The sequence below is a fragment of the Cucumis melo genome, chromosome 11 (assembly GCF_025177605.1).
Source record: "Cucumis melo cultivar AY chromosome 11, USDA_Cmelo_AY_1.0, whole genome shotgun sequence".
NCBI lineage: Eukaryota > Viridiplantae > Streptophyta > Magnoliopsida > Cucurbitales > Cucurbitaceae > Cucumis > Cucumis melo.
The window spans coordinates 14740602-14812075 of NC_066867.1; the positions used below are offsets into that span (position 1 = coordinate 14740602).

Here is a 71474-nt window from a genome sequence, read left to right on the forward strand (position 1 = left end):
TTCCATGAATATTCTTCTATGTTCTAGTTTTATTGTTTTGTTTTAAGTTGTTTATGACTTTTCTTCTTACTCTTACGTAAAAAGTGGGAGGTTTTTCCAAACAAGTGGTATAAGAGTTTTCAGTTCGTAGTTTTTCGACTTTATAAATATACTTTATGGTTACAACATTGTTTGAATTTTCACAGAGGAAACTGATTTTTAAAACAGGTTGTTGTGTTGTCAATAATATAGGTTATTCACTATATGCATATTTTCTGAGAGGAAGATAGATATGTCAAACTTTTAATGAAATTAAAGTTGTTATATTCCATTTTTATGTTAAGAAGGCTTGACATTTAAGCCCTGATTGAGGTTATAAAAAATAAGTTGTTCCGCTTACTAGGCGTTTGGTGTTTACTACACGGTGTGGTAAGCGTTGAAGGTCTAGGCGACATGTCTCCAATTGGTTGTGATAAACGACTTTTGGGGTGGGGCGTGACAATGTTTATATCGTATGTTTTGACAAAACGATTGCAACACATTCAGACAACATTTTATTTGTAAAAGTGTTCATAAAGAACTTAACTCACAAGAAGTTCTTCGTCTAACCTTTCAAATGTTTTGATTTATTCCCCCCTTCTAGGTAGAGAAGGGCATCCAAACATCGAACTTGCCACCTTGATTGCTTGACGATCCCTTTAAAACTCATCACATGGTAATGGACAATGCCAAATAGCATAGCATATAGAGTTGGGTAAAAGGAGCCAAGATTGTTATTTTAAAAACCTTGCATTTTGAAACTGAAAAAGTTTCTACTCATGTTTAATGTACTTTTGATCTACCATCAATGAAATCCTTATGTTTTACAATTATATCCTTTTGTATTAAATTTTGACGTTCATTTAATCCACTCAATAGGCGTTTATATGTTATCTTGTGGAGAGGTATAAGTAGAAGGGGCGTTTGCAAAAATAGTAAAACAATTTATGATAATAGGGCCCATATTACTACATTTTCTAAATTGCAAAAGTAGCAAATTTAAAAGTGGTTAGCCCTCTGATAGTCGTCCGATATATCTAATTACTTGTCATATTTGTAATATGCAAAAAAGAGGTGCTTTGGGTTGCTTTTTTCTAAATTTTTTTCATTTAATGCAATTTTCTCAGGTAGAATATCTAGGCAATCATGTCCTTCCTTAGTAGGTATAAATTGGTATCGGATGGGGCGTGACAGCTCTCACTTCAATTTAAACTTTCCTTTTTGCTCTTAACTCCATTCTTTTCAAATACTTAATAAAATTTTCAAATCTTATTTCAAACTAAATTTGTTTCAATTTTTTATTAAAAGAATTCAACTTTAAGAAATTGACAAATAGATTTAAACTTGTTTTTTACAACTTAGGAAATATTGATATAAATAAAAGATGGATGGAATGAAAGCTTACAGTCTCCTTTGTTGATGGGCAAAACCATTTGGCCATCAAGAAAGGGGTTTGATGACATGGTTTGGCCTGGTTTTCTTGATGAGTTTTTCATATATTTTACTTGATGGGCACAAGACATCAAATTCCCCTTTCTTAATGGCCAATACGATCAAGGAATGATTTTTTATAACATGTTTCGACCATCAAGGGTTTTTTAAATGGAAGAGCTTTCTTGATGTCTTCCTACTTGATGGGCAAATGCCATCAGGGTAGATATATTTTGCATGTTTTGCACGTCAAAAAGGCCAAATTTGTAGTAGCGAAAGAATGATGCATTCAATTGTGAATTTTATTCCTTTAGGCAAAATAATATTTGTCTTTTCAAATCCTTCCATTACATTTTTAGAACTCGATATTGTATTGATTTTTGCTTCTAGTATTGCCAGTTTGGAAAAATACTTTTTACTTGTTAGTATTGTGTACGTAGTTGCACTTTTACAAGACATATATCTGAAGGGATAAAATTACAAGAAAAATGAGTTAGAGAGATTTTTGGGTTACGTGGGAGAACCACTCAAGTTCCCAATTAATTTAATTTGATTGAAAATAAAATAATATTAAAAAGATTAATTAAATTAAATAATATTTCATTTAAATCATATTTAAATGAATATCTCTCATATAACCTATAATTTTAATTTTATTTCATTCAAAGTCAATTAAATAAAATTAAACTAAACTATTAATTAATTCTCCAATTAATTAATTGTTAAAATAAATATTTTACATTAATTTAATCCAAATTTGAATCATATTCAAATATATAAATTTCACTCATAAACTAGTTTTAATGTGTATCATATACACATTAAATTTTAATCTATGGTTTTAATATGAATCTAATTAACATTAAATTAATATGTGAAACATAGAACTGAAATGAAAGAGAAGAGAAGCGAGGAGAGATCCATTCAGCAAGCGATCGAAGAGAAGAGAAGCATTCGTCTGTCGCCGTCGTTGCCCTCGATGCCGTGAGCTTGTCGTCGTCCCTCTCCCACCGTCTACCACCACATATTCCTAGTTGAGGTAAGTTTTGTTGGATTTTATGTCCTAAAACTCGTAGATAGTAAATATATAATCAATTGACCGTTATTAATAAAGTGTTTTATTATTATAATTTCAATAAGTGTTATTGATTATATTATTAGTTTTATCTTAATAACCTAAATCTAATACACTAACATCCTAAGCTGTTTGACGAGTCTTGAACAGTATGTAGAGACATACAGGGATTAATGTTCAAGATCAGTTTAAAGGATCTATAGTATAGGGTTAAGGTTGGGTACCTTATCCTGTTAACACTATGGATACGGCTCACTTTGTATTTGATACAAACACATTGATCCAATGTGTTCATGTATGTTACATGCGAGTGAGGGTATCCTATGCAATGAGTTTGCATAAGACTGGACCACGAAATAGTAATCACTAGATGTAACTCCGTTAACCAGTTGGATTTCTATTTCATTAGGATGACCTAGGTAACTTAGTCTTAATCCTTAGTGTATTATGAACTTCTGTTTACGAGGGATTGTCCTTTGATTTGTACGGGTGAGAGCGGCCAGATTGTCGACTCAATATGCTTATCATTTTGGGGATCGAACAAGATCGAGCGGGGAGCTGGGAATATAATCACACAAGATGGAATTCACTCATTCCCACCTTTAGGGTAAGTAGATAATTGTTTCCTTAAATAGTGTCTCCAGGACTTGAACAAAGGGCCCTACCTTCTCTATGGCACGAGAAAGATTTTATGTTCAGTGGTTGGACCATAAACAGGTTGTTCATTAGAGGAGCATTGGTATTTAAGGACTAGAAGTAACCTAGGGATAAAACGGTAATTTGACCCAGCTGGTGTCACGAACACTTGTGAATGACTAACATACTGGTATTGGTCTATATCTGTGGACACAGAAATATATCTACAGTTAGAAGAGTTCAGCTGTGAGTCTTTAGTGGAGTGTACACACAGTTAACGAATATTGATTAATGTGGTTAATGAGTTTAGCTAATTAATCTCATATCGTTGTAGCTTCTGATCTATAGGTCCATTAGGTCCCCTTCCTAGCTCATAAAGAGTAATGAGATTTATTTATATTGGTTGTAATTTGAAATGTTCAAATTTACTTTGGGAATTAATATAATGTATATTGATACATCATAATAAAAAGTTTATATTTTAATTAGACTTTATTATATAAATTTAATTTTGGATATGATTTTAAAGTAAATTAGGAGAGAGTAAAATATTTGAATGACTTCAAATATTAGTTTAATGTGAATTAGATTCATATTAAAACTATAGGTTAAAATTTAATGTATATGTGATACATATTAAAACTATAGGTTATGAGAGAAAATTATCTTTGAATATGATTCAAATTTTGGATTAAATTAAATATAAGATATTTAATTTAGAAATTGATTAATTGAAGAATTAATTAATAGTTTAGTTTAATTTGGTTTAATTAAATATGATTTAATTAAATTAAAACTATAGGTTATGCAAGAGATATTCATTTAAATATGATTTAAATAAATTATTAATTAAATATGATTTAATTATTTATTTATTTAATATAATTAATTAATTATTTTAATATATAAATTTATTAAATTAATAAGGAACGTGGGTGGTTTTCCCACATTCCCATTTATTCTCTCTAACTTCCCTCTTCTTCCGTTGCGTAACAAAAACACAGAAGACGTTTTGTGATTTTTTGCAGAAAAAAAGGATCATCGCATTCTCTCAACTTTTTCTCTCTAAAAAAAATTCCCTCAATCCAATTTTGGTTCCCACAAATCATCTCAATCAGAAAATAGGAAGGTTTCCAAGTGGTGGTGCCCCAAGTTGGTGTTTGGTAGATTTAGAGTCATCAACAAACAGTAAGTTCTTCTTGTCTGCATTTTCTTCACAGCATGTTAAACCATAAAAAATTAGTTTTGTAATTTTTGCCAATGTATTGGTATTTTTAAGGTTCCAATTAAAACTGGGTCTCTCTAATTCTTCCGCTCGAAAGGGATTTCATCCCTTCAAGTTTAAAATCCAAAATTTGAAAAAAGAAATGTTAGCTTAGTTTAGTTCATTTTTTTGTTTTTGAAAATTAGTTGTAAGATTTTAATAACTTCTTTGTATTATGAACATCAAATTGTTTGTTCAATTTGTGTTTGTATTTCGTAATTTATTAATTTATTGTGAATTTTCATTAATTGAATGTGAATATTTTAGGAAATAGAGACCCGATTGAAAAACATTACAGGAAAATATTTTAGAAAAAATAAAAATTATAGATTTAAAATATAAAAAATACATATTAAAAATATTTTCCGACGCACTATAAACATCGGAAATATGCTGCAACCATTGCATCGGGGATAGTTTTTTTCGACCCATGGCCGACTTCAGATACATACACATCGGGAGAGGTTATTTCTGATATACCAATAACGTTGAAAATGTCGACATTGGGGATTACTTACTTCCGATGCATTAGAAACGTCAGTGAAGAAAACGTCGGGAGAAGATTATTCCCGATGCCTTGTTGGTGACGCGTCAAGAAAAGGTCTCTTGACGCGTTTCTTTCGACGATCTTTCTGACCTTCCTTTTTGCGTCGAGAATTGATTTTTTGACATCTTTTCCACTTCCACCGACTTTTTTGTACGTCGGAAATCTCCCCACTTCTTATAGTGAAGGAAAAAAGACGATAGAAAAAAGTTTTAGCGAACTGAAAAAGAAAGACGAAAGGGCAAACCTGAAATATTTAAAAAATGACTAACTTTATGGGCTTTGTTACACGGACCGTAAATATTTTAGTAGTTTGTTATATTTATTATTTATAATATATTTTTATTCACATCTTGTTTATCATATGTTATGTTTTATAAATTTTTATGACATAATATAAGTATCATGAATATTAAGTCATGAAATTGCATCAGATGACAAAAAAATTTAGAAAAAACAGCTCATAGCATCTCTTTTTTGCATTTTGCAAATATGACAGATAATTAGATATATTAGACGGCTATCAACGGGCTATTAAAGAGTCATCTTCTTTTAAATTTACTACTTTTGCAATTTAGAAAATGCACTACATGAAACCTATTATCATAAAAGTTTTTCACTATTTTTGCAAACACTCCTATTAAATCTATGAAAATACAACAATATGATTGAAATTTATCAATACTATTAGTTACATGGTTTAAAATATTGATGTCAATGGAAATATTAAAGTCGTGATTTTATGAAAATTTCTATAAATTATCAATAAAATAAATGTCGATTTCGATAAATGTTTATATGAAAAAATTAGAAAAACAAGCAATGCAAGAAATAATTTTAAGGAAAATTTTTAAATTTTTGAAAATGGTTGAAAATGTTTGCAAAATATAACAATTCTATCTGTTATGATTTCTTCACTAAATTAGGGAAGAAAGCGAAACAAAACGCAATAATCCAACAAACCAGAATGCAAAATCCACATAGCAATAAAGAGTAAAACCAACACAATGATATATAGTGGATCGACTAATTTGTTCTACATTCACTTTGAGAACTAGTTCAGAAGGATTTTATTACGAGCAAAATTGAGATACAATTATAGAAATCAACACAATTAGCAATCTGCAATTAATCAAGACAAACTCGACTATATTGTCAACCCAAACCACGACAAGGATATGAGAGACACGCGTGCTTAAGAATACCTCTAAAGATGAGACCCAAACCCGTCGGATTAATACCTAATACCGAAACAGACCCAAACCCGTTGGAACCCAACGTCATTGCTCACCAACATTGTTGTCAAACCACACCGCGAGATGGTAGAAGAACACCGCTGAACCCAACCCGTCGAACGCTAGAACCCGTCCCAACCGTACACCACCAACGCTCAACATCTCTCTCCGTCAGGTCAATACCAATTTGTCGTCAAATCTCTTTCTCTCCTCTTTTTCCTTATGGTGACCGTCGGCTGCCTCCCTCAATCTATCTTCTTTCTTTTCTTTTTCACTCATAAACCTAAAAGAAGAAGATATACATGATTTCAAAAATGTTATTGAAACATAATTACAATTTTGCCAACCAATTTAAACCTCTTAAATATTTATCATTTTTAACACCACCGGTGATAGATATTCAAAGATATCGATGTCGATGGACACTAATAACACTAGTAGATGTGTCTTAATGTCTATCTTTTATAGAATATAAAATTTTACTATATTTTAAATATATTATTAGTAGTATTGTCATTTACAACCATTTTTCTAAATTTAAATAAGTAATTAAACATTTAACTATTTTCAAAATAAGTAGATATGTCTATTATTTAGATTAATGTTATTTAAATGTTTATTTTTTTGCGTGTTTCGAAGATCTTCTACCATATAATAGAAATATAAATCTATCCTAAAAATATCAACACCAAACCTATAAAAACGTAGAAATATGAATAAAAATATTAATATACAGATAAAAATTTAATATTATGATTAACTTAAGGGGTTTTTAAAAAAATATAACAAAGCGGCAAAATATTTACACTGTTATTTATGGTAAGCAATGGTAATTTAGATTTTACTATACGATCATTTATTTGTGATACAAGCCAAATCTAAACAATTTACAATATAATAGAAATATCAATCTATCCTAAAGATATCAACACCAAACCTATAAAAATGTAGAAATATGAATAAAAATATTGATATACAGATAAAAATTTAATATTACGATTAACTTAAGGGGTCTTTTAAAAAATATAACAAAGCGACAAAATATTTACACTGTTATTTATGGTAATCAATTGTTTAGATTTTACTATACAATCATTTATTTGTGATACAAGCAAAATCTAAACGATTTACAATATAATACAAATATCAATCTATCCTAAAGATATCAACACCAAACCTATAAAAATGTAGAAATATGAATAAAAGTATTGATATACAGATAAAAATTTAATATTACGATTAACTTAAGGGGTCTTTTAAAAAATATAACAAAGCGGCAAAATATTTACACTGTTATTTATGGTAATCAATTGTTTAGATTTTACTATACAATCATTTATTTGTGATACAAGCAAAATCTAAACGATTTACAATATAATACAAATATCAATCTATCCTAAAGATATCAACACCAAACCTATAAAAACGTAGAAATATGAATAAAAATATCGATATACAGAAAAAAAAATTAATATTATGATTAACTTAAGGGGTCTTTTAAAAAATATAACAAAGCGGCAAAATATTTACACTGTTATTTATGGTAAGCAATTGTTTAGATTTTACTATACGATCATTTATTTGTGATACACGATCGTTTAGATTTGGCTCCAAATCTAAACGATTTACAATATAATAGAAATATCAATCTATCCTAAAGATATCAACACCAAACCTATAAAAACGTAGAAATATGAATAAAAATATTGATATACAGATAAAAATTTAATATTATGATTAACTTAAGGGATCTTTTAAAAAATATAACAAAACAGAAATATATTTACACTGTTATTTATGGTACACAATTGTTTAGATTTTGTTATACAATCATTTATTTGTGATACACGATCGCTTAGATTTAACTATTTTTTGTACATGATTTTTTAGATTTGGCTACCCAAATCTGAACAACGTTTTTTTCAAGCTCCTTCATATTTATACACGATTTTGAACAACCAAATAACAATTTGGAAAAAAAAAATAGATATTTTATATTTGATACACGATCTTGAAACCAAATAACAGTTTGAAAAGAAATAAAAGAAAAATTGCAGAAGAAGAGAAAAAATACAACGAAAACAAATCCCAAAAGAAGAAAAGAAGAAAGACGATGAGAAAAAAAGCAAATCTGAAATATTTTAAAAGAATTACCAACTACATGGAGTTTTTTATTTTGTTACACATGCAGTAAATATTTTGTCGATTTGTTATATTTATAAAAAGTAATCTTAATGTATAACATAGGGTTATTTTATTTTATTTAGTAAAAATGTGTGTATATATAAATATGGAGTTTTGTGTTGAATTTTTCTTGGTCGTTTGAAGCATTAAAACGCGCTTTACAAGCTCAAGAAAGCTGTATTTCTTTCTTTATTACAAAATTAGCTTATAAATATTAAATACACCAAACCCATATTTTCTCATTAACTCACACCCAAATACCTTCTCTCTTTCTCTCTCTCTCTAAGCTTTGTGGGGACACTTCATTCTTTCTCATCAGTTTCAACAAAAATGAAGGTAGCTACGTTATGAAATACTATTTTGATCTATGAGTTTCTCTGTTTCATTATCGAGAATTTTTAAAATCTAAGCCAGAATCATAAGAAGAACGTTTTGCTCTTAAAATTTTGATCACACATGATTTTTGAAATAGCATGCACCAGCAAGAAACAAAAAATAAAATAGAGTATTTTAGCTTAGATCGTATCTTTGCAGCAAAAGATAGTAATTCGAGTATCGATGAAAAGGGGGCCCAAGTACCGCAGCAAAGCCTTGAAGATTGCAGCATCTGTCAAAGGTAATTAAAAACCATACATACATGTATTTATAACATAATTATAATCTATATTGATATAATTAATTAATTAAAAATGGAATTACAGGGAGCATTGAGACAATTAGCTTGGTAGGAGACGATAAAGATAAAGTGGAGGTAGTTGGAGATATAGATCCCATAGAACTCACTGAATTGCTACGGAAGGGTTTCGGTTCGGCGCAGTTGGAGACGGTGAACGCAGTTGAAGATAAAGACAAAGATAAAGATAAAGACAAAAACAAAGACGGCGGCATAACATGGACATGCTCATGGGGAGTGCCTCATCATTCATCTTATTGCTATTGCTACAACCTTGGCCCCTACCCTTCCTATTCCATACGGTGATTTATGGTTGGCACCAATAAAAATAAAAATAATGGTAAAACTATTAATAATATTTTTACAAATATACTAAAATTTTAGAATCTATAAAAAATAAATATTTATGGAAGGTTTATACGTGCAGCATTTGGATCTTTTCTAGGTGTATTTAATAAAGTTAAAAGTATCAGTAGAGTTTCACTTCTATTTAATTTGTATATATTACAAATTGTAATAAGATTTTAAAGTCTACCTCATATTGCTGTTTATTATTATGTAAAATTGAAAGACAAAAGACATGTATTAGTTGTTAGTCATGTAAACTATTCAAACTTTGTTATATATTATAAATACAAGTTTTGGATGCAATTTATTGCCATTTTATTAGAATTTAGGTCCTAAAACTCGTATTTTGTAGTTTAAAATCATAGTTCTATTCAATCAAGTTCTTATCGGAGAATTATTAGTGAAATTAAATATTATAATCTTGAATCTAATAAACTAAGATCATAAGGTTATTGTCACACCCTACTCCAACTTTGCCACTTCATGCAACCAAGTGGAGGCGTGCCGCCTAAACATTCAATGCGTACCACACCATGTAACAAATATTGAACAGAAATTAAGTGGAACTAACTTCTAAACCAGTCTCCTCATGAAGGTTCCATCGTGGGTCTTAGGAGACTTCCTCAATACAACGCCGCGAATAAATAACTTAAACAATCGACTTAGCCCGCTTGTACATAGCTCAACTTAACTCTTATTGCTATTTAATGGTAAAAACAAAACAATGCAGCGAAAAAATATATAAACGCAACATCTTTTATTTGTTGGGCCAAAGCTTTACGTACAATTATATTTTTTTCTCACCAATAGGTACAAAAGCAAATCCTAGACTCTGAATACTTCGCCTAACTCGTCTCTAGCTCTGGGCCGTAGCTCCTTCCACGTTCAAGGTGTTTAGGAGTTCCTTCACTCACCTAGCCTGATCACCATAGCAACCCATCTTAAGACGAAGGCTTAATTTTCACAAAAAACTGCAATGCATCCTTTTTTTAGATCTAATAACTTTAAAATACCTGGAAATGGATAACTTGATCAGCTTTCTCGCATAAATACACATATTACCCAACTTTACTTGGCTTCCATGCTTGGACACCTGGAGTAGGGAAAACTCAACATGCAAGTCAAACACTTAGTGAGTGGAGTTTTCAAAGAACCTTTTGCACTGCTAGAAAAATAGGTTTTAATGACACTAGTAATCAAGACATTGTGTCATTAAAAATAAAAAAAAAAAAAAAAAAAGGTGGGGATAGGTAAGTTGTGTCGTTGAAAATAAATAGATGGATTATTTCTCACCACAATTCTATTGACACAATTTTCGTATCGTTAATTAACAACATAATTTTTGTGTCATTAAAGAAATTTCTAATAAAAAAAATACTTATTCCAAAATTTAACGAATTTTTCTCTTTCTTCATTATTTTCCTAAACAATCTTTTACTCTCCATAACTCTTCGCCTTTTTTAGTACATGATGAAACAATATTTGACCCATAGTTATCTGTCTACTTTGTGTTTCACAGGATATTTATAATCGTTATTTTGATATTTTTATGCAGAATAATAAACTAGATTCCGTTACAAAGCTAACCCAACAAAAATCAACAAAAACGTTTGTTTGTAAAATTAATATTGATTTCTTGAATATTAAGTTTTCAACTATAGCATGCATATATTCACTTTTCTTATATTTTTATGTTAAACATTATAATAGACTCCATCATGAAGCTAACACAACAAAAATCAACAAAAATGGAGTCCGAATAAAAAAGAACGGTTAATTAAAAGATCAAAGGCATTTTGATAAATAAGTTGAAAATTCTTAACACGTGTTGACGTTAAAACCACACGAACCACTCCAAGGTCAAACGTTCACAACTTACCAGGCAGAAATTAATTTCGAAATATTTTGAATCTTCGAAATATTTTGAATCTCCTCACATGCGCGCCTTTCTTCACTGTTCGCGTCTGCGTTGCGACCACGTGTCATCGTCTCCTCATCCGCACGCCCTAGACGTTCCAAGTTCGAATCTCAGCAGCTGCAAATAAGTATTTCTCATATATTTCGAGTGGTAATTTCGTAAATAATTATCAATTTTCGAAAAATTCTCTGTTTTTTTTTTCAATTTCACCCACACGAGCTCCAGATCACGGTTTCGAATCTCTCTAATGGTTATTTTGATTTCTTTTCTATAAATAAGTATTTTTTTTCACTAATTTCTCATCGATTCATCAATCCAACCTCAATCTTCACCAAAATTCTTTCTAAATTTCACTTTGACAGAACTCTTCCCCTTTCGTTTAGTCATTTTTCTCCCAAAAACTCTAGAAATCTTCTTTTACTCTTCCCTCTCCATTTTATCATTTTTCTTCCAAAAACTCCATCAATCTTTTTTGATTCAATGAAGGGTTAATCTTCTCAAAGGTAAAAGGGTAATGGGTATTTAATTTTTTCAAAAGTTTCTTCCATTTATTTCTACTTTTGGTTTGTGAATTAAATTTGCATCTAAAAAAAACTTGTTTTGATTCTTGTTACAAATTCTTTTGATATTCACTCCATATTCTTTTATGTTTTACTTTTTCTACTAACCACTTTCCTTTCAAAATTCATCAATCCAACTCCAATTTTCACCAAAATCTTCTCTAAATTTCATTTTGCCACAACTCTTCCCTCTCCATTATGTCATTTTTCACCCAAAAACTCTAGCAATCTTCTTTACTCTTCCCTCTTCATTATGTTATTTTTCTCCCAAAAACAACAACAACAATCATTTTTTGATCCAATAGAGGGGTAATGAGGTTGTAGATACAGCATCTTGTCCTTTATTTATTATTTATTTATTTTTATTTACTCTCAATTGGAAAGGTTGAAAAAAAGTTAAGGAAACTATTATGTCAAATTGGTCTTTAAAGGTATTTTTTTTTTTATTTCATCTCTTTCCTTTCCCTTATGATTGGTCAACTATAATGGTGTATTTTTTTCAAAAAAAAAAATTGTTGGAATTTTGTTAGTTGATTTTAGGGTAACTTTAATTTTGTTAGGGTTAGGCCTATTAGGGTAGGCCAATTGAATTCAATGTGCTTCAAATTTGTTAGATTTAGGTCATTTGAGTTTACTACCTTACTTTACTTGCTTTAATTTGGTAAGGTTTAAGCCAATTGAATTTATTGTTGTTTCAAATTTAGAAGATTTAGACCAATTGATTTCAATGTGGTTCAAATTTATTAGATTTAGGTCATTTGAGTTTATTATGTTGTTCTTTAAAATTGTTAAGTTTAAGGCAATTGATATAAATTTGTTAAATTTAGGGGTTTAATTTGGCTGTTATTAATTTTTTTGTTTACTGTTTATTAAATATGTTGCATGTTTGAAATTAATTGATTAGGCTTTGAAACACACAATAGATTGTTAGGTTTGATAATTATTTCACAACCCACATATTACACTCTGTATTTATTTCCCAAACATGTACTATTTCACAACCTTTATATTATTTCTAATATATTATTTTATATTATTTCCAATATATTTATTCTCAAACGGTATATTATTTATCAACCTGTCTATTATTTCCAATATATTATTTCTATATTATTTTTCAACTTGTATATTATTTTCAACCTGTATTATTTGTCAATTGTATTATTTGCCAAAATTATTTGGCAACTGTTTTATATGCTAAAATTATTTGGCAACTGTTTTATATGCCAACCTGTATTGTTTTTCAACCTGTATTTGTCATATTTCACATTGTTTTGTTATTATTATTATTTATTTTTTAATTTCTATAATTGCAAAATGTATGAAAAAATTCATTTGTTTTTTTTATATGAATAATAAACATTTGAGACGGGAAAGAAGTAAGGTTCATTTATGGATTTTATGATTTAAATTCCATAAATACATGAAATTTCTCATTTTGAAAAATTAATTAATAAATTATTTAATAAAATATGTCAACAATTTTATATTTAGAAATGGGACTAAGTAGTGTTTTCTTTAAAATTTATTATATCTTTAGATAAACGAAATTTTCCATTAAATGCCTATGATGTAGATCAAAATATCAAAGTTCGATATTTTAATATTCTTGAGGTGAATAAAAAAATCATCTTTTGAAACAAAAAAAAAAAATCATTTTTCTGATGGCTCTCATTCCACTCATATAATTATCAATTCATGCTTAGCTTTTTTCTTAGATGTGAATTGATAACCATGAGATATTTAAAAAAAAAACGAAATAAAAACTTTGTTTTGTGAACCTCTGTAATTCAGTTTAAAAGATAAATTTTGGTGACCATTTTTTGGTGTTGTAGGGTGCTAATACATTTCCTAAACATAACTGACTCCCGAATCTTAAATCTGAATTTACGTAGACCATTGTTTTTTTTTTTTTGACCAATCACACCTTAATATGGTTGGTGCGCGACTCCGAATCTACTATTTATTAAGATTAAATAATCGAGGATGTCGATTGATCCGTGTCACGATCACGTTGCGACAAATGTAAGAGGACAATGGATATTCAATTTGTTTTAGAGTTTCTTTCATTTATTTATACTTTTTATTTGTGAATTAAATTTGCATCTAAAAAAACAACTTATTTTGATTCTTATAATAAATTCTCTTGATATTCCCTACATATTCTTTTATGTTTTTTCTTTTTCTATTGACCACTTTCCTTTCAAAATTCATCAATCCAACTTCAATTTTCACCAAAACTCTCTCTAAATTTCATTTTACCAAAACTCTTCTTTCTCCATTTTGCCATTTTTATCCCAAAAACTCCAGCAATCTTTTTTATTCAATGGAAAGGTAATCTTCTAGGAGGCAAGAGGGCAGTGAGTATTCAATTTGTTTGAGAGTTTTTTCCCTTTTTTTTCTACTTTTTGTTTGTGAATTAAATTTGCATCTAAAAGACTGCTTGTTTTGATTCTTGTTACAAATTCTCTTGATATTCCCTAGTTTTCCTTTTTCTACTAACCACTTTCATTTCAAGCTTTGGTTTCAATAGTTTTTATTACCAACCATTTTCTTGGGTTCGGCATCCTAACTTGCCACCAAGCTACGGTAAAAAGTAAGAGTAGATCTATTTTTTTGTTTTTCAAGTTAAATTGACAATTTTTTGTTGACATCTTATCTTCTTTAGCAAAATCTTTAAATATTTACAATCTAGCAGGAGATGACCTAACATACTTCACAACATTTCTGATTCGAATGATAGACACATGCAAATCTTTTAAGGCATCACTAACAATTAAATTAAAAATATGGACATAACATCTAATGTGAATAAATTCACCATCCAACACCAACCCATTTCTGCCTTTAAACTTTTTAACCAAGTAGGCAATGGCTACATCATTTGAACTCGCATTATCAACTGTTACAGTAAAGAGCCTATCAATACCCCAACCTTCTAAGCACTTTTCAATGGCTCTACCTATTATATCTCCTTTATGATTAGCCACTTGACAAAAGTTTAAAATTCCTTTGTGCAAGTTCCAATCATCGTCAATGAAATGAGCCGTTATAACCATATAATTAATCTTTTGTACAGAGGTCCATGTATCTATTGTTAAACAAACTCTTTGGCCACTTCGAGTTAATGCATTTTTTAACTTTTTTTTCTCCCTCATATACATTTGAAAACAATCCTTTGCAACGGTTACTCTTGATGGAATCACAAACTTTGGATTTAATGTCCTACAAAATTGGTGAAACCCTTCACTTTCTACAAACTTAAATGGCAATTCATCCAAGATAACCATACTAGCAAACATTGTTCTACAATTTTCTTGAGTGAAGGATATAGCCATCAAACTACTTTCAGAATCTCCCTCTCCTTCAACATTATCTTCCAATGGATTTACATACTTCTTACATTTCTCTAAATGTCTTTTCAAATTAGTGATACCATTTCTTTTAGAATCACAAGCATACAAAGTTCCGCAATGTTTACAAGCAGCCCTAAGATATTTAGGATCACATCCTTCTACTTTTATAAAATGTTCCCATACCGATGGTGGTGGTTTAACCGATTTTCTTTTTCCTAACACCGGACTAGAACAACTTTGTTTTGAAGTCTCTTCTATAGAGAATGAAGTCATCCTACCTAATAATCATCAAACAAAATACACAGAAAAAAACACACAAATTTTAACTAATAATCATCAAATAAAAGTTGCTCATTGCGAGTTTAATATATATGTATATAAAAAAGAAAGCAAAACAGTCTGGAGATTAAAATAACAAATATATATACAGCCAGAACATTAAAATATATACCCAGCCAGCCAATAACAAGTATATACCAGTTTAAACACCACACCGTGTAGAGCACAAATTGGGAGAAATTGCAAATTGCATTACTATGCAAAATAGGTAAGAAGACAACGAAAACTAAATGCATTAAGATGAAAACTGAGACATTGTGCTGAGAGGTTGGGTTGGTCTTGAGTACTATATCTACCTATTCTCATGATTCCTACTTAATAATCTGAAACCAAATCAGCTAATTGATAGCCACATAGCTTTTAAATTTGGTTTACATCAATTAAACTGTACACTAGCCATATCAAAACCAAAGGAATTTAGGGTAAATTCAAAAGAAGTAAAAACCCAGTTCATGGGTAACCTATCTAATGATTTCCGACCAACCCAAGCATCCAATTGAACATAACAACCACCACAAAAAGTGATATCAAACCAGAATCAAGCAATAATTTCCATTGAACTACGCGATTAGCACAGAAAACCCAATAAAAAATGTACCTCGGAATTATGCAAACTCAGCTTGAAAAAAAATCTTGAAGAAGAGGAGAACGAGGAAGAACAAATAGTAGATCCACGATGATAGAGAATGGACGAAGGAGACCCAGGGATGAGAGAACGAATGATGGAGAAAGTTTTGTTTGAAGAAGGAGAAATCGAAGAAGTTTAGTGAACGAAGAAGGCAGAACGGATTCTAAAAGGTACTTTAATTTTAACATAAATCGGGTGAATCGAACCTAAACCGAAACCCACTGGTTCGGTTCGGTTCAATACTATTATTCTTTTAACTGAACCGACTCAATCTGAACCAAATCGGTTCGACTCGGTTCGGTTGTTTACACCCCTATCATGAACATATATGGTAAATAATGTCAATGGACCAAGTGGGAGAATGTTAGATTTACTTTTAATATAATATTATTATTAATGTGGCTCATATACATTATATGCTATTTTATCGGGTCTGTTATTTTATTAGACTCATTAGGTAAAAAGAGAATGCCCTGATAAATACCATGGTGGGTAGTGTCTATAGAACCCTAGGAATTGGTCATTTTACTGTCTCATTCAAGTAGTTCACTCTTCCCCGTCAGGAAAACTAATTAAGTTAAGGGAGGTCAAGTGAGAGAAACACAATTCTTTAGAAGATCATTCATGGATCAAAAGTATGTGATTCTTTAACTATGTTTCTTAGAAGACCACTCATTGATCAAAGATATGTGATTCTCTACATATGTTTCATTTGTGAAAATCACGTAATTTAAAGATCTTGATATTTATTGTTTTATTGTGTAATCATAAAAATAAAACTTACGTCTGATTCCAATAATTCATTAAAATTATTATCAAAAATATATTTTGTTTTAATATAAAAATTAATAATAATAATAATCTTAACGGTAGAAGGTAGAAGTTGTGTAAGTATAAAGAAACATAATTAAATTTTACAGTTGAACTGTAAAGTCAATTTAAGAGTTGTAATGTAACGCCCAACATTTTCGGTTTCCTTTGTTATTTTGGACCACTAATAATATTAATCCTAAGTGTGTTTATTATTGGTATTAAACTAAAGTTTTTATGGTTTAATTATGAAGTTAGGGGGTGAAATAAATTATTGGCTTAACAAACAAATGGCCTTGGAAAGGGTCAAAAGTGGTTATTGGAGGAGAGAGGAAAGAGGGTTTTAAAGATTCTTTTATTATTTTTATTATTTTTAATTCTTTTTAAAAGAGGCCTTGGGACTCGTGCGTAAAGAGGAAGAGGAAAATTTTCAAAGAAAGAAAAAGGGGGAAAAAGAAAAAAATTTTCCTTTTGAAACCCTAGCCGCCGCACGCCGCCGCCGCCGCCGCGAACCCGAGCCGCCAAGCATCCTTCTCTGTTCAGCAGCGCAGCCGAGCCGCAATCGCGACCGAGCCGTCGCCGAGCTTCCAGCCGCGCCGGGAGATCGTCCAAGCCGATCTGCGCAGCCGAGCACCCGTCGGACGCCGAAGCCGAGTCGAAGCCGCCTCCGTGCGTCCGCAGCCAACCCGTCAGCCAGCCGAGGCGCGCCGCTCCGATCCGACGCAAGCGCAGCCGAAACGCCAGTCGTAGCCGTCGCCGAGCGAAGCCGCGGTAGCCGGACCACCAGCAGCCGCCGCGCCACCCGAGATCCGGAAGCCGAAGCCTCGCGCGCAAAGGTCCGACCGAAGACCCGCCCCGCGACCCGAACCGACGCGCGCCACCCTCCGGAAACCCGACCCGCGCCCGCGTGCACCCGTGCGTGAGCCGCGCCCGCGTGTGAAGCCGCGCCGCGCGCTTTTGTGTAGCCGAGCCGCGTCTCCCTGTTGCAAGCCGAGCCGCGTCTCCCCCTGTTGCAAGCCGAGCCGCACGCGAAATCCCTGTACCGAGCCGAGCCGCGTCTGCCCAAGCCGAGCCGGTCCTGTCTTCTTCCAGCCGAGCCGCCAGGAATAAATTGGCTCCATCCACCTATATTTTGGTAAGTTAATTAATTACTGTGGTCTTTCCGGTAAGACTCCATGCTCGGACGTTAGTTAAATTAACTTGGATCTAAATTAAATTATTTTCCTCAAGGGACGTCTTGGACCAAGAAATTACTGCAGCGCGGGATTTCTTCAGTAGGGGCTCGAGCACTGCAACCTCCTTCTAGGGTAAGTTAAATTCAATTGAGTCTCGAACCGTTGGTCGTTGGCGACCTATTTACGAATTTTGACTTATTAAACAGTTAGGACTTCGTCGCTTGGAAAGCGTACTGCCTCGCGGTTAGGACTCGACAAGTAGATCTCCAGGTAAGAGATTCTACTACTAGTTTCATGTTTGAAGTATGAGACTGTGTATGCCCTATGTTGCATATAGAGAATTTGACAGTATGATGCCTGAAATAAATGTTAGTATGATGCAAATGACGATATAGTTGTGCTATAGCCTGTTATGTGTGGCAAGATCTATTGTGGTTACGACGAATGTCGGGACGGAGAGTGTAGAAATGATTTATGTGACATGTTATATGCTGATGCCATGTGTATGTATACTGCAAATTAGGGTACCTGTTAGCTTGATTCTGTTAGAGTCGTACCTGCATGGGTGTCCTTCGGGATCACCACCTATTGAGGACTGTGTGGTCCGACGGGACACCAGTCTAGCATGATATAGACATGACTCGAGTGACTCGACGGGGTCCTCGCATCCCGACTGTCCTAGGTGTCCCCGGGCACCGAAGACCAGAGTTACGTTCCTACGGGAGCGCATGATTGCACGTGTTCGGGAACGTGCCAGAGATTGGGTACCAGTTATCAGGACTCTAACAGGAAGTTAACAGGCACCTAGTGGGACTAGTAGTGGGTCCCTTACTGAGTATTTTTATACTCATTCTCTCCATTTTATGTTTTCAGGTAGAGGACGAGGCAAGGGCAAGGGCAAGCTGGCGAGCGACCCGAAGTGAGACCGAGGAGGGCCATAGGGACTACCGCTTCCGCTTATTTCTTATTTCAGATTTTAGCATTTGAGTTTGAGTACTTTTTATTTTTCACTATCTTTTATGTAGATAGGGCCCGAGTAGGATTTCAGAACGTTTTTACATTTTTGCATGACTACCTTGTTTATGTTTTTTTATAAATGAATTTCTTGAACCGTATGCTTTTTAATAAAATTTTTAGACTTAAACCACTTGTTCTATATTTAGTAATGACTTCGATTCAGCATAAGGAGTTGGGTCGTTACAGTTGGTATCAGAGCACAGTGTTTTAGGTTCTGTAGACTGACCTACAATGTAAGTCATTTTTGTTTTTGGTTTTTACTTCACCCTATGGCAATACGGTCCTTCGGCACTCGCCAGGTATGTCTAAAGCCTTGCTAATGTTAAGATTACAATTTTGCCTGAATAGTCTAAGACCTAGATATAAGGTGATAAGTTCTTGTGGTGAAAAGTTTGTTGGTGAATTTTAGGGAGAATGCCGCCACGTAGAGGTACACGCCGAGGAGGTGGTAGGGGAGGCAGAGGAGCCGGTCGTGGCCAGCCGGAGGCGCCACCTGTTGCACCGGCAGTCGACCCAAACGCACCGGTCACCCAGGCGGATCTCGCCGCAATGGAGCAGCGTTATCAGGACATGCTGCAAGCTGCTTTGGCGCCTTTCCTTGCCGCCCAGCAGAACCAGGCCGCCCCTGTTCAGGCCGAGGCCGCCCCTGCTCAGGCCCAGGCCGCCCCTGTTCAGGCTCAGGCCGTCGCTCCTCCAGCCCCTGAGGAAGCTCAACCAGTACCAGTTCAACTGTCGGCCGAGGCGAAACACTTACGGGATTTCAGGAAGTATAATCCCAAGACCTTTGACGGATCCATGGACAACCCCACAAAGGCCCAAATGTGGTTGACGTCCATAGAGACTATTTTCCGGTACATGAAGTGCCCAGAAGACCAGAAGGTGCAGTGTGCAGTCTTCTTCTTGGAGGACAGGGGCACCGCCTGGTGGGAGACCGCGGAGAGAATGCTAGGGGGCGATGTAAGCAAGATAACATGGGAGCAGTTCAAGGAGAACTTCTATGCTAAGTTTTTCTCCGCCAATGTGAAGCACGCCAAGCTGCAAGAGTTCCTAAACTTGGAGCAAGGCGACATGACGGTGGAGCAGTACGACGCCGAGTTCGATATGCTGTCCCGCTTTGCTCCCGATATGGTAAGAGATGAGGCTGCCAGGACGGAGAAATTTGTTAGAGGACTCAGGCTAGACCTTCAGGGCATTGTCAGAGCCCTCCGCCCAGCCACGCATGCTGATGCACTACGTATAGCACTGGATTTGAGCCTGCCTGAGAGAGCCGATGCGTCTAAGGCTGCCGGCAGAGGGTCAGCCTTGGGACAGAAGAGAAAGGTTGAGACGCAGCCTGACGTAGCACCGCAGCGAACACTGAGGTCAGGAGGTGTCTTCCAGAGACACCGACGGGAGCTTGCAGCAGCCGGGAGGACTCTGAGAGAGCTACCCGCTTGTACTACCTGCGGGAGAGTCCACGGAGGTCGTTGCTTGGCTGGAAGTGGAGTCTGCTTTAGGTGCAGACAGCCGGGGCACACTGCTGATATGTGTCCTCGGAAACCCTTTGAGACGACACCGCCCCAGCCTTCTGCGGCCCAGCAGGGGAGAGTTTTCGCCACTACCCGGCAGGAGGCCGAGCGAGCTGGCACTGTGGTGACAGGTACGCTCCCAATTTTGGGGCACTATGCTTTTGTGCTATTTGACTCTGGGTCATCCCACTCGTTTATATCCTCCGTTTTCGTTCAGCATGTGGGTTTAGAGGTAGAGCCTTTGGGTAGTGTTTTGTCGGTTTCTACTCCATCTGGGGAGGTCCTGTTATCCAAAGAACAAATAAAGGCATGTCGGGTAGAGATAGCGAATCGTATGTTAGACGTGACCTTGCTAGTGTTAGACATGCAGGATTTTGATGTGATACTAGGCATGGATTGGCTATCAGCCAACCATGCAAATATAGACTGTTATGGCAAGGAAGTTGTCTTCAACCCTCCCTCCGAGGCTAGTTTCAAATTCAGGGGGGCAGGCATGGTATGTATACCCAAGGTCATCTCAGCCATGAAGGCTAGTAAACTACTCAGCCAGGGTACTTGGGGTATTTTGGCAAGCGTAGTGGATGTGAGAGAGCCGGAAGTTTCCCTATCTTCCGAACCAGTGGTAAGAGAGTACCCCGACGTTTTTCCAGACGAACTTCCAGGACTTCCGCCTCCCAGAGAAGTAGACTTCGCTATCGAGTTAGAGCCGGGCACTGCCCCAATCTCGAGGGCCCCTTACAGAATGGCTCCAGCCGAACTAAAGGAGTTGAAGGTCCAGTTACAGGAGTTGCTGGACAAAGGCTTCATCCGGCCCAGTGTGTCGCCTTGGGGAGCCCCAGTATTGTTCGTGAAGAAAAAGGATGGGTCAATGCGCCTTTGTATTGACTACCGAGAGCTGAACAAGGTGACAGTCAAAAACCGCTACCCCTTGCCCAGGATTGATGACCTGTTCGATCAGTTGCAGGGAGCCACCGTCTTCTCCAAGATCGACCTGCGATCAGGCTATCACCAGTTGAGGATTAGGGACGGTGACATCCCCAAGACGGCCTTTCGATCGAGGTACGGACATTACGAATTCGTTGTGATGTCTTTCGGCTTGACTAACGCTCCTGCAGTATTCATGGATCTGATGAACAGGGTGTTTAAGGAGTTTCTAGACTCGTTCGTCATAGTCTTCATTGACGACATCCTCATTTACTCAAAAACTGAGACGGAGCACGCGGAGCACCTACACCAGGTTTTGGAGACCCTTCGAGCCAACAAGTTGTATGCCAAGTTCTCCAAGTGTGAATTCTGGTTAAGGAAGGTGACGTTTCTTGGCCACGTGGTTTCCAGCGAGGGAGTTTCAGTAGATCCCGCAAAGATTGAAGCAGTGACCAACTGGACTCGACCGTCCACGGTTAGTGAAATTCGAAGCTTTCTGGGCTTGGCAGGTTACTACAGGAGGTTCGTGGAAGACTTCTCACGTATAGCCAGCCCGTTGACCCAGTTGACCAGGAAGGGAACCCCTTTTGTCTGGAGCCCAGCTTGCGAGAGGAGCTTTCAGGAGCTCAAACAGAAGCTAGTGACTGCACCGGTCCTGACAGTGCCCGATGGATCGGGAAACTTTGTAATCTATAGTGACGCCTCCAAGAAGGGACTAGGCTGTGTCCTGATGCAGCAGGGTAAGGTAGTTGCTTATGCCTCCCGCCAGTTGAAGATCCATGAGCAGAACTACCCTACCCATGACTTGGAGTTGGCAGCTGTAGTCTTTGCACTGAAGATATGGAGGCACTATCTGTACGGTGAGAAGATTCAGATTTACACCGATCATAAGAGCCTGAAGTACTTCTTCACCCAGAAGGAGTTGAACATGAGGCAGAGGAGGTGGCTTGAGTTGGTGAAAGACTACGACTGCGAGATCCTATACCACCCAGGTAAAGCGAATGTAGTGGCTGATGCGCTAAGTAGGAAAGTTGCACATTCAGCAGCGCTAATCACCAAGCAGACCCCCTTACTCAGGGACTTTGAGAGGGCAGAGATTGCAGTCTCAGTAGGTGAGGTTACCGCACAGTTGGCTCAGTTGACAGTTCAGCCAACCTTGAGGCAAAAGATCATTGCTGCTCAGCTGAATGATCCTTACTTGGCAGAGAAGCGTCGCGTGGTAAAGACAGAGCAAGGTGAAGGCTTCTCCATATCCTCTGACGATGGCCTCATGTTTGAAGGACGCCTGTGTGTGCCGGAAGACAGCGCAGTTAAGACGGAGCTTTTGACTGAGGCTCACAGTTCCCCGTTTACCATGCACCCTGGGAGTACGAAGATGTACCAGGACTTAAGGAGTGTCTATTGGTGGAGGGGCATGAAGAGGGATGTGGCAGACTTTGTCAGTAGATGCTTGGTGTGCCAGCAGGTGAAGGCACCTAGGCAGCATCCAGCAGGGTTGTTGCAACCCTTGAGTGTGCCAGGGTGGAAGTGGGAGAGTGTGTCGATGGATTTTATTACGGGACTGCCCAAGACCCTAAGGGGCTACACGGTGATCTGGGTTGTGGTCGACAGACTCACGAAGTCGGCCCATTTCGTGCCAGGGAAATCCACTTACACTGCCAGTAAGTGGGGGCAGCTATATATGACAGAGATTGTGAGACTACATGGAGTACCCGTATCCATCATTTCAGACAGAGACGCCCGTTTCACATCGAAGTTCTGGAAAGGACTTCAAATTGCATTAGGTACAAGGTTGGACTTCAGCACGGCATTCCACCCTCAGACTGATGGTCAGACAGAGAGATTGAACCAGATTTTAGAAGACATGCTGCGAGCCTGCGTACTAGAGTTTTCAGGAAGTTGGGACTCCCATCTGCATCTGATGGAGTTTGCCTATAACAACAGCTACCAGGCTACTATCGGTATGGCACCGTTCGAGGCTCTGTATGGCAAGTGCTGTAGATCCCCGGTCTGCTGGGGCGAGGTTGGAGAGCAGAGGATGCTAGGCCCCGAGTTAGTGCAGACGACCAACGCAGCCATACAGAAGATCCGAGCTCGTATGCTGACAGCCCAGAGCAGACAGAAGAGTTACGCTGATGTACGACGTAAGGACCTCGAGTTTGAAGTGGGAGATATGGTCTTTCTGAAGGTAGCGCCTATGAAGGGTGTTCTGAGGTTCGCGAAGAAGGGGAAGCTGAGTCCACGCTTCGTAGGGCCGTTCGAGATATTGGAGCGAATTGGCCCCGTGGCTTACCGCTTGGCGCTACCCCCATCTTTTGCTGCAGTGCACGACGTATTCCATATCTCCATGTTGAGGAAATATGTTGCAGACCCAACACACGTGGTGGACTTCGAGCCACTGCAGATTAGCGAGAATCTGAGCTACGAGGAGCAGCCTGTCGAGGTCCTGGCAAGGGAGGTCAAGAAGCTTCGCAGTCGAGAGATCCCACTGGTTAAAATCCTTTGGCAAAACCATGGAGTGGAAGAGGCAACGTGGGAGAAAGAAGAGGATATGAGAGCCCAGCACCCTGAGCTGTTCGAGGATTAGAACTTTCGAGGACGAAAGTTTTTCTTTTGGAGGGAAGATTGTAACGCCCAACATTTTCGGTTTCCTTTGTTATTTTGGACCACTAATAATATTAATCCTAAGTGTGTTTATTATTGGTATTAAACTAAAGTTTTTATGGTTTAATTATGAAGTTAGGGGGTGAAATAAATTATTGGCTTAACAAACAAATGGCCTTGGAAAGGGTCAAAAGTGGTTATTGGAGGAGAGAGGAAAGAGGGTTTTAAAGATTCTTTTATTATTTTTATTATTTTTAATTCTTTTTAAAAGAGGCCTTGGGACTCGTGCGTAAAGAGGAAGAGGAAAATTTTCAAAGAAAGAAAAAGGGGGAAAAAGAAAAAAATTTTCCTTTTGAAACCCTAGCCGCCGCACGCCGCCGCCGCCGCCGCCGCCGCCGCCGCCGCGAACCCGAGCCGCCAAGCATCCTTCTCTGTTCAGCAGCGCAGCCGAGCCGCAATCGCGACCGAGCCGTCGCCGAGCTTCCAGCCGCGCCGGGAGATCGTCCAAGCCGATCTGCGCAGCCGAGCACCCGTCGGACGCCGAAGCCGAGTCGAAGCCGCCTCCGTGCGTCCGCAGCCAACCCGTCAGCCAGCCGAGGCGCGCCGCTCCGATCCGACGCAAGCGCAGCCGAAACGCCAGTCGTAGCCGTCGCCGAGCGAAGCCGCGGTAGCCGGACCACCAGCAGCCGCCGCGCCACCCGAGATCCGGAAGCCGAAGCCTCGCGCGCAAAGGTCCGACCGAAGACCCGCCCCGCGACCCGAACCGACGCGCGCCACCCTCCGGAAACCCGACCCGCGCCCGCGTGCACCCGTGCGTGAGCCGCGCCCGCGTGTGAAGCCGCGCCGCGCGCTTTTGTGTAGCCGAGCCGCGTCTCCCTGTTGCAAGCCGAGCCGCGTCTCCCCCTGTTGCAAGCCGAGCCGCACGCGAAATCCCTGTACCGAGCCGAGCCGCGTCTGCCCAAGCCGAGCCGGTCCTGTCTTCTTCCAGCCGAGCCGCCAGGAATAAATTGGCTCCATCCACCTATATTTTGGTAAGTTAATTAATTACTGTGGTCTTTCCGGTAAGACTCCATGCTCGGACGTTAGTTAAATTAACTTGGATCTAAATTAAATTATTTTCCTCAAGGGACGTCTTGGACCAAGAAATTACTGCAGCGCGGGATTTCTTCAGTAGGGGCTCGAGCACTGCAACCTCCTTCTAGGGTAAGTTAAATTCAATTGAGTCTCGAACCGTTGGTCGTTGGCGACCTATTTACGAATTTTGACTTATTAAACAGTTAGGACTTCGTCGCTTGGAAAGCGTACTGCCTCGCGGTTAGGACTCGACAAGTAGATCTCCAGGTAAGAGATTCTACTACTAGTTTCATGTTTGAAGTATGAGACTGTGTATGCCCTATGTTGCATATAGAGAATTTGACAGTATGATGCCTGAAATAAATGTTAGTATGATGCAAATGACGATATAGTTGTGCTATAGCCTGTTATGTGTGGCAAGATCTATTGTGGTTACGACGAATGTCGGGACGGAGAGTGTAGAAATGATTTATGTGACATGTTATATGCTGATGCCATGTGTATGTATACTGCAAATTAGGGTACCTGTTAGCTTGATTCTGTTAGAGTCGTACCTGCATGGGTGTCCTTCGGGATCACCACCTATTGAGGACTGTGTGGTCCGACGGGACACCAGTCTAGCATGATATAGACATGACTCGAGTGACTCGACGGGGTCCTCGCATCCCGACTGTCCTAGGTGTCCCCGGGCACCGAAGACCAGAGTTACGTTCCTACGGGAGCGCATGATTGCACGTGTTCGGGAACGTGCCAGAGATTGGGTACCAGTTATCAGGACTCTGACAGGAAGTTAACAGGCACCTAGTGGGACTAGTAGTGGGTCCCTTACTGAGTATTTTTATACTCATTCTCTCCATTTTATGTTTTCAGGTAGAGGACGAGGCAAGGGCAAGGGCAAGCTGGCGAGCGACCCGAAGTGAGACCGAGGAGGGCCATAGGGACTACCGCTTCCGCTTATTTCTTATTTCAGATTTTAGCATTTGAGTTTGAGTACTTTTTATTTTTCACTATCTTTTATGTAGATAGGGCCCGAGTAGGATTTCAGAACGTTTTTACATTTTTGCATGACTACCTTGTTTATGTTTTTTTATAAATGAATTTCTTGAACCGTATGCTTTTTAATAAAATTTTTAGACTTAAACCACTTGTTCTATATTTAGTAATGACTTCGATTCAGCATAAGGAGTTGGGTCGTTACATGTAAATAGTGATGCATATACTTTATTAAATTAAGAGAAATAACTAAAAGTTAACCGAAGGTTGTAGCTTATCTTTTTCTAATATCTAACCTAAAATCTAATACTAGAAATGATGAAGAACGTGGGTTCCATTCAAAGGGAAATTTGTGTGTGATATGTGAAAGAGAATTTCAAATTTCAAAGTGTAACGTAAAATGGGAAAGTCAGTTGTTCCGGTGGGAGTGGGGCTGTTGCCTGATGTTGCTGCTCAACCAAAGTCTTCTCCAATTGAAACGGACGAAAGGCAACAGAAAGTGACAACTTTTCTGACTCTTTAACATTAGATATTTCTTCATCTTTAAATTTTTTTTTTTAGAAAAAAAACCATTTCCCAATTACCAAAAATTTCCAAAAGGATTTGTTTTTCTCTTTCATTTCTTTGCTTTAATGCCGTTTCTATGTCAAATTTTAGAAACCCATTTTTCTCTTCCCACGAAATAGGAATAAAAATAGCGACAATGGTGGGATGCGTTGCGATGTGGCCGTGTAAGGAACGTGTGTGTTTTTCAACCTTCATTATTTCTTTTTTTTTTTTCTATCAATCATCAATTCATAACCAACATATTCAACTTTCCTCCACCGTCCCTCTTTTGATTATGAAACCAGAATATCTCGAGCATTGACCCAATCTTCTCTCTCCTTCTTTTACATTTTGCAAGAAATTTTGCCTTGTTTTCTTCAATTTATTCAACCCATTGAAGATTGAGGAACCATTGTTTCAACCCATCTCTCCAAAGGTCTGTTCTGTTTCTCTTTTAGGGATTGTGTGTTTTTTTTTTTCCTTTCGAGATTTGTTAAGATTTCATTGCCATTGATGTTTCTGTTGAGAAAATGTATGTGGGTAACTATGATTTTGCAATTCCTTTTGCTTAAGAAATACCCTTCTGAATTTGAGTTCATGGGTTGCTTGAGCAGATATTAATTGACAGTGATTTGAAAAAAAAAAAAAAAAAACAACTTACGGTGGAAGAAATTTGTTGCGCTGTATTCTCATGTCTGGTGATGGAAATTTGGCTGCCGTTGTGCCCTAACGTTATTTCATGGATGGATTTAGGAGTAACGACAACAAACAAGGCGTTGAAAGGCATTCCCGCACCGAGGTTTTTGGTCCTGTTCCCTTGGTTTTTCCTATTTGTTTGTCTACTTCTAATGGAAAATCATCCTTCACCCTTCTTGTTTAGACCCTTAAATATTGTTTTCAAGGGGTGCTTTTTTAATGATTTCTTTTCTTTTCTTTTCTTTTCTTTTTGGTTTTAATTATTAAATGAGGATGTTGGTTTGGTGTGACAGATGGGGTCGTTAGGGGAGAAAACTATACTGGAATTTGAAGATGAGAGCCTTGTTAGTCCAGTATCATTAAATAGAAAGAACTTTTCGATTGAGGGATCTATCCATAGTTCTCCCTTGGGTGGTGGTTCGCAGAAACTTTGTTGCAGTAACATGAAGAACAGGGTATTTGGCAGCATTAAGATTGTCGTTTTCTCGGCTAAAATAAACCTTCTCATGCCTTTTGGCCCTTTAGCAATAATAGTCAGCACCTTGTCTGGTCACCATGTGAGTTTATCTTTCCACTCATTTGTATCAATTCAACTGGGGTTGTTTTCTTATTCCATTTTGGATCCATTGCTTATGTATGTGCATTTCAGGGTTGGGTCTTCCTTTTAAGCTTGTTGGGGATCATACCTCTTGCTGAGCGTTTGGGCTATGCAACTGAGTAATGTTTCTTCAATTATAGATTACTTGTTCTAGTTATGAATTTGTAGAATTTTTTGCTTTTGAACTTGGATGGTATGGGTTGGACTTTCGAATCAATAGTTTTTTGGACTCTCGAATCTGATTTCATGTCCTAAATAGAGCATGACACTATTTGAGAATCCTCTTAGTTTTTGGCACTTCTTTAAATACCCGTTTACTATCATTGGATTTGCTGCATGAAAGCATGGCCTGTGTATGAGTTGTAGGTCATATCTTGCTTTCCATCTCATTCTTTTTCAAGGAACGTCTCTGCTTTATAAACACTTAGTTAGGTACGATTTGCTAACCAATGGTGCATCCCTGCAACCAATTGTCTAGTAGTTTTATAACTAGTAGTCATTGATCCAACAACTGGTTTTGTATTTCAAAAGTTTTATAACGATCAACTATGTAACAATTAATCCCCACAATTCCTTACCAAGTAAAATTAGAATGATCTTTTCAATTTTGGGTTATTGGATATTCAAATAAAATGAACCTGTATCAGTTTCCTTTTAAGTTGTAGATGTCTTATATACCATTTGATCTCTCTTTGATGCAGACAACTGGCATGCTATACTGGAGCCACAGGTAATACAATTGGAAGTTGGGTTTTAATTCATGTATGGATTAGGAATCCTCTTTTAATAGCTTCTTACTTTGAGACATATTGGCTAAGAAGAACGCTGTTGTGCTGGCTTCATTAGAAGTCTTTTTGTAATTACCCTGGAGAGAAGTTTCCTCTTGTAATGTTTTATCTCTACTTCTCCAATCTAACATAACTACTTCCATTTTTAACTTTGCAGTTGGAGGTCTTCTGAATGCTACTTTTGGAAATGCCACAGAATTGATAATATCAATATATGCATTGCGAAGAGGAATGATACGTGTTGTTCAACAGTCATTATTAGGTTCAATTTTGTCTAATATGTTATTAGTTCTTGGATGTGCATTCTTTGCTGGTGGAATTGTGGTTTCTAAGAGAGAGCAGGTTTTTAGTAAGGTTTGTTTTTACAAAGATCGGAGTCTTCTTGGATACTGATTACTTGCTATTCTCTGTTTGATTTCTCAAGTATGCATTATCAGTATGATGTTTTCTTATTTTTAGGCAGCTGCTACAGTGAATTCTGGATTGCTGTTAATGGCGGTAATGGGACTTCTATTTCCTGCTGTCCTTCGTTCTACACACACAGAGTTGCACTCTGGAAAGTCAGAGCTGGCTCTTTCAAGATTTAGTAGCGGCATTATGTTGGTGGCATATGCTGCCTATCTTGTTTTTCAGTTGAAAAGTGATAAGAACTTATATCTCCCAGTCGATGAGGTTGATAGCTCTGCCTTCATACTTGTTTTCAACACCATAAAGTATCAGACTTTTTATGCAAATGCCAATACATAATTGTTATAACACCTGAACTTTCAATGACATAATCTGAGTTGAAAGTCTGTAAATAAGGTTTAATAGCCATTTGGTTGTAGCATTTTACGGAAGGTTTATTTTGCCACATGCTTTGTTTTGTGGGATATAGATGGCCTTGCTGATGTGAATTTTGCTAGATATTGTAGTTTTCAAGTTTCTTATAGGATTTGAGAATCCTTTTAATTAATGTTAATTTTGGGAATTTTTTCATGAAACTTCCTTATCCTTTTAGTTTCTTGTCTGTTAGAGTTCTTCCATTAATGGGTCGGCGTGGTACAGTTATCCCTTGTGTTCTCCGCTTTCATTTCTCTTGCTTCCTAAGTACCCAAGATAGAGTTAGTCAATCAGGGATGATGCAAAGATAAACCTTGAATTAATTTTCTTCTCGTGTTGGCTGTTCTATTTCTCCTTGTGTACAACATGGGAGAAGGTTGCCATTGTCTTTCTTCTGCTGTTTATACAAGATGTTTCTGTATTTGCTTGTTGACATGCCCCATGCACGTGGAAAGTATTGATGCTGAGAAACTTAAAACAAAGTTTTGTAGACATTTTTGAGAAACAACTTTTACCATGAATGAATTTTTTCTATAAGCAACTTTTGTTTCTGGAGATGTTACTGTGGCTGAATATTTACTACTCAATATATTGTTTATTGTTGGATATATAATATAATCCATACATGATTTATTTCAACTGTTTTTTACCATTTTTTTAAGAAATTACTTTTAGTGGCTTGATAAGAATAATTGCCATAAAATAGGTGGATAATGAAGGGAGTTCTGATGATGAAGAAGCTCCTGAGATTTCTATGTGGGAATCAATTGTTTGGCTGTCAATCTTGACCATATGGATCTCTGTCCTCTCCGAATACTTAGTTAATGCAATCGAGGTATTGTTGACTTATTAATACATCCTGTTACGAATCTTCTCTTTACTCAGGGTTGTGGCTTATTTCTTTTTTCCCTCCACTGTGGAAGATAATACTCACATTAATGCAACAGTCTGTAAAATTATATGGTATATTTAATGACAATTTCAGGGGGCATCGGTTGCAATGAACATACCTGTAGCATTCATCAGTGTTATTCTGCTACCTATTGTTGGGAATGCTGCTGAGCATGCAGGTGCCATCATGTTTGCCATGAAAGATAAGCTTGTAAGTGCTTGCCTTTTCATGCGTCTTACCAAAGTGATTTGTGAGGTCCTTCTTTCTAACCATGTGTTGTGTAGGACATTTCTTTGGGTGTTGCTATAGGATCATCGACACAGATATCTATGTTTGGGGTGAGTTCCACACAAGATATTGATTATAGTTTCCTCAATAAATTATATCATTGAATATTGGTATGTTTGGGTTTGTGGTCCATAGCCTATTGCTCATTAACTTTTACATTACTGTAGATTCCCTTTTGTGTGGTCATTGGTTGGATCATGGGATGTCCGATGGACTTGAATTTTCAACTTTTTGAAACCGCAACGCTTTTCATCACAGTCATTGTCGTGGCCTTCATGTTGCAGGTTAACTACTTAGCCTTCTCTTATTTTGTTTAAGGTGTTTATATAGTCTTTTTTTTTAAGAAGAAACAATTTCACCGATCAAATGAAATATCTAAGGATGTCCATAGTTAAAAAAGGGCCCATATTATAGGGAGTTCAAATGATGTTTCTAATTTGCAGTGAGGAAAAAACCTTCAGCTTTTTAAAGCAGGTATATCTTTACAAAAAATAAAAACAAAAAGAGAAAGAAGACAGAATTGTTGATGCCGTCAGTAGACTTGGTTTTTTTGTGGTAGATTCTTGCATTTCTTTCATCCCATATCTTCCACAAAAATGCATTATTAATGCAAACCCACAATCGCTTTTCAGTGTTTTTGAGTGTCAGATGGATGAATATCAAACGGAGCCAACTCTGAGTGTCGTTAGGGAGAATCATCGACCAATAGTTAGGATCCTTGGAATAGTTTTGATTTTGCAGCCATCGTTTAAACCCAAATTCAAATTGTCAACAGCCCCCTTCCCTTTTCCATTTTGCACACAAACCTCTGCGTAGGTTACTCTTATCCTTCTTGAATTGAAAGATCACCAATGATATCTGTAATACTTTTGAACAAATTATGATTTTGAAACATTTTTTTAATACAACTTCAACATCCAACCTGCAGGATGGAACTTCAAATTACCTCAAAGGACTAATGCTTATTCTCTGCTACCTGATAGTAGCTGCAAGTTTCTTTGTACATATTGATCCAGCATCAGTTGGTAAGCTTTCGCTCCTCTAGCGTGTTGTGTTCTATATTTTTAAAATATGGTGTGTCGTTGTACCGGTGCCGTGTTGTGTCCCTATCTTGTATTTGTATTTGTGCTTCTTAGCAGTTCTCTTGCTACAAATGGATAACTGAAAACAGAATGGAAGTCATTCAATCAACTAGAAAACTGACAGTCTAACCATGAAAATCAAAACTTTTATGCAGGAGACAAAACCCGAAAACCTGGTGTATGAAAGGCAAGGGATGGCTCAAGGTAGTGAATCTGCCTGCACTACTGTTCTCCAAAAGATGGGATCGACCAAAGCTCGTGGTTCACTCCATTTCTGTATAGTTCTGAAGTCCGTTCAGAAATCATTTTTCCATGTTTCGTGACAACCAATGGCAATAGATGTTTCCTTGATTCTTGTAGTCGTTGGTGCTGATCTTGTTTTATCATTGAAAGCTTTGGCAAATACTCAGAATTTAGCAACTAGGAATGCTAGATATCAACAAAAAAAAAGTATTATTATATTGATTTATTATTCTTAGGGTAATTTGTTATTTTACCTTCCTTTTTTTTTTTTTTTAATTTGAATATTCGTGGGTTCCATTCAGTTGAAAGTAGTGGAAGGTATGATAAGACGAGGCTAGAATGTGAGAGTTGATGATGTTAACGTTACAATTATTTTGTTTTTGATAGGGATGCAAATTTTTTATTCCATAGGGAAAAATGGCATCTGGTAGTAGCCAGTCAATTATGGTTTTGGTGTGGTTGTGGGTAGATGTGGTTCTAATTCAGGTAATTATTAATTAAGAAGGATGCTTCATGGACTTGTTTCCTAAGCTTTTGGGGATGGGAGGATGTGGGTTTTACTTGATTAGAAAAGTAATTTTAAGATGCATTTGAAATGAAAGAGGTCTGGAGAATTCTCATTAAAATTAGTTCCAACTAAGAACAAAAATAAATGTGAGGTACGACTTGTATCATGGGGTCCAAGAAATTAACACACAACCCTTTTCTCAGGATAAACACCTCCCTCCGTACCCATTATTCCACAGTTGTGCCCTGATTTTCTTCTATTAAAAATCTTTTGATCAATAAATTCAATCTAAATGGAAAATGGTATGGTTTTACTGATTTTGAAAAGTTATTTATTATGATTTCATAAATTTTTTTTTTTTTTTTTTGACAGAAACATACAATTATACTGTCTAACTAGATTTTAATATCTGATAAGTAACATTGCAATATAACATACAAGATATGTGATAAAAACTAGTAGGTATGGAATGTCTCATTCATTCATGGCCCCTATTCACTTCAGTGGATAAATTAAGATTAAAAGCCACATTTGGCCCATTAACTTTCATTGTATTAACAATTTAATGTTAAACTTTATATATATATATATATATATAGTAACAATTTAGTTCCTATAGTTTCAAATTCATGACAAGTTAGATTCAAAATTTAGTCTTATACTATGAAATTTGCAATAATTTAATCCCTACATGTACGGGTATAACAAACTGAATCAAGGCAGTTGAGTCGAGTTTTAGTCAAATTCTAGAAGAAACAAGCCAAATTGATTTGTTCGTTCAATTCACATTTTATCTGATCAATTGAGCAAGCCCACTTAACAGAAAAATTAGAGGTTTTTTTGGGACATTGAGTTGAGATAGAATGTCTAAAGTTCATATATACATGGAGATCATATATTAGGAGAGTTCATGCATCTTTATTAGGGGTGGAGTGTTAGATTTTATATCTCAAGGATATCCGGTGTAGTATTTTAAAATTTAAACAATTTAGTTTTTTTTATATCAATATTTGTTTTTTATTTTTTTTATTCAACAATTCTACTTATCTATGCTTGAATAAAATATCGATTGTAATTTCTTATTCGGTTCTTATTTTTTTTCAATTAACCCACTACATTTCTTGCACTAACATAGATAAATAAAATGTAAAATAATAGAGAAATCAAAACTTTTAATTCTTATTTTTTCTCCATGAGTTTCATCATTTTTTTTCTTTCTACGGCTGCTTTGTATTTTTCCTCTCTCGTCATTTCTTTAAATTGAACCTCCCACATCATCTTACCAATAAATGGAATACCACCATATTTCTTCAACAATTATGAATCATCAAAGAATATATCTTCATATTTTCATTAATTTTTACTAAAAAAATTTTAAAAGATAAAAAATCCCCATTTTATGGATTTTTTTTTGGTTATTTGTACATGTATGTGATATTGTTCTTTAAAATAGTTACAGTTGGTTAGTCTGCTAAGTAAGTTCAAACAATACATCTTCGTTGATTTTGGTGATATTGTTAAGGAGTAATTTGTTTGTTGAATGCTTGTGATAGATAAGTCTACAAGGATGCTCCAACCATCCTTAAAGAACTTCTCGATATCAAATTAATATAAAAGATAACTATTAAGCATTATAAACAAATAATTTTAATTTTGTATTTAAAAACACTTTTGTCAATCAAGTTTTGTTTTCTTTTTATAGTATATTATTGGTCGTGTTATTGGAAACGACAACATCGTTAGTGGTTGGAGTTAGTTGTTCAAAACCATTGTCAGAGTTGGTCAACAAATGTGATTGTTATTGAAGTTAATTGTTAGAGGAGATTTTTGTCGTTCTTGGTTGCTTTAGGTGAATATTGGTATTGATTGTTAGAGGTGATTGTCGCCTGTCTTCGCTGAAGTTTATCGTAGAGGTAGTTGTTGGAGCCTGAAGTTGAAGGTGATTGTCGAAGTTGATTACCAAAAGTGATTTTCATTAAAGTTCATAGTCATAGGGGGTTGTCGGAGGTAGAAGTTAGTTACATGAAATTGATCTTGAAGTTGGTTGCAAGAGTTTGTTATTGGAGTTCGGAATTCGTCACACAAAAGTAGTCATTGAAATTGATTTTTGTTGGAGTTTGTTATCAATTGCGGTTACCGAAGCCAAACATTGGTCATCAGAGGTGGCCACCGAAGTTTTTCGTTGAAGGTGGTGTCGAAGCTTGGAATCGATCGTTGGAGTTGGACGTGTGAAAGTGGTCATCAAAGTTGGTTCTCAGAGTGTGACAATAGTAATCATCAATGATGGTTGATGGGTGACCTCAATGGAAACATTGGAGAGAATGAAGAGTTGGTTTAATATACCAACTGAATTCCACCAACATGTAAAGTTGGTGGACCAAAAATGAGTTGATATATTATACAAACTCAACTCATCTCATGTTGGTGTGCCAAACACTCCCTTAGGGCATGTTTGAGACTATGAGTGGAGTGGACTCTAATAGTCCACTCTGTTCAATTTTAGTTAGGGATTAAGATTTGGATTTAAATTGTGAGGCCCTGATCGCGTTCTACATTATTTGCTTAGATTACCATGCAACGAAAGTTGGTAATTGGAGAGATTGCAAGATAACTTGTGTTTCGCGTTCTAAGCTACGCAATGAGCTGTTATGTGATTTGAGATTCCTTCATCAAGAAGTAGAGAAGTCATCTTCGTGTAAGAAAGCCAACGACTGATTTTACCTTGCCACCCAATTAAGTTTAGGATAAGGAAGTGACAATAACATGTGGCATTCTAACATTAGGTAATTCTCACCATCGAGTAGATGTAATTATTCATGCATGGAAAGTTTCACCAGAGAGACTTATAAATAGGTGAAATTTGGCCATTTTGAAACCACTTTTACCTTGTATTTACAAAAGAAAGAATTGAAGGAATTTCAGGATTTTCGAAGATTCATAACGAGCTTGAATCCAACAACGAAGTGTAAAATCTTGGGTACCATATGCGATGAGATGTCTCACACTTGTGTGTTATGGTCTGGGATGTCTTATCCTTGTGTGATCTGAGATGAGATGCCTTATTTTTATTGTGTGTTTTGGAATAGGATGTCTCATACTTGTTATGTGATCAGGTATTGGAAGACACATTATGCGTGATGGAATTGATGGTGAATTGTTGTTCCATTGAGACCACTCCACACAGTCGAAACCCAACAAAAGAGTGTGGTAAATGCTTGAGTTGAGAAAATGGTACAAAAATGTAATTCAACATGCATAATGATTTTTCGATACAATCTATGTAATCCATTATGCAAGATACAAGTTGATGCAATAAGAGCTTATTATAAATGGTTTGAAAAGAACTATTTTTAACATGATTTATCAATGATTATGAGTGAGATATGGATTGCATGAATGGAGTAAAGTATTACGATGATTTAACTTGAACTCAATAACGAGCATTTGACTTTTCGTCTTGATCGCCTATTGTGTCATACTTAAATCGCATCATCTTGATAGCGGCCACGGTCAACTTGCATAGAATGATAGAAACTAGACGAGGAGAGTCAAATTAGTGTTTTAAGATGTATATATTTACTTTTATAGTTGCAAGAGCTCTCTGTTTGTTGCACATGTCTCTCTTATTAACTATCAAACAGAGTTGCTTGTCAAAAGTTCCCCAATGGATAACCCAAATGCCTTACTATTCTTCAACTTTATGGGTATTTGTTTTAAGGGTTTGAAAGTTCGTCGACCAACTTTCGAACACACCACTTCCGATGATCGTTGCCCGCCAATCTCCAACAATCACCTTTGGTGACTTCATTGGGGAACTTTTGACAAGCAACTCCGACAATCATTGCCATTGATCAACTTTGAAAATTTTTAATAAAAACATTTTTAGGGTTTAGGTCAATCTCCAATGATCGTTGCCAACCAATCTTTGACTACTACCTTCGGTAACTTCACCAGCGAACTTTCGACAACCGTCACCAACCAACCTTCTGTTATCATCGATCAACCTTGAAAAATTTTAATAAAATAATTTTTAGTATATATAACAAATAAAAGAAACTTGTATATACAAATACATCTTTTTAAAAAGTTTTAAAACACATTTGTATTTTTATTTTAAGAAGTTTTTGTCGTACATTCTTGTTATACTATTATTTTTCTAAAAATAGTATTATTTCATATACTAAATAAATGTATGACAAAAATAATAGTAAAAGAAATGATTCAAGATAACCGATATTTATTTTACAGACTACTATAATTTAAACTATAATAATTGGCATTCTAAATACAGACTATAATAACACATCTATTATAACCTATAGACTATAACAATCCACTGGAAACGCCCCATTAAGATTTTTGGTTCCCATTTCTTTTAGCTGCAATTGCCCACATCCCTATCTTTATCTTTTCCCCCTCTCTTAGGCTTTCTCCCACATCTCCCTCTCTCTCTTCTACACTCTTTCTCACGGAAGGAGAAAATGAAAATTAAGGGGTTACCACGAAAAAAGGAAGAATCGGAGTTGATTTGTTTGGGTCTGTGATTAGTTTTTTTCCAATGAAGAAGTTTCCTTTATCCAATGAAGAAGAACAATAAAGACACGCTCATATGTTGAGTGTCTTGATTTTTTTTTTAAACTCTATCAAAACCCTATTTTCCATTTCATTTTGAATATGGTGTTGAGAAACACAAACTGAGATTCCGTTGATTTGACTCGAATTTAGCTGAGTTGGATCGAGTTTGTCTGTACGAAATATTTATCGAGTCAGGTGGGAGTTTGTTCGTATGAAAAATCGATTGAATTGGGCTAGCTCGAGTCGGTTTTGAAGAAAATCTAACTTGAACCAACCCATATACGTGTTTACTATCATGAAAGATCTCATCAAAATTTAACAGTTTAGCCCTATACAATGAAATTTGTTTCAATTTAATCATCATTCATAAAAAATCTCATCAAAATTGACTGAACTTTAATTATGTAATAATTTATTGGTCATAATTTACATATAAAAAATTATCTCCAGTTAGTTTATTAATCTACCTGCATAAAAATTGGGTGATCAATTGCAAAAATGTCAAAGGCATACGTTAAAATTAGGATGGTTAACCATGTTTTAGTGATTTTTCAAAGTTGGTAAAATCCCTAAGCTCAACATAATAGAAATACTTGAATGACCAAATTTAGAAGATAGTAATGTTCTGATTGCTAAAAATAAATGATAAAGATTATTCGCACAAAAATCTTACAAAAGAGAAGTTTGAAGTAAAGTTTGCTCACCTAGTAAACTTTAGAGATGTTTCCTAAGTAAATTTGCTTAACAAGTTAAACGCCCAGATAACAAATGAAACTTTATTTCACAAGGTTTATTTCACTGACAAGAAAAAAAATTAAAGTACTTAAACATGGGGAGTCAAGCTTGCGACAAGATAAACTAAAGGCATAAGAATTTTGTCAAAGTATGTACTTGTATTAAAAATAACATAAGTACAAGGAATATAATTTACATAATTAAAAAGTTGAAATTTCAAAAGAAGATAGATAAATTATAAACACTCCCAAATTTAAGGTTGTTGCGACGATTGAGATGATGGCGGTGGAGGCTCACGATTTCTCGCTTCGCGGACAGCAGGATCAAATCGCATAAGGGGTCTTTCAAAGCTTTGTGAAACATGAGGTACCGAGATGGTGCTATACATCAAAAGATTGTAATATCTCATTAAGACTGTGAAATGTGTGTCGCACCTCGTGGCCAACTCCTCTACCTTTGAGTTGACTTATTTGTGTCTCAATGTTTGCATTTGGGTTGTCCACTTTCATTTCTAAATCACTCAGTTGTTTTTAACTTCGCAGATGCATTTCTTGCAAGTTTTTCTGGTATTGGATTATATCTTCAATTCTTTTCTCCATTGGTTTACAAATATATTGATCCATGAACTTAAAGATATAATCGTCATCAACTTCTTCCTCTTCTTCTTCTCTCACCGCCTCCTTCAACTTATCTTTTTGCGTTGAGGCTTCTAAAGCTGATTTTGGCAGTGAGGGGAGGCGTGTTGTCTCGCCATCTACCTCAAGGTATATTTATTTTTTCCTTGGAGTTGGTCATTAACTTTCTCCTCTAAAACTTCTTTTATTTTTTGGGATAATACTGAGCTTCCCGCCCCATCTTCTTGCTCTTTGAATGTGTTATCAATAAACGCGGCAGGGTTTGAGAGAGAATCTCGAAAGATATCTTGATTGGAATCTTTAGAGCTTAGGGGTTTATTTTGGCTTGTTGGCTTGGCGACAATGGATATAGGATTTTTCTCTTGTCTCGGTGTGGAAGTTCCTTCTATGGTATGTACAATAATGGCAAGATTTTTATTAGCTTCTTGCCTGGGCGAGGAAAAGATATTTTGGATTTCTTGGGATAAGGTTGGTGATTTGGATTTTTTAGAAGGTGGCGGAGGCGTTTTGGACTCAATGGGTTTGAATTTTTGGGATACTTGAGAGGAAATTAGCATTTTGGACTTAGTGAGAGTTTAAGATCTGGTTACTTTGGAGGATTTGGATTTACTGGGTGAAGGAAGATTGGTGGGCTTCTTTTTTCTTGGAACTCTTTGTGGATGCAGGTGGCAAGGTTTCCTTAGAGTTCTTGGCCTTAGAAGATTTTATTCTCTTTGATCTTGAGGCCTCCTCCCCGCCTTGTCGTTTGCGTTTTAGTGGGACATCATCTTTCTCTTTCTCTTCTTCATCTTTACCATCCACTTTTTTAACATCTGATTTACCATCTTGTTTGGTTTTGAGGCATTTTAGCTTAACCTTGTTCTTGTGAACATTAATTATACGGTGAAGGGTTGCAGAGGACCAAAAATCCTATCCTTCACCTCTACCTGAGGAAGTTTGTCTAACGTCAAACATGCCTTTAAGCACAAATTCTCAATCAAGTGTGGGAAAGGTCTTGCTCCACTAGGATGCTTAACCCATGCTACAATGTGCTCGCTTATTATCTTGCCTATGTTCACCAATATCTCCTCTATTATGCAATAAACTAACATTATTTGCTCTATGGAGATGGTGTTATCATGGTGAGCATGCATGATCTTCTTCGTCACAAGTACCAGCCAGATGATGGCTTCTATGTTTAGGTCGTGCGAGATGAGCTAATACTTCCTGTTGGCATTATGTTCCATTTTGTCCTAGACCAGATAACTCTTTTTAACGCATCTTCTAAATCTCGCTGTTGTGGGTTTTTAAAATTGCATGTCCTATTTCGTTTGCCTTTAACCCAAAGAGCTCATTGATTGCATCAGGCCCAAAATCTACTTTTTTGTCCTTTTACCACGGCGTAGCATTCTTCTTCGATGATGTACCCTTTGTAAAATATTTTCACTATGTCTAGTTTTATTTCGGTCACCCCTTGGAAAAATCTTTTTCATCTAAACCCACTAATGGGTGATGAGACGAACCCTAGGATGGTTCCTTGGTATGGATAGAGCCCCTTCTCTATCATAAATTGTTTGCTAACTTGGAAAGCGGAGAGTGGTTCTTCTGGTTTACTTTCCTCGCCCACTTCCCCTTCATCTTCTTTAGGCTTTCTTTTCGCCTTTTCTGCTCATCTCCTTGCAAATTGCTCTCTTAGAGCCTTCTTCTTCATCGTAACCTTTCTATTTTTCTTAGGCCTCGTCGCCTCGTCTTTCAAGGACTAAATTCCTCAATCTCTTTCTCAAACTCCTCAGAGTATTCATCAAAAGCCTTTTCTTTGTCTTTTCCTTTCTCCACGGAGAGGGCTACTTTCTCAACCTGGCTAAGGAGCTCTTCCCGCTCCCTAAGCTTTGTTTCCTTCTTTTCTCTAGGTCTTAATGCCCTACGCCTTTACCTTTATTTTTAATAGCCCAGACTTCACCTTACTTTCTTTTCTTGAGCCTTCTTCGCCACCCTATCAAATTCTATTTCAGTAATAGGCGAGGAGGTGCCTTCTTTTTGCTATTTTCTTTTTGTGCCTCCTCGCGCTTCCTTTTCCTTTCTTCTTGCCTCATCTTTTTCTTTCTTCTTCTTCTCATCTTCTTCTTTTCTTCCTCCTCCTCCTCCTTCTTTTCTTCCTTTTCCTTCTCCATTCTTTCTCTTTTCTTCCTCCTCCTGCTTTTCTTTTTTGGGCCCTTCTCTTTCTTTCTTCACTCTTTTTTTTCTTTCTCTTCACTCTTTCTCAACCCTTTCCTTTTTTACGTTTTCTTTCTTTGATTTTCCTCGCTCTTCTCGTTCATGTTGTTCTTCTTTTCTTTTTAAAGTCTCTCCAGAGACTATTGCAAGTAGGTCACCCAACTTATCCTCAGGGAGTTGAATTGCTACTTCATTAATGACCACCGTCTTGAATAGCCTTTCTTCCGTTCTTTGCTACGAAATAGGACCGTCAGATGGATTTTTCTCAGCCCCTTTCATTGGACGACGGGTATCTAATTCATGTAAAACTATGTATTTAAAATTACGATAGGAAGATTAGATAAAACAGGATAAGACCAATTTGTACTAGGAAAAAAAAAGATAAAGAAAGAAAGAAAATAAATTTATTAAGTTTTTTTTTTAAAAAGTTATTTTCAATAAATATAATAGAACACCAAAATATCTACGGTTCGTGTAATAAAATAAAAAAGTTCATGATATTTTCATAAATTCCAGGCTTGTCCTTGAATATTGAGGACAACTTTTCACTTCTTTTTCTTCTTCTTCTTTACGATTTATTCATCTCCTCCTCATATTACTTTCTTCTTCATATTATTACTTCTTTTTCATTTTCCACTAGTTCTTGTTTGTGATTTCTTCATTTCGTCTTCTAGAATTTTTTCCTTTTTCAATTTTCACTTCTTCAAATTCTCACTTAGTAAACGATCTTCGTCATCTCTCATATATTTCCACTTTCATATCTAAGCAATTGTGTATCAAAACTAAATGATCTTTGTACAAGATCGTGTACCAAATATAAAAGATCTTGGTACACGATCTTGAACAAAAATTATTTAAATCTTGGTACATGAACGTGTACAAAATCTAAACGATATTGGTACACGATCTTGTACTAAATATAAATGATTTTGGTACACGATCATGAACCAAGATCGTTTAGATTTTGTACACGATCGATTAGCTTTTGGTATGCAATCGTGTACCAATATTTAGGCAATCTTAGTTCACGATTATTTAGAAGAAGAATTACACGTGCTCGTGTGGTCGGTGTTGATACTACCTACATGATCGTATTTCATTTCCTACACGATCGCGTATTATAATTGTTTAGAAGAAGAATTACAAGTGCACATGTGGTCGATTAATCGCATGTTGACTGAGGCGTTTTTGGGATTTTCCATAGTGAGCCTGTGTGATTTTTTCGTTTTTGAAATTGTTTTATACAATGTAAATATTTTTCTGGTTTGTTATACTTTTGAAAAAACTCCTAAAAAAGATCAAGAATAAGAAAACCTAGGAAGAAAAAAAAAACAAAAAGAAGAGAAGTTCTTTTTTCTACCTTCCTTCATAGGTTTGCTTTCTTAAAGAAAAAAAGATTTGAGATGTGAGTCTATTTATATGGTCAGAAGTGTATCAATTCTTTTTTTTTAAAAAAAAAAAATCAATTATCGTATTTTATTCTATTTGAAAAGATTTTAGGGTTTATTAAAAATTATAACAAAATGCAAAAATATTTACACCGTATAGAACAATTTTGAAAAAAGTAAGAAGCCCACAAGCCCACAATGTGAAATAACAAAAATACCCCGCGACTAATCGACCACACACACGTGAAAAAGCTTCTAATTTAAACAATCATATAATATAGTCTAAAACATTGTTTAGATATTGGTACATGATCGGTTGCATCTTGGTAAACCATCGTTTGAATCTATCACTTATCTATCTGAGATAGACAGTAATAGTGGTCTATCTCTGCTTATCTAGGATAAACGATCGATCGTTATGTTGGAATTTATGTCCTAAAACTCGTGTTTGTAACCATATTCTATTCAATAAAGTTATTGTTGAGAAATTGAATACTATAATCTTAAATCCAATAAACTAAGGTCACGAGACTATTTTTTTTAGTAAACTTGAACTTTATGTAGAGACATAAACGTGGATCAAATTCGAGTATATAGCCTAAATAATCTATAGTATATGAATAAAAGTTGGGTGCCTTATTAAAAGAAACTATGGATGTGACTCACTTTGTAGTTAGTACAAACGAGGTGATTCTTAATCGTTCATGTTAAGACATGAAAGTGGGGGTATTCTATGTAAAGTGTTTACATAAGACTAAACCATGAAATAGTCACTTTTACGTTATAACGCAGTTTACTATTTAAAACTGACTATCTTGATTATTAATGACCTAGGTAACTTAATTTTAATCCTGACCTAACTATAGACTCCTGTTCACACGAGATTATCCTTAGATCTACATAGGTGAGGACAACTCATTAGCGTTGGTCCAATAAGCCTCCCATTTTAGAGGTAAGATTGAGTGGATAGTAGGGGACATAGGGTGCAAGATGGAACTCACTCCTACTCGTTTTAGGGTTAGTAGATAAGTTGTTCCCTTAAGGGTTGAATCCAAGTCTTGAACAAGGGGCCCCACCCTCTCATTGGCTCGAGAGGGATTCAGTTTGTAGGTTGGACCTTAAACCAATTGTTTAATAGTGGATCAGTGAGACTTAAGGAGCAAGATGTAGTCTCAGAGTTAAAATGGTATTTTGACCCAACTGAGGTTACGAACAATTTGTGAAGGATGAACTTACTGATCATGGTTATATCAAATGGACACAAATATATCTATAATGAGGGGAGCGAAACTACGGGACTTTAGTGGAATGACTTGTTAGTTAACTAATGTTGATTAGCTCGGTCTAAAAGAGTTCAACTAGTTAATCTCGGATTATTGAAACTCATGATCTATAGGTCCATTAGGTTCCCCTGTTAGCTCATATGGAATAAACTTAGAATAGTGTGATGGAATGAGTCGAATTGTTCGAATTAGGTAAGGAGAAAGACACCGTAGTGAGACCAAATAGAGGAAAAGGAAGCTCTAGTCTCCGACAAGTATATGTGATATAGTCGTCAGATTTTAAATTAGAGATAAAGCTTTATGTTTGAATGAGATTTAAATATTAAAAATATGAATGTGGATTCATACTCAAAAGCTCAGAAATAATGAAAATTGTCAAAGTTGTAAAAAATCAAAATGTTGACTTTTTGACTTTGAAAAGAAAACTTTGATTGGCAATATATTCAAATATGATTTGAATCTTGAGCAAATGAATGTATATTCATGTTCGGGAGGTCAAAATTAGTCAAGACGGACAAAATTGTAAAAAGTCAAAATGTTGACTTTTTGTTTTGAAAAGTCAAGTTTGGCTTTAACCAAATGATAATTTTACCCTTTGACCAAAGTTAGTGGAAAAATCCAAAATTTTGTTGGATAATCCCACTAGCTATAGTGGGCTAGGTGTTAGCACACTATGAAGACATTAATAAGCCCACTAATGGTAAGTGGGTTATGTATTGTTGGCCCATGAGCTTGCCTGTACATACAACCTATCATGTGAATTCTTTATAAATTGGACTCTTGGGGCCTTTTGGAGAGGGTTGACTTTATTGAAGAAAAAATTGGACTGCTGGATTTTCCCATTTCGTTTTTTTAAAGTCAAAATTAAAACCCAACCATTTTCCATATAATTTTCATCTTCTTTCTCTCTCCCGATTTTCTTCATCCAAAGGATCCCACAACCCGATTCTGAGTTCAGGGGATAGTAGGTCAAACCTAGTGGTGGTTCAAGCATCAATCGGAGCTATGAACGTAAGTGCTCTTAAAAAAACTCTATTTTCAAACTTATTTCGGTTTAGACTTTCTTGTTTTTTTTTAAAATGCAATTAGGGTATAATTTGGATCCTATTTCCGCTGCGCATGTTTTATTTCTATCATGTTGATCTTGGGTGATCTTGGAACATGATCTTGTACCAATTCTAAACTATCTTGTACAAAATCTAACCAATCTTGGTACACGATCTTGTACCAAATCTAAATAATCTTAATATACGATCTTGTACCAAGATTATATATATATATATATATATATATATATATATATATATATATATATATATATATATATATATCTAGTTGTTTAGATCTTGGTAAACGATTGTCTAGATCTATCACTTATCTAATTGAGATAGATAGTGAGTGATCTATATTTGTCTATCTGGGATAGACGATTGAACGTTTAGACTTTGGTACATTATCATGTAGTGAAAAAAAGAAGAAAGACAAAAAAGAAAGAAATTCTGAAAGAGAAGATGAAGAAATCACGAACAAAAAAAAGTGGGAATATGAAGAAGATGCGCAAGAATTCAATACTCGTCTCAGAAAATTCAAGACCATTAAGGGCAAACCTAGAATTTGTGAAAAAACAATTGTGGCTTCATGGATTTTTTTTTTTTTTTTTTTTTTGTTATGTGGCTGTAAATATTTTCGCGTTTTGTTCTATATATGTAAATTAACCAAGATTTCATATGGGTATCAAATTTCACATTTAAGATAATTAAATTATCTAAATCATTCAAATTTAGATTTTATCCCTAATCTTAAATTAAAATCTAGCCATACCACAAATTTTGTTCCAAAATTTACCCCAAATTGAAAATCCAAGTCAAACTAATTTGCATATATGGTCTTCATTTTTATTTTTAATTTAAATTAGAGCTATAAATTCAACTTTATCTCAAGAATGGAAACTCCTAATTATCTCAAATTTAAACTTTGTCATATTCCAAATTTTGTTGCATTCTCAAAACAAATTAAACTAGGGATGAGACCTCAAACTTATCTCAAATTAAATTTGGGTTATTTTCCAAATTTTATCCCAAACTCAAACTTAGATTTTTATCCTCAAATCAATTTAGATTGTAGATAAGACTTCAAACTTGTCTCAAATTAAGGTTTGGCCTTATTCCAAACTTTATTCCCAAATTTAAATCAAAGTATGTACTAAATTCATAATTTGATTAATTTGATACGTCCAATTGAGTCAAAAATTAAAGAAAAATGCTCATATGTTGGCTTCAACATTATCTTTTCGAGATTCATCAACTCTTATATGTGCATAAATCTTGAAACAAGACATGAGATATTTTGGACCAATCACAAATTGCCACGTCATTTACCAAATTAATGATTAAAATATAGATAATTAAATTTGTGATTAATTAAAAGTTGTCATGTGTCCTAATTGAAATTTAAGATATAAATTGGTAAATCGTGATGACACCATTTGTTTTCATGATCGTTGGTTCAAATTAATTATTTTGATCTAATTAAATATTATTTATTTTAGACTAAATTCAATTGAGTCTAGAAATAAACTTAATTTAGCACAAATACTCAAACTCACATGGTTGTGGCTAGGGGATCTGACTGAAGGACCAACCAAGCTCAAATCCATGAAGTTCACCAGACCACTCTATAAATAGAGGAGTTCTTCTTCTTAAGGGTTCAGAAATCTTTACTTCATAGAGTCTAGAGAAAATTTTCTCAACAACAAGAAGACTCAGTAGTCCTTGAAAACTGAATTGCTCCCTGAAGCTTAAGTTCTTTGAACATACAAATATTTTTCTAAGACTCAAAACTTCAAGAACATTAAGCGTTCCACTTTCATACATCAAGTGTACACATTCAACTAAGAGAATCAAGGGATTAAGTACTATAGATTGAAGTATCACATCAAATCAATAAAAATACAACATAAACACAATTTAACTTCTCGAAATATGTTTCTCCAAAAACCTCGTGCGAACAACCTTTATATTTTAGTTAGAGCCTTAAGCTTTGATCAATACTTAGGAAAATTGCTTGGTTCATTCTAATTAGTTGTGTGCTATTGTGGAGGCTAGTGTGGTGAACCAAGCAAGTTGTTGTCCACAATAATCAAATGTATGCTTAATAAGAGTATGGATGATAAAAAATTACATAGTATTCCCACTTGTTCCCATAACTAGATCTTCCAATGTCAAGTTACATTTGCCCTCTATCTTTACTTTTTTGTATTTTGATTTTCACATTTATCCCTATGTCACACAAATCCCCTTTCACGTAGCTATAACTAGAAAACTAATTTGATATAATAGTATTAGTGGTTTCCATAGATCAACTTGCCACTATTATTGGTTGTATAGTTCAGTATTATAAATTGTGTTTGATCGGTTCTTTTGGAAATAAAATGTCACCAAAAAAGAAGACCTATCAATTTCCTAAAACACTTATTAAATTCAATAAAAATAAAATTCTCGATACATTAAGTCCTTCCAATTTATAGAGTAGTTAGTTCACGACGTTTAGTGTTTTGAAAATAAAATAAATGGGTGTTTTTTTGACATAAAATTAACAAAAATCTATCTATTTTTTTTTTAAAGTTCACTATTTTATTTCAGGATCTTTTCAAAAATATAAAAAAGCGGCAAAGTATTTACATTGTATAGAACAGAGGCCCACCGTATAAAATACCAAAATACCCAGTCAACAATACGCCTAATATATTCGGTAACGCGATTTGGTATAGGATCGTTTAATTAATTGGGTACACAATCGTTTAGATTTGGCTATCCCAAATCTAAATAATTTTTTTTCAAAATTTGGTATACGATCGTTTAAATTTGGCTACACCATCGTTTAGATTTGGGTTCCAAATCTAATTTTTTTTTTCAAAATTTGGTATTCGATCATTTAGATTTGGCTAATGATCGTTTAGATTTGCCTACCCCAAATCTAAACGATTTTTTTTTCAAAATTTGGTATAAACGATTTTTATCAATATTCTTTAAACACGATCTTTTAATTTTGGTTACTCTAATTTAAATGTCTAACCAATTTTTTCAAGATTCTTTATATACCATCTGCGTAAAAAAGAAAATAAAAAAACGATTTTTTTCAATATCTATCATACACAATCTTTTAGTTTTGGTTACTCTAATTTAAATGTCTAACCAATTTTTTCAAGATTCTTTATATATGATCTGTTTAAAAAAGAAAAGAAGAAACATGATACAATGCACGTGAATGAAAAAAAAGATAGAAGAAATAGGAATAAAAAGGAATAGATTTGGTTACCTAAATCTAAAAAAAAGAAAGATGGAAGAAATTGCATGAAGATTACAGAGGAAGAAGACAATAGGAGAAAAGAATGGAAGGAAAAATCTGAAATATTTAAAAAATGGCTAAATTTATGGGCATTCTTACACAGGCAGTAAATATTTCACTAGTTTGTTATATTTAGGAAAGTTTCTGTTTATTTTATTACACCGTAAATATTTTATATTTTGTTATAGAGAAATTTTCATAAATGGAAAAAAACACCAAACTATTTACGGACGTGTAACAAAGCCCATGAAGTTAACATTTTTTTAAATATTCCAGATTTTCCATTTCATCTTTCTCCTCTTCCTCGCTGCAATTTCTTTCATCGTTTTTCTCTTTTTTTTGCTACGATTTCTTTCCACGTATTTGTTCTTTTCATTTTTTTTACGTCGTTTAAATTTGGGTAACTAAATTTAAAAGATCATGTACAAAAAATAGCAAAATCTAAAAGATCGTGTATAAAAAATCTTCTTTTTTATGTCGTTTAAATTTGAGTAACCAAATCTAAACGACTGTGTACAAAAAATAGCAAAATCTAAATATCGCGTGTAAAGAATCTTGAAAAAAACCATTTAGATTTGAGTAGCCAAATGTAAAGGATCGTGTAAAAGAAAAAGTGAACGATCGTATAAAAAAAATCATTGTGTAGACAAATTTAAACGATCGTGTACCAAAAGAATTACAAAAATCGTTTAGCCAATTTTAAGCGATTGTGTACCAAATTTTGAAAAAAAATCGTTTAGATTTGGAACGATCGTGTAAACAAATTTAAACGTAACAAAATTAAACGATAGATTAAAAAAATAAATTGTAGCCAAATCTAAACGATCGTGTACCAAATATGTTACATGCGCATTGTTGACGACGTGGTTGACGGGACATTTTTGGTATATTTTGCGGTGGGCCTGTGGACTTTTTCCATTTTTGATATTGTTTTATAACAAAACGACAAAATATTTACACTGTATAGAACAATTCCGAAAATGGAAAAAGCCTATAGACGCATTGTGAAAAATACAAAAAAGGCCCCGACAACTACACCGTCAACAACGTGCGCGTAATCTATTTGGTACACGATCGTTTAGAGTTGGTTATTGTTTGGTACACGATCTTTTAGTATTGGTCGTTTAGATTTTGCTACAATTTATTTTTTCAATTCTATCGTTTAATTCTGTTACACGATCATTTAGTTTTGTTATGTTTAATTTTGTTACGTTTAAATTTGGTTATCGTTTAGATTTGGTCTAAATCTAAACGATTTTTTTTTTCAAAATTTGGTACACGATCGTTTAAATTTGATTGAACAATTTTTTTAATTCTTTTGGTATATGATCATTTAGATTTGGATATGCGATGATTTATTTTTTTACACGATTGTTTAATCATTTACATTTGGCTATTCCAATCTAAATGTGACTACTCCAATCTAAATGATTTTTAGAAGATTCTTTATGCGCGATCTTTTAGATTTTGCTATTTTTTTATAAAAGAAGACATGAAAAGAAATCGCAATAAAAAAAGGAGGAAGACATGCAAAGAAATAGCACAACGAGAAAAGAAGGAAGACAATAAGAAATTGCAACTAAAAGAGAAGAAAGCTGCTACGACAAATTCGAAATATTTAAAAGATGACTAAGTTTGTTACGTATAAAAAATTTACCCAGGAAGGGCTATTTTAATAAAAGATTCTACATAGAATCCATTACCGTGTGGCTGAGCTGGCACGAGGGTTGGACGATAAATCTTCGCTTCCTAATCGACAGAAAAAAGGAAGAAAGGATTTTAATAAATAAAAAGAATTCGAAAGTTCTGAACCCTAAGGACGGGGAAGATATGAATTTGCTGGAGCAAGGGTTGATGAAGAAACTCAGTCTCCAACAGTTTTTGAAGCTGCTTTTTCCTCTCTTAATCCAATGGAGATTCACTTCCACTAGTGTCTTCCTTCGTATTACTATTTCCAAGTTTCAAAAACTTCTTCCTTGAATTTTCCGTAGTAGCTTTCGGCTTTTTTTTTTTCTTTTCCTTTTTGGCTTGAAATGGTGAGTTCTTTTCGCTTCAATGTAGTTTGAACTTTATTTCCATGCTGTGTTCGTTCCTCTAATTCGATTTCTTGTTTTTGATTAGTCGGGTCGGGTTGATGGAGGAAGGGATCGTTACCGAAAAGATTATATGTCGAGATTTGACGAGAAGCCACAGTCTGGCCATAGCAATAGCAGCAATCCTCCCTCGAGACATCTTTGGGTTGGAAATTTGGCTCATGTTGTAGTTGAGCGTGATCTTAGCCGCTACTTTTCACAGTTTGGAGAGCTTGACAGTATTGCTTTCCAGCCCAGTAGGAGCTATGCTTTCATCAATTTCAAAAGGGATGAAGATGCAATGGCTGCCATGAGAGAGCTTCAAGGTTTTTCTCTTGGAGGGAATCCCATTAAAATTGAGTTTACCAAGGCGGTTAGTCTTGCCCCAACTTATATAATCTATCTGTTCCTTTCTTCAAATTCTTTTTTATGTTTCCTTATTGTATATCTTTGATAAATATATTTATTTATTGGAAAACTTCAGTATGAGAAATTATGACATGACACCACTTCAACTCGTGTACCTCTTTACTAAGTCTAATCCAAATGCTCTCTCATAACTCCATACAAGACATTGCTGACCACTCAATTTCTTGGCTCTAACTCTAGGCCACCCCCAAACTCACTGAACTACGCGACTTTGATCACTTCTCCAGAGTATCATTGTAACAGAATTCTAATGTTTTATATAGTCTCAATCAGTTCTTAATCTCAACTGGCATTACCTAAAATGTTAAAGCTTTAACTGCTCGGTGTCATATGTAATGCCTTCCACTTCGTTTGCCTTGAAAATTTCTCTTGAGTTGATTACATACAAGATCTATGGATCTCAGTTGACCCATAAGGACATGACGACAAAGCAAGTGGCATTACATTCTTCAATCAAAACGACGAAACACTCAACAAACTCACAAACATGCTTAATTTAACACCCCTAGGCAACAAAAGAAATGGCTAGGCCAAGGAATAACTTCATTTATGTAAAAGATAGAAACTTGTATTTTGTGATTTCAATAGCATGGACTATGACAGCTTAAAAACGTGCAAGAATCAAGGAGCAGTATGAGTTACATTTGCTACAAAAAATAGACATACATTGTAGTTGAACAGTCCTTTGATCTTGCACATTCTTTTAGTCATCTTTGATTCTTTCTTCATGTTGTGATCTAATCATCCCTCTTATCACAGCCCAAGAGTTTAGACATGCTTCACAGGTGCAAATTGAAATAACAGATTCAATGCCTTCTCAATCTAGAACAATAAAGCATTGTAACTTACATGCTATTCCCTAGTATTGACAGCAAGCAATATATTGAAGAAATCTCAAGAATATAATGATATTGTAATTTAAGAAAGCTTTTTGCAGTTTCAGAAACAAGTCTTTCAGATTCCAATGTTAACAGTTATTAATTGTTACAAATTAATGTCCAAGGAAAAAATGTGTACTTTTTATGTTCTTTCACAGCAAATCAGCAAAAGCATCTCCTTGACCAACTGTTTAGACATAACCTATTCAGATTTCTAAGGTTGTAGTGTATTGTTTCATAGTGTATTGTTGAAGTGTGTACCTTTGCATTGTGCATACCTATTAAATGGTAGAAATGTGTGCCATCTGGAAAATTGGAGTTTGTCTCTGAAGATTTTTTTTCTGAAAAAGCTTCAGATATTCCTAGTTTGTAGCACTAAAGGTCTTCGTGACATACCAACCATTAGACAAGCAGATATCAAAATTTCTAATTAAACTTTAGAGTATCAGGTTCAAACCCCATTATTATGAAAGCCCCTATGTTTTTTTGGCTACGAATGACTGAATTTATTGGTATCACTCAGAGAGAAAATATCCATGGATAAAAGGAAGATCTGAGTAATTTACAAGTGTCACATAAACCCCAAATTTCCTGCACTATACTTATTTCATCTAATGAAAAGGGAAATACTGGGAAAATATAATTATCTAAATTCTTTGATGAACAAAATTATCATTGCATTGGACTTCTTTACACAACCTTTACCTTTTAAGGGGACATCTTTAACTTTGAATATCCCTTTCATCATCAAACAAGAGTATATTGGGAAGCCAAAACAATTTTGACATCTAAGCTAATCATCATTACGCATACAGTTGTTCTGAACGTAACCACACGTCAAGAGTTTGTATGAGAACTACTGAATTCAACATCATATAAGCAGAATCCAGCACATTAATATATTATTATTCATTATGCTGCTCTGTTGTTTTGAACATAACCACACATAAAAAGCTTGTCATAGAACTACTGAATTCAGCATCATGTAAGCAGAATCCAGCACATTAATATGTTATTATTCATTATACTGCTGTATTGTTTTTCTTCTAATGCATCTTTAGGTTTTAGTGTAGCAAATAACAATGTGTAAACGTGTTTTAGCATGGGAAGAATGATGATGTTACTGTAGAAAGTTTGAGATTATTGTAGAACCTTACTTTTTCTGCTGGTGGATACGTCCGTAATTTGCAGCTTCTCATCATCGAATCAAAGTCTTAGACTGAATCAGATGTTTGCAATTTGACATGACCATTCAATGTAACATAATGCAAAAGCTCACAAGACATAGTTCAATTGACTTTTTGTGCTGTGTTATTTTTTATCTGAAGTAATCAAATATCTACTAATGTATGGATACTTTCACATTCAAAGAACACTCAATATGTAGCAAGAAACAGAGGCTGTCTTTTCAATTTTCTTGATCATATTTCTCTTTCCATTGTGATACTCTTCAAAGAATGTTGAAAATTCTGAGGAAATTCTCAGAAACATGTTGAGAACCCTGGGTACATCATTTATTTTCTCCGTTCATCTTATCTTGAAACACAATGAAATCCTGATATAGGAGAGATGCATTTTATATGTTGCTTAAACCTTCCAATGAAGCAGAAGTGTGTATATTGTGCTAAACACAATACCTAAGTTGTATGAGTTCAGAAGAGGACTGTTTGGCAGCATACCTGAGTTGTATTAGATCAATTTTACTTATGAGAATGAGTGAAAGAATACAAGAAATATGTGACTTCTCTTGATCAGAAGCACTTCTTTTTAATTAAAAACTTTAAAACATGTTACTGCGATCTGTACTAAAAAACATGGTAAACTCTTATATATATAGAAAAGATGTATAAAGGGATACGAAGAGAACTTTCTAGTTAAGTCCTAAATAGAAGTTTGTAGCATTTAGGTGCAAAGTAAACACTTCATGGAAGCTGGATATGTGGTGCTGAGCTAAGCATGACCTTCAACGAAGTATGGAGTGAAACAAAAAGGATATATGCAATGTCCTTATCTTATTCTAACTATACAAACACAGAAGTTTTATTGCTCAATTAATCAGAACTAAAAAACTCAAGAATGGTAAATTGTCAATACGTCATACAATGGATACCTCAGTACACACCAAACCAAAAGTCCTATGGATTATTGTAGGAGGCTTGCATTTTGTGAAAGGAACGGTTCTTTTGTGCCTGATTTAGGGAAGTCCAGCACATATAATATTGGTTCTTGCAACAGCAGGTGTGGTGTACTTGATTGAGTGTGAGATCTACATGAAAATTTGATTGCACATACGTACATTTTCTTCCCTTTAACAGATGTTTCGTATGGTGTCTAGTAGACAGCCTTCTGTGTGGGGCTCCCCTCTTGATATTGGGACTTCTCTCATGGCCTTTAGGGTGTTTTTTGGGATTGGCTTAATATTGCTTTATATGTCTAACAAAACAATAGTTAAATAAGAGTTATGTTTATAGACCTTGGTGAATATGAGCTGAAAAAGGTTAGGCTTTGTGTGGCGATGGCTTACCTTTTGGAAAATTTGTTTCTCTAGGATTGATTTACACATCAAGAGTTCTTCATAGAACTACTTGATTTCAACAACATGTAATCTATGATGGGTTTTACATTGGAGGTTTCTTTTTCTTCCTCTTAATTCAGTACATTAATATTATCCATTATACTGCTCTATTGTTTTTCTTCTAACTCATACTTAGGTTTTAGTGTAACAAATAACAATATGCAAACGCATTTTAGCATGGGAAGAATGGTGATACTACTGTAGAAAGTTTGAGATTATTGTGGAAGCGTACTTTTTCTGCTTGTGAATGACGTCCATAATTTGCAGCTTCTCATCATCGAATCAAAGCCTTAAAAAGTTGCATAGACTAAATCACATGTTTGCAATTTGGCATGACCATTCAGTCATGGTTCAATAGGCCTTTTGTGCTGTGGATTTTGTCTGCAGTAATCAACATTAAAAGACTAAACACATAACAAGAAAGAGACACTGACTATTCAAATTTTTACCATATTTCTCTTTAATTAGAATTTTGCTCGCAGGATAAGCCATCTGCATCTTCACGCGATGAAGACTATTCTCAACATCGAGAAGAAAAATATTATGGAGCGAGGGGTTCTTTCTCACAAGGACGACATGTTAGTCCTGACCAGTTTTATCCTGAAAAGTCCAAAATGAGCGATAAAAATACAGAGCCCAGTGAAGTGTTATGGATAGGATTTCCAGCATTGTTAAAAGTGGATGAAATGATATTAAGGAAGGCCTTTTCACCGTTTGGGGAAATTGATAAGATTACAACATTCCCTGGGCGGACATATGCTTTCGTTCGTTTTCGAGGTGTGGCATCAGCTTGGAGGGCTAAAGAGACTCTACAGGGGAAACTATTTGGAAATCCCCGAGTACATATTTGTTTTGCAAAAAATGATTCTGGTTCATCAAACGGTGGAAGGAGCTCAATAAATGCACCTCTTTCTCCAAGATCTCCTCACCTCTTCTCAAACATGGATTCTGGAGATTTTGATTCCCGTGGTTTTAATAGGAAAAGTAATTTATGGACTAGTGGGAACAATGGGTTCGAAATAAAGAGGTCTGGAGAATTCTCATCAAAATTAGGTCCATCCCTAGATAGGTATGAACATGGTAGTCCAACAAAAGAAAGAGGTCCTTTAAATAACTTTCCTCAGAGACTTCCACAACCTAGTCCATTTTATGACGATCCATGGGACTTGCCAGAGGATATGAACTTGTATCATGGGTCCAAGAAATTGAAGACTGGAGCCTTTCCCCAAGATAAAGAGCTCCCTGAGTACCCATTATCTGATTTGGAACAAGATAAACGTATTATTCCAAAGTTATATCCTGATTTTCCCCCATCAGAAACTTTTGATAAGAAGATGAAGTCTGGGCTACCTTTAGGGTATAAACAGACTCCAGATCGGCCTATAACCATGCCCGTATCGTATGGAGAAAAGAGTGAACATTGGAGGGAACCATACGATAATTTTCAGGATCCTGATTTTCTGCCACCCAATGATGTTGCAAGGAAAAGGTTCTCTCCTGATTCAGAACAGTCAACTGTAAAAGAGTGGAAATGGGAAGGAACCATTGCAAAGGGTGGAACACCTGTTTGTCGTGCTCGCTGTTTTCCTGTGGGAAAGGTTCTGGATATACTGTTGTAAGTATTTGATATTCCTTTTTATTTTTTTTTACAAAAAATCATCTTTAATTATAATGCTAACTTTATTTGCTCTCATTTAGCCTTGGGCATTAACAAGGGTTAAATGCACTTCTCTTCTTCTTCCAGTAACTCCACGAACCTCTTTCCTTTATTTTTTTTCCTACTATTATAATTCCATCTTAGTTTTTGCTTTTCATCGGCTCGTATTATTTTCCATGTATTTATGAGTGACATATTCACTGTCTATTTGTTTATGATATAATTGTTAGAGACAGGTTTTTCAGTTTCTTTTGATTTAAAAAATAAAACAGTAGTTATTATTTGAATCGAGAGATAAAGCATGTAGAAAACTGAAAATTTTTGTTGTTCTGGCTATGATTTGTGAAGTTTTCATTAAATGATTTAATTATGAATTAAGGTGAGAAACTTTGTACTTTCACGGTAGCTGTAGTTTTGAAGATGAAACATGTTAAGCAATCCTTTGTCTCGATTTTTGTTTTGTTCTTTTTTATATGCATTTGGACTCATTATTTAGCATTCTAAAGAGCAAAACATTCAGATGATTTTACCCAAAACCTCCCACAGTTTTATGCGATCAGATTTGCTTCTATTGTAATTTGACTTTCATGGAATTCAAAGGGCTGTCCATAAATTGTATGCAGATGGTCCAACGAGACTTTAATCTCGCCTGTGAAAAATGTCCTATTAACTCATATAGATCACTTGTGAAATTGGTCTCGTATTTTGCAGGCCAGAGTTCTTGGATTGTACTGCAAGAACTGGTCTAGACATGCTTTCAAAGCATTACTATGAAGCAGCTAGTGCTTGGGTTGTTTTCTTTGTACCTGAAAGTGATTCTGACATCGTACTCTACAACGAATTCATGCACTATCTTGGTGAAAAGCAACGAGCAGCTGTTTCGAAGTTGGATGATAGAACCACCTTGTTTCTTGTACCACCATCGGAGTTCTCAGAAAAGGTGCTCAAAGTACCAGGTAAATTGAGCATTTCAGGAGTAGTTCTGAGGTTAGAGCGTCCCGGTGCCATTACAAGACCTCCTCCTTATCAAAATGAAACGAAAGATGCAAACTTGTTACCTTTACATAGTGAAACATTATATACAAAATTACCTGTGCCTCCCGCCAGGTTTGGCCCTGTATCACCTTTATCCGATCTCAGTAAATCAGGAATCAATAGTACACCCTTGCCGAGGAATGTTGCTACTTCAGCTTCACCTGTGTTATTTCATGGTTCGGCCCAGTCTGCTGGAAGTTTGTCTGACCAATATGTTGACAACAGGCATGAGTATTCAATTCAACAACAAAATGCCATGGGACCAAACTCGAGTTCTCTCAATCTACAGAATTCAATGTTGGATATTCGAAATATTCAACCACAACCTTCCAACAATTCAATGGATTCTGTAATTCAAGAACGTCATTTTGTCGATCTGAGGGAAATTCGGGAAACGGGCTCCAGTAATTATACTTTATCAAATCAACAAGAAATGAAGCCAGCAGCTTCTTTAGCTACGACTCTTTCCTCCCTACCGCCGGACCAACTGGCACAGTTAGCATCTTCTCTACTTGGGCAGCAAAGGCAGATGGCAAATATGTCGAATGCAACTATGACTGAAGAATTGAGGCAGCGAAACTCGGTCAATGAATCTGTTGTGCCATTGGCAAGGTACCAAAATGTTCCTTTCCAGATTAATCTGATGAACTCTGAGCCTCAGACATCCCAAATTGTTCAAGCTCCACATATACAACATGTACAACAGCACCAGATGTTGAACGCGACTGGTGGACAGCTTATGGCACAAAGAGAGGTTCAGACAGAGGCCTTAGGCAATAATCACCAAGAAGTTCAAAACTCTGATGTGCGTGGCGAAGCAGAAGCAGATCCACAGAAACGCCTCCAAGCTACTCTGCAGCTGGCAGCTGCTCTTCTTCAACAAATTCAACAAGGAAAAGGAAATTGACCAATCTTGCTTAATCACGTGAAACAAACTAATGTGGAGTATCAAAGCAATGGGATAGTCATCCTACAAATGATGTGAAGGAATTAACCGATTCTAAAAGGGAACTAACGCATCATTAGCCACTTGTCAACGGTAATAATTGTCATCCTAAATAACAAGGCTTGTTTTCTCATGTTCATTTTCTTTTAACTTGTTTATAATATGTTGATTAGCTGGTAGTTAGTTAGTAGCCAACAGCTGCTGCTCTGATGCTATTAGAAACAGGAGGCATTTATGATGGTATTGCTATTTTGTTTTTTTTATCCCCATCTTGAAATTTTGTTGGTCTTTGTTTTTTTCCTTAGTTACGACCACTTGAACGTTCCACTTGGTTGGCTCAACCATTTTTCACACTTCGTATGATGTTTTTTAATTCTGTGAATGTGATGATGCGTTTGGCTAGAATATATGATATTGAAGTTCGTTTCTTGGTTCTGCTGGAATATCCAAGAATGCTACATTTAATTGATGAGAGAAATGGAAGTTTGAGAATGAATAATAATAGTCAAAATGCAGTAAATTGACTGGGTCTTAATGAGGTTGCGCATTTTTCAAATGAATCAAGCATAACCAAAGCATACAATAAAGAAAATGATGTATTTGGTAGGATATAATATGAAGCAATGAGAATTATTGCAAAAAAAAAAAAAAAAAAAAAGAAAAAAACACGGGCGGTCTATTTTATATTTTATTCAGTTAAATGAGCCATGGCTTGTATTTAATCTGTAAACAAAATAACCTTGATGCCTAACTGCCAAAAAAAAAAAAAGAAAAAAAGGTTGTGAATCCGAGAGAATGATATTGTTCTTAAAACTAAAAAATTTCTCATTAGCCTATAGAGAAGTTAAATCTAATTGAATCTCAAAGGTTCTCTCTCAAGCTAAATACACCTCGATGATGATGATGATTACAAGCAACAAAATAAAGCATCATGTAAGAGGGTAGGCTAATCCAGATAGCATTGAACTCTCTGCTGAAAGAAAATCAAGAAGCTGCTTTTATTGATTTTTATATAAAGAATAATAGAACAGTAATCCTTTGTAATAACATTACAACAATATAACCTATGGAAATAGATTGAACAAATACGTTAATAAATTCGTAAATAGTAAATAAACCTATACACCTACGCTACGGTATGTATATGAATATTCATGTGAATTGAAGAAGGCACAGAGTTGAAACTATCAAAGATATAAATAAGTGGCAGTGTCAGTAGCATTTGTGGAGTCCCTACAGAGAATTGAACGAGCTTCAACAACTGAACGAGGAGGATCAATATCTTTTTCTTGAACTGCATTTCCTAGTAATCGTTGCATTTGAGAAGCAAATGTATCATCCAATATCTACACACACAAAAGGTAGACTCATTGTGAGCTCAAGATGATGAATTATTTTCTTGCTGTTGGTGAGCACAAAGAAAGAGTTGAGTAGAATAAGGGTGGAAATTTGCATACCCCAAGAGCGTAATATGACCCATTGTACCATACTCTGTTTTCTTTCCTGCCTTCCAGAAATTTCAAGACAATCTGTTCCAAAATAGTATGGTTGCAATAACTAAATGGGTTTTCGAAATTCCAATGTAAGTGCATAAAGATACTTAGAGATACTTAAAAAAGTCATTCCAAAGTTTACCTGTCCCATCCTGTCCCAGAGCCCTCGACACATTGCAACGAATATAAGACCTGTGAAAACCTCGTGCAAGTTTGATATGGAGTCAACGAGTTGAGAACTTAGCATTTGCATTCTTTCACGAACTTCATGCTCCCCTTCTTCTTCCCTCGTTTCCTCCAAAATCCTTTTCAGTCTTGTGTTTCGGTTGGCTTGCATCTGATGATGAATTCAAGATAATAAGGTGTGTAGAAATTGTAAGTGATGATTATATGTTAATGGAGATTTTTTCATTGACTAGATTGATTGATCCTTTGAACTAAGACACAGTGCTACGGAAGAATAATTTATAACTGAGAATAAATATAAACACATTCTATGTCATCGGGGAATTATAAAGTGATGTGAGCTTACATTGCATATGAGCTTCCCTACAGTTGCCTGTAAGTAGTTTTTGTACTTCGTCCTCAAAAGAACCGTGATTGCATTCATTTGCTCTCCAAACAGTGACTTCTTGTCTCCCACAACAGGCATATAGGAAGCCCACGACTTCAAGATACCTTCAACTCTAATATGTAGGACATCTAGAATTCTCTTGATGGTATTCAGGAACATTCCCAACTGTTCAGTTAACGGTAATAAAAATGTGAAAATCTCATGATATATGTGTGTGTGTGTGTGTGAATAAAACAACAAACTACAAGTATGTTGTATTATCTGAAGGGTGTTTTTGTTATCTAACTCAAGCTGTTGTTTCGAATTAGTCCGAGTAGTGAGAAGTGATTGAAAATATACACTTCCTCAATTCTTCTCTAGCAACAACAACAGTTTTACCCATATCCCCATATGACTAGAACTAGGTACCGAAGCTGACAAGGAAAAGAGGAAACCTACTTGATTAGGAACGGAGTAAATTGCCATTGATTGTCTTCTTGTTAGCTTCTGGACGTGCATATTCAGCCTCTTTGGAATGGTATCTTTCAGTGGTGTCAAGATATCATTGTATTGTTTTTCAAGTGCTTTTAATATTGCTCTCTCGACATTGGCAACAGCCTATAAGGAATCAGCAAGGCCAGTCAATGCTAGTGAATATATCGAAAAAGGGAAGGGAATTTAGAATCTTATAAATTTGGGCATTGACTGACGCCTATAAACAAGTCATTATGCAAAACAGAATGTAGTCTGATATGATGGTGGCCTCTGATTTCAGTCTTACATTTTCTAAAATCAATGAATACTGAGGCCATCGATTGATCACTACTTCATACTGAACTAGTGAGTCTCTTATTTTCTCATACATCTCCTCTGGAAAGGGCGAGGTGGAATGATGTGTTGACACACCAGACCATGGCACCTGTGTCAGTTGATCAAATCAAGAAAATTTGCTTAGGGGCTGGATGGTAACTTTCTTTGTAGGAAGGATGAATGAGCTACTACAACACTGAGAAACCGATGTAGACTTGCAATTTTGCTTCCTAATAAGATACTGAGATAGAGCATACCTTTTCTGCTTTACATAGATCCAGTAAACTTAGTTGCATATCCTGTACCCACACCATTATATAGCTGTGGAATAGATTTCTAGAGTCTACCCCACCCTGCACAGGACTGAAGGATTCCCAATGTCAGGACAAAAAATGAAATTTCAAGCACAATCTTCTCATTTTTATAACACAAACCTGATATTCCATGATTCAAGGCTTCTTTCAAAATCAGCAGTAGCTACTAAAAGCTCATTTACATAAGGCAGTGGACCAGATGGAGGCCATGCAGAGAGGAATCCCCTAAGCCTGTTGCACAACTCGGTACTGTAAACAGCGGCAGTGATGTTTGACAGGTCAATCGAACTGTGACAAAATGGTAAAATATGTCAGGGCATATTGAAGGCATATGTGTAGTAATATGCGAACTTCGTCCCAACTTTGTAAAATCTTGTCAATTTCATTATCTTTGCTAGCGTGTACTGTAATATACCTTGGTAGTATATGCTGATTATGAATTTTGATATCAGCCTGAATTTCATCACGAACATTTTTACATAGCTGTTTCATCTTCAAATATGCCGTGGATATGGTAATTGGATCCATGAGAAGACCTTCAGAGTTTCCCGAGACAAATTCATCAGTCTCAACCATGTACTTTCGACACCGTTTTTTTGCCCCTCTCTGCAACAATCATGGGAAATTGCATTGCTTATCCAAAGTCTCAAGAAAGTATAGTTCTATGTGAGTTCAAAAACGGATGGTACCTGAAAATAGTTGCTCAGCATATTCTGGGCATCTCGAGAGAGTATATCATGTAGCTGCGTGTAGAGTTTCACTGCTGGAGTTAGAGCAGGTGCTGCAGAGTCTTTTATTGGACCAAGTAAATCTGCCAACCCCGTGGGTGAGTTTTCATCTAATGACTTGTAGTTCTCAAAAACATTTGCCAACAGACTCTCAATTTGAGTTTCACAATCCAGCAGTATACTTCTCTGGCAAAGAGAATGTACTAATTAGAACCAAAGATTCATCATTGGAGGGACGGATAGTTAGGCCATTCCCCAAAAGAGAAAGAACTAATTGGAGTCTCTCTAAAGAATAAAGAACATGCCATTTTGGAGGCAAAAAAATGCAAAATGAATAGCAGGTTTGCCAGTCTATTCTGAATAGGGTGAAAATCTACTTCTCTCAAGCTACATCTTTACCATTTTTATGAGCTTCTTAATTGCAACTTTCAAGCTACACCCTTTTAAATCAACTATGTTTTCCTGGGTAATCATCAATTGCACGATGTATAAATCCAAATTTCCAATCAAAAGCTACACAAATCCGTACAAGTTCACACTATACAAACCCAGACTTATTTTCCTATGAGGCAAATATGGATAAATAACCCTCATTTTCAAGAGATGCTTACTATCGTGATGTCTCTTATATGGGTATATGGACAAACATACCTCTTGTCGAGTTAAACTTTTATCGCTTTTGGCCTTCATTATGGGTTCAAGTAATTCATTTACGAGCTCTAAGCAATCTTTAGTTGGAGTAGCCACATTCATGATGTGAGAAAGATATCTGCGCACAAGGAAGAACTAATTGATAGATTTCCAAGAATATGAGTTATTGATCTTCTTAAATTGCGACTCTGCATATTCATACCTGATCCTAGTGTATGAGTCAGAAACTCCATAGTACTCTGCAAATTCAGTCAACAACCACTTCCAAAGTCCACCAATCCTAAGATTTGTGGAACAAAAGTGTTGTGCACGCATAGCAGCCTCTAGCAATAAATCATAGGCAAGAGTTTCTACTACTGGTCCACTCTGTATCATAGGGGGAACCACAAAGGATCAGTCAAACCCAGCCCCAATCCCATCCACCATTTTGAACAAAATATATATATGCCTAGTAATTTGCTTCCGTGTAAAAGCTTGACTTCATTATTGGTGAGGAGAAAAAATTACCTTCATATGATTGTTCTCCTCACTTGTCATCGTATGAACAATAGAAAGCTGAATTTTTCCAACACATTCCTGGTCATCATGGTATATGGGCCACCACCGAATCCTATCATTCTGCATGTAATGGGTGAAGTCAGTTCATTTTGTACTGATTGATCAAATGCAGAAATCATAATGTTACTTACGGTGTTATCGATCAAGGAGGAAACTGAAATCGTAGTTCGACCATGGGTATCTTTTTTAACATCTTGGATTTCTAGCAAAAGAGTATCTCCTGGAGCATCTGGGAAACTGAAGTCACAAATGCATCATACAAATAGAATACTAGAATCTTGTGATCTCTTGCTTAACGAGTTAAGCTGTTAAACTAATTATGAGAAAATAACAGGACTTACAAGACATGGTAGTCTCCACTGCCAGGGTGCAAGCAAACAGCAGAATCGGACTCCAGATCAGAGCCTTCCGTAGCACTCTTCAATTGAAACAAGCACGATAATTGTTCTGAGAAACATTAAAATAGTACATCACCTTTATACCGTGGAACCGGAAATTATTAAATCCTTGGTAGTTATCTGGCTTTTGGTTTTGGAAAATTAGATCGGTCAACATCCCACCGGCCACCTCCAAATGTCTTTACTTTGTTATCTACTTGCAACCAATATTTTTCATAAACCACTTTCTTTTGGGAACTTGGCTAATAATTCAACTCTAATGAAAACCATGGTAAAAAAAACTTACAAAATCACTTAAAAAAACGTACAAAAGGAACTTATCATTTTTCAACTTGGTGAGAGATTAAAATGATAGGAAAAAAGGATGCAAACTCGGGACTAACTGCAAACCTTCTGTAGTAATTGTGAACGAAGCCTCTTTTAGAGAATTTATGCCATTTTTCACCAAAGCTGAAATATTTCGAATATACTCTGCTCCTACTTGCATATAGATTGAGCCTCTTTGTGAATACGTGTTCATCAGTTTTCTCTTTGGTATCAATCTAAGCTTTTTCACTGTCATTATCAAAAGGAAAAAAAGATCATGGTCAATCAATATACTAACAAAATATTGAATAGGAGATTGTTTCGATTTCTAAGCCTAGGGAGCGATAGAACCAGCAGAGAATTGGTCGTTCACTAAACTGGAATGTGAAAAGCATAGTCCTCATAAAAAGCAGGAACTTCATTTTAATAGATTGTTAGAGAACACAACACATAACCAAGTAAACCTCTAGGAGTTATCTTTTCTTTTGATAGAGAACTAAACCACATAACGGCTTAAAATATGGTGGACTCTTCTGAGAAATCTATCCGTACCTTCCACTCTTATTTTTCCGACTACTTTCTTCGGGTTCAGAGTTACTACTTGTTCTGAATGCTCAGTGTTCCTCCCCCTTTCAGTTGGTTGTGCAAGCCGAGGTTGCAATAAAAACTTATGTAATCTACATAGTTGTCAATTCATAGAAAAAACCCATAACCCATAAGAAGAGGTCCACAATAAACGGTACCATAAAGTTACAAAATGAGCAGTGTTTAATCAGAATGGACAAGAAAGATGATTCTTACCCAAAAGCATTTCGAAGAATCAGGCACCCGTTGCGTAAAAATTCTGGTGAATCAGTGCAGCCTCTTTCCCATGCTTGTAGACACAACCGAATACAAGCATCATATGCAAGTAGCGTTTGCCAGGCATGTTGACCACTGCAATTATGAAGCTCAAAATGGGCAAGAATGTTAAAGACCAGTAATAATCAAAAGTACCTTAAAGCAAAATGATAAAAACAAACTAATGAATAGCTATCTGAATCTAGAACCAAGAGGAGTAGAATTCATTAAGACCTTGTGCTGTAACAGGATGAAGGATCTGGATAGTTTGCTTGAAGATTAGAGATATATGAATCTTTACCTACAGTTGAAGTTCTGTTCACCCAAAGAAGATTAAAAAAAGAAAAACAAAGCTAAAAGCTCTATCAGATAAAAGTAGTCCACTACAAACCACTAAACCTTTCAAAATTTTGGGTGGTTCCTGGAGAACAAGCTTTCCAATCTGTCAAAACTTCTTTACAACCATTAAGACCCTCAGGTGCCTGCAATGGGCATGCAGTAGCAGTTTGATCAATTTCACTTGAAGCTTCTGAATCTCGTCTAGTCTGACTTTCGCACTCTGTGCTTGTGTCTTCCCCACCTCCAACATCAGCAATTGGAGGTGCACTGGGGGTTCCTGCCAGATCTTCAAATAAACGTGCATGAACTTGAGGACCCTGCAACAATCAACTCACTTCAGCTGAGAAATTTTGCAACAAACAAAGAGAATTAGAAAGGATTTTGAAGGTTTTGTCTTACACGAGCGCTGTGAAAGCGGACTTGATTCTGCCTCTGACTTCCATAATTAGGAGTAGAAAAATTCTGGGGGAAATTCCTTAATCCCAACTTCCCATCATGACATCTTCTTAAATTAACAGGCACTTCAATCCTGAGATTTTCCTTCAAATGCCCTCTATTGATAGAACACATACTTCGGGTTCCAGGTGCTTTAATCCCACCGGAATATACACTAGACTGGTAGCTAAATGCATCTTCATCAAAATCCTGAAACCCTAGGCCATCGTCATCAGAGTAATCTCCATCTTCCTCAAATGGAACCGAAGCAATACTTTCATTAATGTCGTAATCTCCATCGTCGTCGTCTTCTTCATAGTTGTGGGAGGGAGAAGCCAAACTATGAAGAGGAAGCAATCCAGAATGGAATTTCAAAGGTGGCAAAGCGTGAGAAGACATGAATCCGATTGTATTATATGCCAAAGGTGATTTAGGAAATAGATCGGGGCTGGTTTTTTCCGCAAGAGGAGATCGAAGTCGAGTCTCATCTTGGAGTGTTGTATCCCTACCCTGTGGGAAGACAAGTAATGATTTGAGACGTGAATCAAATACAGAGAAATAGAAAGAAAAAAAAACAAGGAGTTGGAGAAGAATGAAGAGTACCTTTTTGATCCAGTTAATAGCAGTTTCATCAAGGCCATCTGTGAACATGTTGGTTCAGCTGGAACAGAGAGTGAAAGAGGATGAAAGAGCTCAAGGAAGAAGAGTTAAGGATATTCAAAGAAAATGATGATGATGAAGAAAAAGATGAAGAAGAAGAAGAGGGAGCGTGACAGCGCATTCGCGCAGTGGGTCTTTGTTTCTTAACGGCTAGTTTCTAGATTTTTTTTTAAACAATAATAATAATAGTTTACGAAAACCGAAAAAGAGAAACATTTTCTCTATATTTATTTTAGGGTCACTTATATAATGCCCGTATAACAAGTCTATTGAGGTAACTTTTTCTTTTCATAATTCCTTATTTGTCCTTAATCTTTTAAAACAATCCTTAATCTTTTAAAACAATCTTTCAAATCTGATTTTCTTCTTTTTTCCATTTTTTCACGATCGTTATTTCCAAGTTATTTATCTCGTCTTTTATATATCTTTCATCTTGATCATTTATTGTCTTTTTCGTAATTTTCGACAACATTCGCTCTCATATATTTTTCGTCGTTTCCGTTTTGTGATATCTTTCATCTTCGATAACATTGTTTCTCTTCTTGTCATCTTAGGCAATCAAAATCGTGTATATTGCTCTGTTAATATCGTCTCAGTTATTTTGGTTTCGATGAGTATTCTAAATATTATTTTTTCTTTGAACTATTTAGTTAATTATAAAATTTCGCTGAGAATTATATATTTCGACGTGAAGGTAAAATATTTAGAGTATGTAGGTATTACCGTGAGACATCCTGTATTTGGTTATGAAGATCGTTGAAGATTTTGATTATTGTTTACGTTGATTTAAGAATTTATATTTCAGTATGAATGTCGTTTGAGTTTTTTGTTGTTTGTAAGAATTTGAGTTTTTTTTTTTTTTTTTTTTTTTTTTTTTTTTTTCGTTTTGAACTTTTAAGAATCATTGTAAGAATTGTGCATTTTATTATGAAGATCGATAGTTTGAAGTTTTTTAGGATAATTTTCATTGAATTACTTGATCGTTTACCTCTATCAATATACAGATGATCGTTTTGAAGATTGTTTACCTCTGTCAATATACAAACTCTTTTGTTATATATCGTTTAACAATATACAGACGATCGTTTGTTATATGAATATGAAAATTTTCAATATTTTGTATGATCAACGTTTTTAAACGATCGTGTATCAAATTCAATACGATTGTTTAAACGATCAGCGTCTTTAAATGATCATGTATTAAATTCAATATGATGGTTTAAACGATCAGTATCTATAAACGATAGTGTATCAAATTGAATATGATGGTTTAAATGATCTGTTTCTTTAAATGATCGTCTATAGCTTATTCTATACGATGATTTAATTTATTATATATGATCGTCTATTGGTGTTAAACGATTGTTTAGTATTTATTAACTTATTTGCACGATCGTTTAGTATTTTCTTATTACATCTAAATACTTAATTATATTTTCTTCTTTTCCAGATTAGAATGTCTATTCCTTTTGTTGTTTTTCTTAAGGTCAATGGAATGGCTGCAACATTTATGAGGATTACTCAGTGTTCGGAATTTTGGTAGATATGCAAGTTAGCTTTAATTCTTTGGTTGCTTTGACATGTGAACAATTTGAATTGGATGAATCAGTAGAATTATCTGTTTTACTTGATTTTGGTAAAAGTAATGTTCAAACTGTGGTGTCGATAAAGAAGGACAATGATGTTGCTTAGTATTTAGCTTTTGCTAAAGATGCAACTAGTAGACATCCATTAGTTGCCCATGTAAGTGTTAATTGTTTGGAAATGTCTTCTTCATCTAGTAGTATATGCGAGAATGTTGATATGTCATTGAATATAGGTTTTTCTTCTTTTGTTTTAAATGATGAAGTTATACGAGACATCTCTTATTATTCTGATTTGAAGGAAAAATGTTTATTTGAAAGTAAAAAAGTGCTTTCAAAGTGTTTTTGCATAATAATAGTGAAGAACAACTTTCAATTTAGGACTATAGTATCAAATTTGAGGTCTCTTGAATTTAGATGTCTACAAGAAGGCTGCAAATGGTATGTAAGGGCATCTCGTTATAAGAAGAGTAATGTAACGACCCAACTTTCCGGACTAAGCTGAGGTCACTACCAAATACCAAAACTCGACCATTCAACATAAAATTTAAAACGGACCAGTTACGATTCATTAAAACATTAGAAACCTTACAAAAGACAGTTTCGGGCCCTATGTTAAATAAATCAAAAAGTCACAAAATAAAAATATCAAGTCACCAGTTCAGAATCACAAGTCAAAATATTCTGACAAAATACATAGCGGAAGCGATACGAAAACCAGACGCGTCCATATGGCCTTCACGCATCCTTCCTGCCTCTCGTCGGTCTGCCCCTCGCTGTGCCCCTACCTGAAAAGTTAAAGAAGAGAAAGGGTGAGTATAAACATACCCAGTAAGGGACCCACTACTGGGCCCGTTAGGGAACAACAGTTAACTTCCTATTCGGGAGTGCCCTACATAACAGTCTAGTGGTTCCGTAGAACGCACATATCAGTCTTGTGCTCCCGAAGGATGCACATATCAGTCTAGTGCTCCCGAAGGATACACATATCAGTCTAGTGCTCCCGAAGGATGCACATATCAGTCTAGTGCTCCCGAAGGATGCACATATCAGTCTAGTGCTCCCGAAGGATGCACTTATCCGTAAGGCACACTACCCCATAGATGAAGCTAACCGTTACCCCTCAGTCCATACTAAACGGTCTACATCAGTCACATCCCCAACGACATTCATATTACAGTTCCGCCATAGGCTTTGTCAGTCAGATAGTATAGGTTTAAACATCTACACCCTCAATTGCTATACGCATCACCAATTCGCACACCATTAGGGAAAACCCTAGATCCAATCGGCTAACCAACCAAAAAACCGGACTCACTGTCCTTCCCCGTCCAAACTCCATGAACCACATCCAGACCAGTGTTTTACTACATACTGAACCGTAACTTCAAGGTCCATCAACATAAAATCTCAATCCACAATTAGTAGTCACAGTATATTTACATCAGACAAAATATAATATCAATACTTAACAGTCAACACGCATACAGTTATTCAGTACAGTCACTAACGTGTAATCCCCTGTGGATTACTACGTTTTCAGCCTGGACTCGGGGTCCAGTAGTAGGAAAACCCTTACCTGATACTCGGTTATGCCCCTCGATCGAATCCACGCTCAACAGATCCACCTAACGAAACACGAAAGTTTTAGTTGATGACTTTAGTAGAAGTCGTTTTAAAAAGGTCATCCGTTGACTTACCCAAGGAAAGGAGAACTATCTCCAAAACAAGCCTACCGCGAGACCCGGGAACTCAAGCGTCAACTCTGTACCACCTTCAAGGAAGAAAAGTAGGGCCATATCTTATTCCAACATTCAAACTCGAATCGGACGTGGTAACATTAGGGAATTCATCAAAACAATCCTTACCGAAGACTCACCGTGAACCGAAGTGGAGGAAGGAAGGCTTAGGTGGCTCGGCTCGGCTCGGCTCGGCTCGGCTTGGTCCTCGGCTCGCAGCTCGGCTTGTGGCTCGGCTCAACTCGGCTCGGCTCGGCTTAGTTCGGCTCGCGGCTCGGCTCACTCAGCTCGCGGCTCGGCTCACTCGGCTCGCGGCTCAGCTCACTCGGCTCACTCGGCTCGGCTCACTCGGCTCGGCTCACGCGGCTCGCTCGGCTCGGCTCGCGCGGCTCACTCGGCTCGGACTGGAAGCGAGTCTCGGGTCGGCTTGGGCGAAAACGGGCAGCACGGTTTTGAGGGTTCTCTCTTCCGGCGAACGACGACGGTACGATGGGGGCTGCAGCAACCGGCGAACCTCACGGTGGCGGCGTCAGCTGGGGATCCGACGGACGACGACGAAGAGACGGGATGCGGCTGCTTGCAAGCTTTCGCTCGGACTGACGGCTGGCGGTGCGGCTTGCGGATGGTGGCTGCGGCGAACGTCCGGCGAGGCTACGCACACCGACGGAGATGGAGATAGGGGCAGAGGACAGAGACGGAGAGGATGGGTGATGGTGGCGGAGACGAAGAAGAGAACGCAGGAGAAGGAGAAAACGAAAGGGGGCTGGCGGCGCGGTGGAGAAGAAGAAAACGGAACGAATAAGGGGGGACGGCGCGCGTAGGGTTTCTTCCTCTCTCCCTTTTTTTTTTTTTAAAAAAAAATATATATATATATATATTTATATATATATTAAATTAAGAAATTAATAATAATAATAATAAAATAAAACATAAAATAATAAAAATCATAATAATAATAATATTAAATATAATAAAATAAATAATGATATATATATTTATATATATTGAATAAAATTAATATAATTTATAATAGAATATTAATATTAATTAATTATAATAATATTAAGTGAGAATATTAATATTTATTTATCTTAAATAAATAAAAAGAAAATATTAACATTATAAATTGTAATAATGATTCCCGATAATAATAATTTATAATAATAATCTAATCGTTTTACCAAAACTCAAATTTCCGAACAATTCACTTAAATGCTAAAATTTTACCTCGTACTTCGGGGCGTTACATTCTTCCCTCCTTAGGGAACTTTCGTCCTCGAAAGTTTTATTCCTCAAACAGCTCGGGATAACGGGATCTCATGTCATCTTCTCGCTCCCATGTAGCCTCTTCTACCCGGTGATTCCGCCATAAGACTTTAACCAGGGGAATTTCTTTATTCCTCAACGTCTTCACCTCTCTAGCAAGCACCTCAATGGGTTGTTCAACATAGCTCAAGTTTTCATCAATCTCTAGTGGCTCGTAATCCACTACATGGGATGGATCTGGCACGTACTTCCTCAACATAGAAACATGAAACACATCATGGACTGTCGAGAGTGATGGGGGCAACGCCAAGCGATAAGCTACAGGGCCAATCCGCTCCAGAATCTCAAACGGCCCAACAAAACGGGGACTCAGCTTTCCCCTCCTTTCAAAACGCACGACACCTCTCATGGGTGCTACCTTTAAGAACACCTTGTCCCCTACCTCAAACTCAAGATCCTTCCGCCTCACATCTGCATAACTCTTCTGCCTACTCTGAGCGGTATGCATGCGTGATCTAATCTTCTGTATCGCTTCGTTGGTAGACTGAACTAACTCAGGGCCCATCAATCTCTGTTCACCTACCTCACCCCAGCAAACCGGGGATCTACAACATTTGCCGTACAAGGCCTCAAACGGTGCCATGCCGATAGTAGCCTGATAACTATTATTATAAGCAAATTCCATCAAATGTAAGTGGGAGTCCCAGCTACCTGGAAATTCCAATGCACACGCTCGCAACATATCCTCTAAAACCTGGTTCAGACGCTCAGTCTGACCGTCAGTCTGTGGATGGAAAGCCGTACTAAAGTCCAACCTCGTGCCCATAGCAGTCTGCAAACCCTTCCAGAAATTGGAAGTGAAACGGGCATCTCTATCAGAAACAATCGACACTGGCACTCCGTGCAATCTCACTATCTCAGACATGTACAACTGTGCCCACTTACTAGCAGTATAGGTGGATTTACCCGGAACGAAGTGCGCTGATTTAGTAAGTCTGTCCACCACAACCCAAATCACTGTAAAACCCCTCAGGGTTCTCGGTAGCCCTGTAATGAAATCCATGGACACGTTTTCCCACTTCCATTCCGGTATGCTCAAGGGTTGTAATAAACCCGCTGGTTTCTGCCTTGGTGCCTTAACCTGCTGACACACCAAGCATTTACTAACAAATTCTGCTACTTCCCTCTTCATGTTACGCCACCAATAAACCCGCTTCAGGTCCTGATACAACTTCGTACTACCTGGGTGCATGGAAAATGGGGAACTGTGAGCCTC

General features: G+C 36.1%; 6 protein-coding genes across 14 annotated transcripts; 4 read left to right on the plus strand and 2 right to left on the minus strand.

The window, feature by feature from the left end:
- Positions 1-8617: 8617 nt before the first annotated feature.
- Positions 8618-9707, plus strand: LOC103490424 (uncharacterized). The gene is made up of 3 exons (XM_008449915.3): positions 8618-8723; positions 8922-9003; positions 9089-9707. Exons 1-3 carry the CDS (start codon positions 8718-8720, stop codon positions 9364-9366), a joined length of 366 nt encoding a protein of 121 aa, XP_008448137.2. The 5' UTR covers positions 8618-8717; the 3' UTR covers positions 9367-9707.
- Positions 9708-14570: 4863 nt separating this feature from the next.
- On the minus strand, positions 14571-15515 carry LOC127143926 (zinc finger BED domain-containing protein RICESLEEPER 2-like). Its single transcript, XM_051079228.1, has one exon. It carries the CDS (start codon positions 15513-15515, stop codon positions 14571-14573), a length of 945 nt encoding a protein of 314 aa, XP_050935185.1.
- Positions 15516-18609: 3094 nt separating this feature from the next.
- Positions 18610-26837, plus strand: LOC127143927 (uncharacterized). The gene is made up of 2 exons (XM_051079229.1): positions 18610-22083; positions 26728-26837. The coding sequence occupies exons 1-2, from the start codon at positions 19626-19628 to the stop codon at positions 26835-26837; spliced, it is 2568 nt and encodes an 855-aa protein (XP_050935186.1). The 5' UTR covers positions 18610-19625.
- Positions 26661-32510, plus strand: LOC103490425 (vacuolar cation/proton exchanger 3-like). 9 transcript variants are annotated; one of them, XM_051091615.1, is made up of 14 exons: positions 26667-27054; positions 27219-27296; positions 27475-27659; positions 27850-28113; positions 28206-28273; positions 28856-28884; positions 29100-29296; positions 29402-29614; positions 30471-30599; positions 30750-30866; positions 30941-30994; positions 31112-31228; positions 31873-31969; positions 32182-32510. In XM_051091615.1, exons 3-14 carry the CDS (start codon positions 27600-27602, stop codon positions 32208-32210), a joined length of 1374 nt encoding a protein of 457 aa, XP_050947572.1. In that variant the 5' UTR covers positions 26667-27054; positions 27219-27296; positions 27475-27599; the 3' UTR covers positions 32211-32510. The 9 variants fall into 9 exon arrangements, 6 of the variants coding, with proteins under 6 accessions (XP_050947572.1, XP_050947574.1, XP_050947573.1 ...); XM_051091617.1 differs by having other exon boundaries at positions 27614-27659; XM_051091616.1 differs by having other exon boundaries at positions 26667-27045.
- A 17185-nt stretch (positions 32511-49695) lies between these two features.
- LOC103490426 (flowering time control protein FPA) lies at positions 49696-57788 on the plus strand. Its single transcript, XM_008449920.3, has 4 exons — positions 49696-49969; positions 50055-50378; positions 54370-55502; positions 56256-57788. The coding sequence occupies exons 1-4, from the start codon at positions 49967-49969 to the stop codon at positions 57484-57486; spliced, it is 2691 nt and encodes an 896-aa protein (XP_008448142.2). The 5' UTR covers positions 49696-49966; the 3' UTR covers positions 57487-57788.
- Positions 57789-58505: 717 nt separating this feature from the next.
- Positions 58506-65776, minus strand: LOC103490427 (uncharacterized). Its single transcript, XM_008449921.2, has 22 exons — positions 65554-65776; positions 64915-65460; positions 64576-64832; positions 64411-64491; positions 64138-64272; positions 63889-64013; positions 63421-63585; positions 62974-63079; positions 62764-62869; positions 62582-62692; positions 62277-62440; positions 62075-62192; positions 61385-61609; positions 61111-61301; positions 60816-60983; positions 60639-60744; positions 60353-60490; positions 60031-60189; positions 59551-59757; positions 59161-59355; positions 58983-59054; positions 58506-58871 (listed from the first exon to the last, which is right to left on the minus strand). Exons 1-22 carry the CDS (start codon positions 65599-65601, stop codon positions 58713-58715), a joined length of 3582 nt encoding a protein of 1193 aa, XP_008448143.2. The 5' UTR covers positions 65602-65776; the 3' UTR covers positions 58506-58712.
- Between the last annotated feature and the right edge of the window lie 5698 nt (positions 65777-71474).

Excerpts from the sequence above, each read along its gene's own strand:
- LOC103490424 (XM_008449915.3), top strand. Across the intron at positions 9,004-9,088 it reads GATTGCAGCATCTGTCAAAG|GGAGCATTGAGACAATTAGC; the intron begins GTAATTAAAAAC and ends ATGGAATTACAG.
- LOC127143926 (XM_051079228.1), bottom strand. The coding sequence starts at position 15,515 with ATGACTTCATTCTCTATAGAAGAGACTTCAAAACAAAGTTGTTCTAGT.
- LOC127143927 (XM_051079229.1), top strand. The coding sequence starts at position 19,626 with ATGCCGCCACGTAGAGGTACACGCCGAGGAGGTGGTAGGGGAGGCAGA. Across the intron at positions 22,084-26,727 it reads TTCAGTAGATCCCGCAAAGA|TTGTTCCGGTGGGAGTGGGG; the intron begins TTGAAGCAGTGA and ends TGGGAAAGTCAG.
- LOC103490425 (XM_008449916.3), top strand. The coding sequence starts at position 27,600 with ATGGATGGATTTAGGAGTAACGACAACAAACAAGGCGTTGAAAGGCAT. Across the intron at positions 31,229-31,872 it reads TCGTGGCCTTCATGTTGCAG|GATGGAACTTCAAATTACCT; the intron begins GTTAACTACTTA and ends TCCAACCTGCAG. Across the intron at positions 31,970-32,181 it reads TATTGATCCAGCATCAGTTG|GAGACAAAACCCGAAAACCT; the intron begins GTAAGCTTTCGC and ends ACTTTTATGCAG.
- LOC103490426 (XM_008449920.3), top strand. Across the intron at positions 50,379-54,369 it reads AAATTGAGTTTACCAAGGCG|GATAAGCCATCTGCATCTTC; the intron begins GTTAGTCTTGCC and ends TTTTGCTCGCAG. Across the intron at positions 55,503-56,255 it reads AAGGTTCTGGATATACTGTT|GCCAGAGTTCTTGGATTGTA; the intron begins GTAAGTATTTGA and ends CGTATTTTGCAG.
- LOC103490427 (XM_008449921.2), bottom strand. The coding sequence starts at position 65,601 with ATGTTCACAGATGGCCTTGATGAAACTGCTATTAACTGGATCAAAAAG. Across the intron at positions 62,693-62,763 it reads CCTCCTTGATCGATAACACC|AATGATAGGATTCGGTGGTG; the intron begins GTAAGTAACATT and ends CATTACATGCAG. Across the intron at positions 60,984-61,110 it reads AATCAGCATATACTACCAAG|TTCGATTGACCTGTCAAACA; the intron begins GTATATTACAGT and ends ATTTTGTCACAG.